We start from the raw sequence: 72,089 nt of genomic DNA on the forward strand, positions 1-72,089 counted from the left end.
GATGGATGACCTTCGGAAAAATTATGTGACATTATCGACATTTTTTTTTAAGATAAGAAAAGATTTCATTAGTTCCCTTGCACATTACGTATGTATGTGCGCTTCTTTCCTTCAAAGAAATATTGGGTGCTTTCCAACAAGGAGAGTTTGGTGTTATATAGTGTGACACAGAGAGACACTGTAAGACACAGTTATAGAGTTTAATTGGAACACATAAGTTACTAAACACGCTCACTAGAGAGAGCGTAAAAGACGTAGGAGAAGACCATCATGCATAAACATGAGCGCATTTTTTTCGTTTTTTTATCATCCATTATTGCCAGTGCATTTTTTGAAGAATTATTGATACATACTGAAATAAATTTAAGTAAATTATATGTATTGATTATTTTATTCCTGGCTACAAAGCGCTTTATTTTATATTTGTAAAATAACTATGACATTACATGGAATCTTATTCATTTCAGGTGAGTATAATTCCTTTTCTCCTTCAAGGAAAACTTCTTTTCCTTTGAAACAAGCATGATGCTTAACATCATTTAATGTAGGAATAATTTCTTTTTCTTAATACCGACAAACATATCTGCAATAAAACTTAATCCAATAGAATATGTACTAATAATGGATCATCAACAAATATGTAATGTTTTTAAGCTTATATAGTTCTTTAAATAAAAAAAAACTGAATATTGATTACCTAAGAATTCCGGATTCGATACTACGTTATTCGAACGCGACGAAGACATTTTTTGCGAATAAAAGATCCGTTTCTCGCATGATGCGCATGATGTATTATTTATCCTTATCACTATACATTAAACAAGGATAAATGATGCGCATCATGCAAGAAACGGAACGCATCCAAAATGACAATAATGATCGCAATGTATTAGTACTACACTTAAAAAAAATAATTTTGCTCGATATGTTGACGTTATTGTCGTCCGACACGGCTAAACTTAGGATCGAGCTGTGTTTCACACCTTTTGTCGTTCTGTGTCTCTCTGTGTCATAGATGGAAAGCACCAGTGTAGACACTGTGTTACACGGTGTCGCCTGTGTACGTTGTTGAAAAGTACCCATTTTTGTTCAGCGTCATAAAAAATTCTTTCTATTAACTTTTTCTGTAGAGGTTTTCTGTTCATGGACGTCTAATGGAAGTTACAAACTTCCATGGTGGACTTCTAATGGACATCTATTAATGGTTTTGTGTGGGTCGTCTACCGAAACTCCATAGATCCTCTATTAATGATCCACCAGACTTCTATTAGACGTCTTCCATAAATGTCTAACAGACGTCTATGGAAGACGTCTAATAGAAGTCTTATAGACTTCCACGAAGCGGAACTGTGGATTTTTTGTGGACGCCTACTGGAAGTCTAATGGCCGTTTAATGGATGTTCCGAATATCCATGACCTACGTCTACTCTCTAAAATCGAGTCAATGAAAATGTCTCTGATTGAAATAGTAAAATAATATTTCACTGGTAATTAGTGACTATTTATTATATTTTAGTGAAAAGTGTTTTGAAAACATTTCCACTTATGCTTTTTTATTTTATATTTTACTGATTTTGAACAGTGAAAAAGATATATATAATATTTTAGATAGATATAATATTTTACTGCAGATCGCAGTTAAATATTTAGCTTCTGCGCTTGCGCGTTATTTATTCTTTTATCATCGTGCGTGTCAGTATATGTCTCATTCGAGAGACATCTTGAAGAGCGAAGATATAGCATTTGGTAAGTTTAATTAATTTTTGTAAAATTATTATTTGTTACGATAAATTTTCTTACGTCTTGTTGTGATTTTTGTAACAAATTATATGATTAAACATTATCGCTTGCTTTATTAAAGAAACAATATTTTTTGTATATGTCTATTACATTCTGTTGTTTATTCGTTATTATTTTTTCATTATTTTTATTGCTATAAATAGATAAATTTATTACTAACTTTTTCTGGCTTTTACTACTTTCATTGTATTAAACAATGTTAGATTAGGATTATGTTATATTGTGAATAATGTGTTATATTATGAAAAATATATTGTACGAAGTATTGATACTTATAACGTTTTCGATTGTAGTAGGGTTAACCGCACTCTGGTTTAATCTCTTGGAGTATTAGTGGCTAGTTCCGTTATACGTTGCTGTTGGAGTATTATTGGCATTTTTTAATGAAAGTAGCCAAGAGTAACCTAAAAGATAAATCCAGGTCGATTAATTTTGTTGCAATCGGAAAATATATAAAGTATTAATCGTTTGTACATTATATTTTTCACAATACATTATTCATGATTATAATTTAATCATAACTTAACATTGTGATGAAAATAGTAAAAGTCGAATACAATTAGTAATGCGCTTAATATTTATTACAATAGAATGAAAAGAATGACAATAAAAAACTGAATATAATAGATATTAAAAAAACATTGTCTCTTCAACAAAGCGAGTATAATAACTGATATAGTATTGGCATATTCTAAGAGAATAGCCAATAGTAAATCAAAAGATTAAGCCAAAGCATTATTTCTGCTGCAAACAAAATGCTATTAAATCAGATAGCAAAACGTTCCAAAAAGCACAAATTGCGAAGATTATGATATATTATGATATATGTTATGTCGACAAAAATTGAGTAGTAATTTAGCATGGGCTGCTGTAAGATACTGCCAGCAAAAATGCAGCACATATCGAGCAAGCTCTGCATCATAACATGCTGCAAAAATGCTGTAAAAATTATACAAAGCTTATCATCATAAATACATCAAAATTCAAGCATTTTGTGTTATCACAATATTCAATAGAAAATATTCCAAAATTTAGCATGATATGCCGTCAAGACATGTTGCAAAAATGTAATAAATATCTGGCATATTTATTCTTTTACACTATGACAGCAGAAATGCAGCAAGAATGCAACACGATCTGTAAGTAGGTATATTAGACTGATTCTAACGCAAGATCCCCGGGGAGGGGATGCGGTTGTGCGGGAGGAACAGTGGGCGCGGGGATAGAGGGGAGGGGGAAGGTAGGGGCGGCGATCCTTTGAAATGAGCCACGAGGAGGGGGAGATAGGATCCAGCAAAGATGATATAAACAAATAGGTAAACAAATAGATAAACAAATAGATAAACAAATAGAAAATTGCGACTCGAAGGACATGACGTCACAAGGGAGAGAATAGAGGGAAGGGGAAAGCAGGGGCGGCGGTCCTTTGAAATGAGTCGGGAGGGGGGGAGATATGATCCGGTAGTTATAAAAACAAATAGATAAACAAATAGATAAACAAGTAGATAAACAAATTTGATATAAACAGATAGAAAATTGCGATTCGCAGGACATGACGTGGGGGCCCGCCGCCACCACACCCGTCGCCGCGCCGCCATGTTCTCATATCATCTTCTCTTTTCGTTGCGCTCTCTCTATCGTATATCTACTATTTCTCTCTCCCGTTGCGGGTTTCTCTTATTACGAATCTTATGATTATTTTTTTTCGGATAATTATTTGTATATGGAAGGAAAAGAATAAAAGACATATTGTATATATTATATATGTTTATATTTTTAAACAAATTGAATACATTTTTCATTTAAGTGTGAAACTTTTTTTATTTATATTTTTTTCTTACACATTAAAAACTAAAGCTCGCAATCGACGAGTTGACGTCTATCAAAGATATCGCAATCGCATATCGCATATCGCATTTGGTACTTCTTCGGGATCTGTTACAACAGACGCGATGTTAGAGAATCGCGTATACTTGGCATCGATTCTGACGAGTCGATCAAATGTTATATCAATACATTCGTCCAGATCAAACATTCGATGTAACGTTAATTCGATCATCGTTATGTGTACATTCAAAGATTCAAGATGTACGAGTGTAATGTCATTCATCAGGCAAACTCTGACAGTTAACAGTCCGATGTTTATAAAATTGTCTTTGTAATCGTTTCGCAGCAATTTATAGATATTCCATCGCTGCTCGTAGAATCCCTTCCACGTTTCGAGAGACAGTATCAGTTCCTATCCCCGATGATCTCCCAGAGCGATCTCCATGTAGCTCGGTGAACCAACGTTGATTCCAATTTCCAAAAATTTGTAGCCGTGGCTCTCAGTAGGCGCATCGCGTGACGCTCCACCGAAATGTGGAAATTAAATATATATAATATTGCACATATTAGAAAAAAACAGAAAAAAATAAAATGCAGTTGAAACTTACACATTACGTTCCTTCTTTGTTTCGCCATCATACAGTGCGCTGCTTTCTTTGGCGGAGTACATTACGTGTTGATCGTTCGTACAAACGAATGATGGAGCGGAGTACTTTTCGTACAGATCGTTCGATGGACTGATCGCATCTCCGTTTTTGACATGACAAACCGGTAATCCCCCTCCTCTCTCTTCCCTCTTCCTTTTTTCTAGAAATTTTATTGTTGTGATCAAACATGTAGCGACATGTTTGCAAAGGATCGCGATGATATATTTTTTCCAGGAAAATTTCCAGGAAATTTTTTTTCAGGAAAAAAGCCGTGATAAGATGGCTTTTCCTAGAAGTCAACGTACGTGTCGCGACGTGTTAAGAGAGAAGCGCCGATATTCCGGCTGCTATAAACAAATTGCGATTCGGAAGTCCTATGATGATGATGATGCTCCGATTTAGATGATGAAGTAATATTGACGACTATATGTGTCGCGGCATGTTATGAGAAACGCCGATAATCCAACTGCTATAAACAAATAGATAAACAAATTGCAATTCGATTGCAAACGTATGATGACACTCCGGTTTAGACGGAGGAATAAAAAAATTGCCGATGATATATTAGGTGTACAAAAAAGTTCTGCGCTTTTTTTTATAAAATTCAATCTTTATTCAAAAACAAACAAAAAAATGTTAATCAGCGAAATATTCCCCGTTTGCATCAACGACCTTTTGTCATCTTTCGGGTAGCTTGCGAATTCCTTAATGATAGAAGCTCACCAGCTTCGAAGCGATAAAGTCATCAATGCATTTTCGTATCTCTTCAAATCTCACGAAATGTGTATCAGCCAAATGATGCTGCAGTGACCGAAAGGTAGTCGGAAGGCGCCATGTCTGGGCTATACGCCGCGTGCGGGAGAAGTTCCCAGTCTAACGCAAAGATGTGGTCCTGAGTTACTTTCGCAACATGTGGTCGAGCATTGTCATGAAGCAAGATCACTTTACGACGTTCTTGGCCAGTAAATGGCCTCTTTTCTTCTAATGCATCGCTCAAATTGGTCAATTGTTGTTGGTAGCGGTCTGCCATGATTGTTTCACCCGGTTGTAACAACTCGTAATACAACACACCTTTCCAATCCCACCAGATACAGAGCAAAACCTTCTTGGCGTGGATATTGGACTTTGGCGTCGATGTCGAAGGTTGACTAGGGTCAACCCATGATTTTCTATGTTTAGGGTTATCATAAAGAATCCACTTTCCATCGCCTGTAATGATTTTGTGCAGAAAATCTTTTTTCCGGAAAAGCCTTTGAAAGCAAAGTGAGTGCAGTGTCACGCCGACGATTTTTATTGTCTTCGGACAATTCATGCGGAACCCATCTGCCTTCCTTCTGAACCTTTCCCATCATATGTGAACGTACGGAAATGGTTTGCTGCGTAACGCCAAGCTGTTCTGCAAGCTCCTTTTCAGTTTGCGCAGAGTTTATATCCAGCAGTGCTTGCAATTCGTCCGTTTCAATCTTTTGAGGGCGTCCAGCACGCGATTCTTCATCTTCAAGACTGAAATCTCCTTGGCGAAATTTTTGATATCATCTTTTACATGTAGTATGACTTACAGCGTTCTCTCCATATGCAACACAAATCATTGCAGTGGCTTCAGCAGCATTTTTCTTCAGATGAAACGCGAAGTGGATGGAAAATCGAATATGCTCTTTTGTTATTGTCATCATGAACACTACTGATTTTTGAGGTTATGTGCATCAAACGCCAAACCGTATGGCATTTTCGAAGGCCAAATGTCAACGCTTTAAAACCACAAAAAGGCGGGAAGATATATAAAATTTAAATTGTTATTTCGGTTGTATGAAATCTAAAGCTCAGAACTTTTTTGTATACCTAATATAATAGGTTATTGGGCGCGCGGGATCACAGTAGGCGGAAGTCTAATGAATTGATCGAATGTGAGAGAAAGAATAGTTAACTGAATGTTGACTGTGAGTGAAATAGTTGACTGTGAATATTGTGATTTGAAAATATGGAAGAAGACATCGAATATAATGGATGAAGATGAAGAAATGCATATTGTTGTACCCCGGATGGGCTACAACGTTAATTTTAGAGATAGTCGGGTTCGTTAAGCCTAAGGAGTTGGGACTCCGAGCAGGATCAAACGAATGGAAGGAAATTTTCTTGAAATCACTAACACACTTTCTTTATGTTACTTGATTTATTTAACAATTGCACAATTTCTTGGATTTAGTATTACTTATTTTATTTCTTTCACACACGGTTAAACGTCGGCGGGCGCGTGTCGCGTTACTCTGGCGGCCGTCGACCGAGTATGTCACCTGAGACGTTGACGTAGTACGGCTCGCGTGAACTTCGCTGTGCTCGTGTAATATCTTGCGCGATAATTATAATGACGATTTCGAACGACACGGTATGTTTGATTGTTTCCCGACTCTATCTATTCCGCCTTGTGTAACCGGTTATATAGTCTGATCGATGCCTGGTCAGCATTCTGATCGATTGCGTCGATCGGTTGCGTGATATTGATTAATCAATATTACGTTCGATTTGATCATCAAATTTAGGAATTTGCTGATAGGCTTTTTCGCAATGTTCTCGCGATGCATTTCTGCGGTCTTTCGAAAGACTGGTCGCAATTTCGGCGGTCACACATTTGTGTCATCTTTCGAAAGACTTTTCGAGGTTCATGCGACCTTATTTTGTTGCCATGCGGACTACTTTTATTATTGGTTGTAGACTGGCTACAACAATATTAATGTTGAAAATATTGACATTGATATTGAAGATGAAGATAAAGAGCATGTATTGTCTGACGATAGCGATTGCTGAGTGATCAGAGTGAGGAGCTTACGGATTAGGAGGAAAAAATTGTTACGCGTTCGGAATTCCTTGCACTGAATGGTAATAAAAAACATTGTACAATACAATTTTACTATTCGACGGGTGGTGCACTAATTGTATGTGCCAAATACATAGTTTATCTGACGGACATTGACACTGAAATAATGTATGCCGTTAGGAAGCATGAGATAAATACTCTTGATACACTAAACGGTCGATTTTACTCCAATTGTAGTCAGTCCGCATATATGCCATGTAATATGCGCCCAATTTGCACCGCGTAAGAAAGACGATATTGTGGACGAATCACGTGTAAGTGCAAGTGTTTAGTGGGGACGTAATATAACATATAAAAAAATGGAACATCTAGAGCGAGTGGAACGAGACCTGCTGGAGCAGTGCAGCCAGATCGCTATCTTGATGGAGTGTTTCGCGTGGCTGCAACGATGCGACGAGTGCATCGAACTCACAAACTGCATGCACAAACGTGCACAACTCGAGAAACTTAGTCGTGTTAAGCGTTCTCGACTCACCGTTGCAATAAACAATGGTGGCGAGGATCGTGCGACTCGCGAGTGTAAAAATTCAATTAGAAAGACGTTTCATGTACGTTAGTGGCGAGTACGCGAGCATCAGTAAAGATAATGGATCTCTCGTTTGGCGCGAGATTGATACGGCATTTGAAAGCCGTATATTGATGCGATGATTAACATGAACTATATCGAGCCATGATGATTTTTGGAAGACGCTGGTGGTATAGCTCGAGCGAATGCGAGACATTGTACAAAGACACGATAGTGTAAAAGTGAACACCGTTCACGGCGTTTCAACGGTGAGTTTGTGACGGGCGATAAACGCGCCAATAAAAGTATAAACATAAAAAACTATGAACTCTTTCAAATGTCAAATTTTGACGAGTAGTACGAGCAGCACGTCATCGAACCCACGTTGGCGTCGCTTGAAGAGTTCCAAGAACGCAACAGTGGATGGGCGCTGTCATATATTAAATTTGACAATTAATGTGAGTAAATATAATCCAATGCACGCGGGATGTTACATCGAGTTATCGCGAAAAATTATGTTAAAGCGAGCGGTGATCAACATACGATCTAAGAACAATGCGTGTTTCGCGTGGTCGATGGTCGCGATTCTGCATCCGGTTGAAAAGGAATCGTCGTATCCACATTATATGACAGTTTTGAATCTCCAAGACATTACGTCTTTCAATCTTTCATTATATATGCGGACTTGGAGTGCGCACTAGCGAGTGTCGGCAGACGAACCAGCAGAGAAAAAAGACACGTCGTACATCTATCAGCAGCACGAGATATTTAGCATCGGATACTATGTGCTCGTACGATGACGCGTTATCAACGTATCGATTTCATTGCGGTGAAGACTGTATTGCATGGTTCGTTCGGCAACTCGAAGATTTGGCGCATCGAGTAAAAATTTTGTTATCTGCGAATGTCCCTATGGAAGCGTTTTCGAGAGAACAAGGCATATCATAATGCGATGCGTTGTCATATTTGTAAAAAATTTTGCCATTTGCGTCGGACGACACGCGGGTACGCGATCATTGTCACCTTACCGATCGTTACCGTGGTATAAAGATTCATATTGCATTCCAGTAATATTTCACAACTTACCTAATTATGACGCGCACTTTGTCATCATCGAAATAGCTACACCCTTCGAAGGCAGGATCGACGTGCTGCCGATAACAAAAGAAAAATACATTTCATTTACAAAACATGTTAAAGATATCACCGAGAAATCAGATTCACGAAATTGTGTACAACGGTTCATCGATTCGTACAAATTTTGAAATATCAGCCTCGATAAATTGACATCTTTTCTAACGAAAGAGAAATTAAAAATTTTACGTTCCGAATTTTCCACGTTATCAAACGAAGATTTTGACTTGTTGACGCGTAAAGGTCTTTCCCTATGAATACATGGATCACGCGGACAAGCTGCAGGACACGCACCTACCATCGCGCGAATCATTCTATCGTTCATTAACTGGTGATATGGTATCAGAGAATGATTACGCGCATGCGGCAAACGTCTGGCAGCGGCTCTCTATTGAAACCCTAGGCGAGTACAGCGATCTATATTTAAAAACCGATATTTTGTTATTGGCCGACGTTTTTGAAAATTTCCGCAAAAGTATCAAAAGTTACAGTCTCGATCTCGCTCATTGCCAGGTTTCATGTGGATCACCATGCTGAAACATGCGTATAAAATTTGAGTTGCTCACCGACATCGATATGATTATGTTTATCGAGTGCAATATACGCGGTGGCCTCAGTCAATGTTTCGGCAGATACGCGCAGGTCGATAACAAGTATATGCGTTCGTACGACTCGTCGAAACTGTTGTCGTATTTGTACTACGACGTGAAACAATCTATACGGATGGGCGATGTGTCAACCGCTGCCCTATGCCGAATTTCGATGGGTTGAAGACATCGCGACTTTGACGCGAGCGCGATCGCTCCGGATTCGCCTATGGATTATATTCTCGAGATCCATCTCGAATATCTGCATCATTTGCATGACCGACACACTGACCTACCTTTCTGTCCGACGTGTGATAAACCACTCGGCATGCGGCAGGATAAACTTTTCGCAATGTTATATGATAAAAAGCGGTACATCATCCACTATTGCAATCTGTAGCAATGTACGCGCCATGGTCTTCGTATCGCAAAGATACACCGCGTATTACAATTCGCTCAATCCGCCTGGCTCTGCGATTATATCGAACTCAATACATACCTTAGAACGAACGTGAAAAACAATTTCGAAAAAAATTTGTACATATTGATTGTTACGTCCGAGGTTCTGGAGGAAAGGTACCTTCCGTCAGAAGGAGGAGAACTCGGGTGGACGCATGGAACCTTCGTTGCTCTCACAGACCGACGGGGTCGATCCGCGAGTCGAACGCGCGTTAAGGGGACAAGAATCGGGTCAGCGTCGGTGACGTTATAACCCTTACCTGCGCCAGCGCTATCGGTGGTCCGTTTTTTGGTCAGAGAACCGAATCTCTTTTACCAGGGATGGACCTCGTGCGATCCTGAGGGAGCCGTGAACGGTTCGGGGTCAAGTTTTAGAGTAAATAAATCGAGACGGAATTCGAGTTAACTGATTTAATAATAATAATAAAAAAAAGGAATTACAATATGTTAATTCGCAAATTTTTCTGTGTACATTAAAGTGTAGAAGTACCGGTTACAAAAAAAAATCTGATATTTATATACTCACTTGTTCCAATTGGGGCAAAAAATTGGTGATCGCGAGCATATCGATGGGATCGAGTTGCAGGTGTGGCGGGGAATCAGGGTGAGCGCTGCGGAAAGCCTTCACTGGAACGAAGTAGGGAAGAGGATCACGGGAAATGTACATAGGGATGATATCGTTAACTTGGTGTCTTGAGATTTGATCCCAAAACTGGCTGTCGGGTTTAAATTTTCTTTTAATGAAAAAGGTGCCAGGAGGTGGATGGGTGGGAGAGCGGAGAAATTGACGGACGAGATCGAAGAACCTCTCTACGTCGAAGTTCTCTGGAGTACATTGTTTTTCAAAATCTGCCGCGGAGCGGAGGGCGGTGGCGTACTGTTGTAAGGAGATGTTAGCTAGTCTCGGTTCTATGTCTATTAACTGCTCCGCGAGTTCCTCGGCGTGTCCGGTTTCGCGACGAATCCGTTTATTTAGCTTCTCCCGACGGTGTCGCAATGCCCGTTTCGTTGGCTTCGGGATGGCTTTCGTTTGGTTCACTATGTAAATAAGAGTTAGATGAGAGAGAGTGTGAGGTGAGAGTGGTAAAAAAAAAGAAATTGAGGAATCGTGATAAGGCAGCTTCACCGAATCAATCGGCGGCTTGCCAAGTCGGAGTGTGGAGAAATCGGGGAAGGCAGCTTCACCGAGTTAATCGGCGGCTTGCCAATTTGGAATGTTGGAGTGTTTTAAGGAAACAAATGTCGAGATCGCGAACCAAACAGCCAATCTATCGCGGGAAAGAGTGATAAAAATGGACTTACTTTTGTTGTGGCGGGCGCTGGTGATGGACGAGAGATGTGGTGGTTAGGCTGGATCGTGGATCGAGTCACACGAAAATGAAAGAATCGCGCACAGATTCTAACTGAGAAAAAGATTTTTCGACAACCTCGAATGGTCCCGTCCGTGAAGGCGTGGAGCGATGAGAAGTGAGAAGAGAGCGATCCGCTCCAAGTCGCGGTTTTTAAAGGGTTCCGAAGTGGTGGGAATATCTGAGGGCGTAATGGATTTCCGCGTTGGCTTGTCGAATGATAATTTGGAAAAATTGTGAGTATAGAGGAAGGAGGAGAGCGATGTTCTGTGAATTGTGGTTGTTTTTATATTTCCAGATTTCCTAGCGAATGATGGAATTAGTTAGTGAAAATTTTCCCGCCATTCCACACCCTCAATCATTCATTGGTGTGGCCGCCAACGGCCGCTAATCGTTTCTTCTTGATTGGTTTCCCTTAGTTTCCCCACCAATTTGGGGAGTGTCACCCTCGAACGATCCGACGCGTTTCTTATCCGTTAAGAATTTGCTTTTGTTAATATTTTTTATTTTTATTAGTATGTTATAAACTTGTCGGTGCCGACAAAGCTATCTATCTCAAGAATTATTTTTTTTGATAGTGAGACGTATCTTGAGAGGAATTTTTGTGTATTTATTTAGGGTTTCTTTAGATCGTTCGAAGCGCTTCATTTTCTGATTAGCAGCCGTTATCTTTTTCCGAAAGAGAAGAATTCGTGAAGTCCTCCGGACGTAACATGATGAACAACGCGGTATTCGGTAAAACAATGGAAAATGTTCGGAATCACATGGATGTAAAATTGATAACGAAATGGGATGGATGATATGGTGCACAGGCAATGATCGCGAAACCAAATTTCCACAGCCGCAGCGTCTTTGCGGAAAACTTAATCGCCGTCGAATTGCGTAAACTCGAGGTGAAATTCGACAGAGCTGATTATGTATGTATATTTAACATATCGAAAATCTGCTTGTATGAATTTCACCACGAGTATATGTCACTGCTGTATCGCAACAAATGTAAAATTATGTACCGACATGGACAGTCTTATATATCACATCGAGTGCGATGATATGTACGAGACAATGAAACGCAATATCGCTCGATTCGATAGACGAGCCACCGGACAATGCGTACGGAATGCCTCTCGTAAATAAAAAGTACCCGGCCTAATGAAAATAACGGTGCGATAATGACGGAATTCGTTGAACTCAGAACGAAGATGTACGGTTGACGGTAAAAAGGACATCAAAAAGGCGAAAAGTATAAAGAGTAATGTCGTAGACCAATACAACGTTCGACAATTACACGTGGTGCTTGAATGAAGAGATGAACTGACTCGTCGCCAGTCATGTATAAGATCCAAGTTACACTAAGTATATACGATGTTCGCGTCGAAAATTGCTCTGAGTCCGTACGTTGACAAACGATACATCGTACCGGATTTGATGGAGACTTTACCGTGGGGACATTGGCGGATTCCGTTGTAATATACATGTAATATACATGTATATACAATGTACATATATTTTTATATATAGTTTATATATATGTATGCACATATATACGTATGTATGTATGTATGTATGTACGTATGTATCTATGTACGTATGTATGTATATACATATTTCTTGTACTTTTATATATATTTTTTTTATATATTTTTGTACGCGTATCGTATTGTACATTTTTATGTGTTTAATAATTTTTTTTATTTACACGTATAGTTTTTTACACTTTACGAAGATGTAATTGAAGGAAAGAAATAATAAGATTAAATATGTATACATTTATACATTGTATATTTATTTTTAATATATTGTAAAAATAAAAAATGAATTAAATGCTTTTGTTTATTCACAAAAATTGTGCGATCCATCAAATCCCAACCACTTGACGTAAACTTTGTCTTCTTTCTTGCGCACTTTTTCCACGAGATACACGGATGAGTCGCGCGATGCAACCCGTGCTCGTAGAACGCTCCAGCGACGGCTTTTCCGCGATAGTCCTCGAGCAGATAGGTTACAGGATTAGTATGCTACACTGTAACGATCTTAAATACCTCGATGGTCTAATTTGGCGTGTAACCTTTTTCGAAAACTATCTTGTACTTGCTCACCGAATCGCCTACTTTGAATTTTAGTAGACCTGCGATTTTTATCGCGCTGTACATCGTGTCCAAGAATCTTTTGGCGATCGCGGGAGTCACGTCAGCTGGTCGCATGCCGATAGTGCGATGCTTGCGCGCATTGTAATCCGACACGAGACGCGGTAGCGCGTCGACCTACTTGTAAAAGTCTTCTTAAGCGTGCGATTGAATCGCTCGATGATCGATGCCTTCAACACCGTAAAATAATGATTAACGTGTTTTTTCAAGAGTTTCTACACATCATTGTAAAAGTCCTTCCCCATATCTGTTTGCAAGTTTCTCAAGTATCTTTCGCTCTCTCGAATTATCTTAGCGATAGCGTTAGCCGTCTCGCTTCCGACCTTGCTCTTGAGCGGTACGACCCAGGCGAACTTACTCAATGCATCGATGACGATGAGTATGTAGTGATGACCTCTGTTGAAACTCGAGTACGGACGCATCTCGACGGTATCAGCTTGCCACAGATCGTCGTATCCCCGAATTATGACACGTTTTCGCGGAAAATTTCTTCTCGTCTCGGAGCGTGCAATTCCTCAACGAGTCGTCGCCTCGGAGCTAACATTTTTTTCACGTCCACTGGACGTGTTTCGACAATGTTTTGACAATCTTTAATAATAAATAAGATATACGATTTAAAAATTGTTTTTTTCTTATTGACATCAATCAACTGATTCATTTCGTTCAAACGCGATTAATTTATAATAATACTGGCTTCGCGAAGTTCCTCGATGATCGACAGCATCTCATTGTCGTGAGCGTTGAATAGGACCATCATCTCTCTGGAGTTGTGGGGATTCGAGAGAATACATGTATATATGTATATTGTAATATACGTATATATGTGTATCATTGTATAGTTAGCGTGTTATTCTAAACACGTTGTTGTAGCCAGGCCTACAACCAATAATAAAAGTAGTCCGCATGGCAACAAAATTAGGTTGCACGAACCTCGAAAAGTCTTTCGAAAGATTACACAAATGTGTGATCGCCGAAATCGCGACCAGTCTTTCGAAAGACCACAGAAATGCATCGCGAGAACATTGCGAAAAAGCTGATCAGCAAATTCCTAAATTTAATGATCAAATCGAGCGTAATATTGATTAATCAATATCACGCAACCGACCGACGCAATCGATTAGAATGCTGACCGGGCATCGATCAGACTATATAACCGATTATACAAGACGGAATAGTCAGAGTCGGGAATCAATCAAACATTACGTGTCGTTCGGAATCGTTACTATACCTATCGCGCAAGATATTACATACGAGCACAGCGAAGTTCACGCGAGCCGTACTATCAACGTCTCAGGTGACATACTCGGTCGACGGCCGCCAGAGTAACGCGATACGCGCCCGCCACGTTTAACCGTGTGTGAAAGAAATAATATAAATATTAAATCCAAGAAATTGTGCAATTGTTAAATAAATCAAATATCATAAAGAAAGTGTGTTAGTGATTTTAAGAAGATTTCCTTCCATTCGTTTGATCCTGCTCGGAGTCCCAACTCCTTAGGCTTAACGGACCCGACTATCTCTAAAAATTAACGTTGTAGCCCATCCGGGGTACAACATTTTGGTGGCAGCGGTGGGATAGTCAAAACCAACCCCAAGAACAACTTGAGAGGATCATCGTTAATCAAGCCAGCAGAATCAAACGAGTAAGCCCCGACGCATTGCATTACGGGCAGAAGAAAAAAAAAAAATTTTTTTTTCTTCTTCTTGAAGAAACAAGACCTGTAGAAAACAGGCGGACGGAAAAGGCCCCGTCAAAAAATAAGCCGCCCAAACAAAATAAGACCTGCAGTAATAGACAGGCAGAAGAATCAAATTCTCAATAAGCAGAAAATACAAGACCTACAGTAATAGACAGGCAGAAGAATCAAATTCTCAATAAGCAAAAAATACAAGACCTGCAATAATAGACAGGCAGAAGAATCAAATTCTCAATAAGCAAAAAAAAAAAAAATACAAGACCTGCAGTAATAGACAGGCAGAAGAATCAAATTCTCAATAAGCAGAAAATACAAGACCTGTAGAAAACAGGCGGACGGAAAAGGCCTCGTCAAAAAATAAGCCGCCCACGAAATTGTGTCAAGTGTACAGTGCAATATTAGTAGAGTGCCGACCTACGACAACGAGTGTCCAGTGGCAGCGGAGCAACGACCAAAGAGTCCACGAGCACCGAGAGCCAGCCAGCGCTGACCGTGTACAACGATACCAGGCAGCAAGGACGCTTCACCGACGCACTACTACACGCAGCCAATTGACGCACAAGCAGCGAACATGCGAGCGTATGCGATTTATCTACTAATGTAAGTCCAAGAAATTATATTTTAAAAAGGCGAATGTCCGCAGCGAAGGACAGCATAGCAAATGCGACTTGGCCAAAATCTCGGTCAATAAATAATTCTGTAAACTTTCCGCATACTATCTCCGCGTTAAATACCGCGAGAAACGCATTAAAAGAAATACGCGATAACGTGCGCCGCGTACTACAATACGATAGTGACGAAGACGTCCACGTAATAACAGAACGCGAATTTCCATACGACGAAAAAGATTACAGCTTGCTCGAACCGAACGATACCGACTCTCACAATAACACACACGTACAAGCGCGAAAAAACATACATACAAACCTACGAGACGGAAGCATATTCAATTCTTTTAATATATATCAATCGCTAATAAACGAAATGGCTCACTCACCTGTCGAACAACAGAATGAAATCGACAACGAAATTTTACAATTACGACATTCGGTCGAGAGACATGGACCGCAAGAAAGTCGAACGAACCGCCGCGTCACAATCGACGCACCGCCCGATAACAATCTCATTCGAGAATTAATGGATGAAATACGCGATCTCCGTGTGCAAGTCAACGGATTAAGCCGGCAAACACAATTGCCTATGGGCGAACAAACGAGAATATCTCAGGATTTTCTGCCGCACCCGTTAGATCTAACTTACGGATGTTCGTATCGAGATATACGAAACCAGCCGGGAAACGCACTGGCATTCCTCACACTGAAAGACGCGCGTAACATGATCCCAGAGATCGACGGCACGTCACGAGGACGCGTGTACGAATTTCTAAACGCAAATACGTACGCGATAAAAAATATACATCCCGCGGATGAACATTCTCTATTAGAAGCCATTCTTTGCACTAAATTCAAAGGCAAGGCTATGATGGATTTCCGTACGCGAGATATAATAAACTTTGAACAATTGAAACGAGAATTAGAAAAAGAATATTTGAGCAAACGAAGCAAAGCACATTTGCAACTCGAATTCAACTCGCTCAAACAAAAAGCAAACGAGAATGCACAAGAATTCGGCAGACGAACCGAAAATATAGCCATGGAATTATACGAATCCATGGAAGAAGGAAAAAATCATACGGTCGAACAGCAACGCGCGATCTTAGAAAATATAAAAGAGCAGGCGCTCCACAATTACCAGAATGGTTTACATGAAGAAATTAAATTAATTGTACGATCGCAGCGATATCAAACAATACAGGAAGCAATCGCAAGAGCAACCGCGGAAGAAAAAACGCGAGGACCTAGCATGCGAACGCTAACCTATCGAAACCGGCCAGTATTTAAAGCGCATACACCTAGTCCGCGTTGTGAAAAATGCGGAAAAATCGGTCATTACGGACACGATTGTAGGACAAGTCGTTTTTCAAACAGATATACCCTGCCTAAGCCAGAAAGGCAACCACGAATAAATACAATTGAAAAACAGTGTAGCTATTGCAAAAAGATAGGACATTTACGGCACGAATGTTGGACATTAAATGGAAAACCGGAAAACAGCAAAATTTCCGGAAAAATTTTTTCGAATTCGCGAAGAGAAAATTCCGCGAAGAATTTTAAAAATAAAAAGAGCGAAACTGGCGAAGATAAATCGACCGTCTCGCGTCCCGCGTCAGAGTATCGCGTGGCACACGTCAAGGGGACACCGCTCGTTAACACTGGATTAAATGCGATCACATTACCGATTGCAGAAGCCAAAGGAAGAAAAATAAATTTCTTGTTTGATACAGGAGCATCAGCAACAATAATAAACTAAAACATGTTTTAGACCACGTCCTAATATATGAAGAAAAAACTAAGCTAACAGGCATAACAGGACATGAATTAATAACATTGGGCAAAACACATATTACGGTGCAACTGTCGCGAGAAAAGATACGACACCCCGTATACATAGTGCGAGATAATGCGCCAATGGAATATGATGCAATCCTAGGAGCAGATTTTATTTGGAAATACATGACTGCATTCAATCCAAGAATAAATTTAGTACAATTTCAAAATACGAAATTCAGACTGTACCCATACAGGCGCGTAACCTTAGGGCCGCGCAGCGAAACAATCGTGCAAGTCACAACTAACCAAAATATAATAGGATTGACAAAACCAGAGGAAATGATACCTGGAATTTTTATTGGATGTTGCCTAGTCGAACCACGAAATTATACGTGCCCAATAAGTATAATAAACATTACAGAAGAAGAAAAATTGTGCAAATACCACAAGTAATAATAGAAGAAATAAATACACAAGAAAAAAATAATACAAGAATCTGTAAACGCAATACAGACAAAAAATAAAGAGACAAAATCAATAGCTCGAGAAGAGCAAATAAACAATTCCTTGCGCACAGAACATTTAAATGAAGAAGAATGAAAATCTATATTAAAATTATGTCACGAATACAATGACGTGTTCCACCTAGAAGGGGATACATTATCATGCACAACAAAGATTAAGCATGAAATAGCAGTACGAACAGATTCGTCACCAGTAAACGTACGACCTTATCGTTTACCGGAAAAACACAAAGACGAAGTAAATAAACAGATTCAAGAAATGTTGAAACAAGAAATTATCAGACCGAGCGTTAGCCAATGGAACGCACCACTATTAGTCGTGCCTAAAAAGACAGATGCGTCAGGAAAAACAAAATTACGAATTATAATAGACTTCAGAAAATTAAACGATCTCACAATCGGAGATTCATTTCCGTTGCCCAATATAACGGATATACTTGATCAGCTGGGCAACGCAAAATACTTCACGACACTGGATCTCGCATCAGGTTACCACCAGATATCAATGACGGAGCGAGATAAAAATAAAACAGCATTCTCTACACCACACGGTCATTATGAATTTAACAGAATGCCATTTGGTCTGAAAAACGCACCTGCAACCTTCCAACGATTAATGAATTCAATTTTAACAGGGTTGCAAGGAATTAAATGTCTAGTGTATCTGGACGATATTGTAATATACGGTCCTAGCTTAATAGAGCATAACAAAAGATTAAAATTAGTTCTCCAAAGACTAAGAGAGAACAATCTAAAGCTCCAACCGGACAAGTGCGAATTTTTAAGAAAAGAAGTGATTTATTTAGGACACATAATTACGGAAAATGGAATTTCGCCAGATCCATCAAAACTGCACGCCGTAAAAAATTTTCCTATGCCCAAAAAAGTAAAAGATGTGCAATCATTTATCGGATTAGCCGGATATTACCGAAAATTTATCGAAGATTTCTCACGAATAGCAAAACCTCTAACAAAACTCACAAAAAAGAGAGAGAAATTTTAATGGACTGAAAAACAGCAAAACGCATTTGATACATTAAAAAATAAATTAACGACGGCACCGATATTAAAATATCCAGACTTTACGAAAGAATTCCTCCTAACAACGGATGCATCGGATTATGCAATAGGAGCCGTCTTATCGCAAGGCGAGGTAGGTCAAGACCAACCCGTCGCGTACGCCAGCCGTGTACTATCGCGAGCAGAACAGAATTATAATACAACTGAAAAGGAATTACTCGCAATAGTATGGGCAGTAAAACATTTCAGACCTTATTTATACGGGACAAAATTTAAAATAATTACCGATCATAAACCGTTAATATGGTTATTTAACGTAACAGATCCCGGATCACGTTTAGTCAGATGGAGATTAAAATTGGAAGAATTCGATTATGAAATAATACATAAAGCTGGAAAAGCAAACGCTAACGCTGACGCATTGAGCCGTAACGTAGCAGCAATAACAGAAGGGCAGCAAACTGACGACGTCGCGTCAGAAAAACAATATAAAGAAGAAGAAAAGAAACAAATATTATATGAATATCACAACGCACCTATAGGAGGACACCAGGGCGTTGAACGAACAATAAATAGAATACGATTACACCACAACTGGCCAGGATTAAAAAGAGACGTTGAGCAATACATCTCAAAATGTGAATATTGCCAGAAAAATAAATTGCAACGACGCGCTAAAGCACCATTAATGATAACAAATACGCCAACAAAACCATTTGAGAAATGCGCGTTAGATATTGTAGGACCTTTGCCTATAACAACGATGGAAAACAAATATGTATTGACATTCCAGGACAGTTTAACAAAATTTAGCAAAGGAATACCAATACAAAATCAAGAGGCGACAACAGTAGCGAAAGAATTTGTCACAAAAATTATATTAGAATATGGAATTCCAGACAAAATATTGACCGACCAAGGAACAAATTTTACAAGCGAATTATTTAAGAATACGTGCAAATTACTAAAAATACACAAATTACAAACGACGGCCTATCATCCAGAAACAAACGGAGCACTCGAAAGATCACATCGGACATTAACCGAATATTTACGACATTATATTAATAATGATCAGACAGACTGGGACGAATGGATACCGTATGCGATGTTCGCATATAATACGACACCGCACACCGCTACGGGATTCACGCCGTTCGAACTGGTATACGGGCACCAGGCACCACTACCTACGGCCCTAACTAGCTCACCGAAATCATCGTATACATACGATGACTATGCGCAAGAACTCCGTGAAAGAATACGAGCCGCGAATCAAATAGCGAAGGAAAATATAAAAGAAGAAAAACAAAAAGCGAAGGAAACATACGACAGGAAAACAAAAATACGCACGAAATAGGAGATAAAGTCCTACTACACGACGAAACAGTTCGGCGAGGGAGATCAAAAAAGCTAGACGCGTTATGGATCGGACCCTACACAATTCTAGAAAAATTAAGCGATTTAAATTATAAAATAAAAATGGGCCGCCGAACGATAAACGTGCACGCGAACCGAATTAAACCATTCGTGGAAAATTAAAAAGGAAATAAAAAGAAAAAAGCATACAGTACAGAATAATATAAGAAAAATAACAAGAAAATAAAAATAAAAATTTTGGGACTTACCAAAGAAGAATCCCAGGTCCGGAAAATAATCCAAAAGTACGAAAACACTACACTACAGTACTACACTACACTAAATAACTACACTACAAACTAAATTACGATAGTACGAGGCATGCATCACATCAGGCCCCAGGACAGCGGTCCCTCGCCTGCACGGGATCATTCCCCAGATCAAGCTCGTCTAGAGCGGCTACCTCGACGGGATCGTCCGGGTCCTCCACCTCCTCGCCCTCCACCTCCTCGCCCTCCACCTCCTCGTCCTCCACCACCACATTCGAAAACACAGCATTAGGCATCGAGACAAGAAGCTCATAAAGCTCCACGGACCAGGGTAATTCAAAAACCCTGCCGGGAGCCTCATTGGTGACGAACCATATACAGTCCGCACATACGTGGAACACACCATTATGATAAAATTGATTCACAATGGATAACCACTCGCGCACACGTTGAAAATGGTCCCGAGCGGCAGGACTATCCATAAATGCAGCGACGTCACTATCGTCGACTTCAATATCGAAATTGTCATCAGACGCTTCCGCCGCGGCCCGATCGTCAAAAATCGGCGGCGACGCGTCACGACCATAATTCCCTTGAGAGCCCATGGTGTCACAAGGACTTCGACAACTAACGAAATGCAGCCAGAGAACTCATCGCGAAAATGAAATATTAGAAGGATCGCACCGATATAATAAATACGACACCAAGAGAAACAATATACGTCGTAAAAAAGCAAGCTAAACAGACTCACAGGAGAATCGTTTAACTAAGATAACAAATTCAGAATAAAGCAATATTACACCTGGGAACAGGATAAAAAAGAAAAAACGCCGAATTCGAGCATCGACAAATTTTCAGGAGAAATAAGAATTTTTTTTTAACATTGCAGAATAAGGATATGGATAATCAATGGAGAAGAAGAGAAAAAACTACCATTTGAAGTAGAAAACTTCAAGCATCACCCCGGAATATATTTCGAGGAAATACGAAAACTAAACATAATCGAGTCATTCTGGAAGATAATTATAAAAATAGATATTTCGCCAATCGAAAAGCGAACAGAACAAATAGAAGAATACATTCAAAAAACGCAAAATATATGCACGATGTTACACCTCACAAACAAGGGGTCATGTCAAAACTATAATATCATCATTGAAAACAATTATCAGCGGTTAAAACACTTAATAAAAAGAATAAACGCTCTGTATAAAGCACAAGAGACAAAAACGAAAAGAGGACTAATAGATGGAATAGGAACTATTGCCAAAACATTATTTGGAACAATGGACAATGAAGATAGAAAATTAATCAATGAGCAACTAAGTATCCTAGACAACAAACAAAAAACGACAGAACACATAATAAAGAACCAAATCAAGATTATAAACGCGACAATAGCGCACATAAATAACCATGAAGAAATAATTCAGAATAACGAAAACATTTTAGCTAATGCAATCAAAAAATTAGAAATGACGCTAACAACAGAAATAAGTAGCGAAAATATAAAAGAACACTTTATAATCACCAACGCAATACTTGCAGCAGTGACGCAAAACGCGGAAGACACGCTAGAATACCTAACGGCGATAAAAAGTGGAATATTACACCCACGACTAATACCGTTAGAAGAAATAATAAAAAGTCTTAAAGAAGCAATCACACAAATACCACAAGGATCATATTTCCCATTTAAAATAAGGGAAGAGGATTGGCAGACAATAGAAAAAGTAACGACAATGAGCGCGCACTGCGACAAAACAAACGTATACACAATCCTACATTTCCCATTAATTACACTTCCGCTATATGAAATATTAAATGTAATACCACTACCGGTACCATACAAACAAAATATATCCGCATTAATTGAGACGAACAACCCATTAATCGCTTTGGATACTAACAGACACACGTACGCAAAACTAATTCACGAAAAATTAAAACAATGCAAGCAAATAAATACAAATTACTTGTGCGAACAAATCTTTCCAATAAGAAATGTAAAAACCGACCCGCTATGCGAAATAGATGTATATATAGAAAACGACAACGGTTATAATAATTGTAAAATTAAATATATAACAAAAAAAATAGCATATGGATAGCCTTAAGCAATTCATATTCTTGGCTATATTCCACACCAGCAAAACAAACTATTACAATTTCATGCAAAAATAATAAAGAAACGCGTACAACCATTACAAACACAGGAAAAATAACGTTATCAGACAATTGCAAAATAGTCACATCAGACGCGACAATAAAATCTACAAGCACCAATAAAGGAAAAGAAATAAAAACATATCTACCAAAATATAATATCACACTACTAAGCGAAACGTTCAAGGCAAATAAGACAGAGAAATTAAAATTAAAAGTTATACAAGACGCAACAGACCTGACAGAATTAACAAAGAAATTAAATGACATGAAAAACGAAATAAACAATAACGAGACACCTTTTTTCCAACAAAAACACTTTGTATATCCAGTATCAATTACCAGCTCATTAATAATAATCATTGTTATCGCAACAATAATAATTGTATTAAGGAAGAAAAAACAAAACGAAACAATAACGCACGCAATGTAAATCGCGCCGTTAGAATAAGCGAAAGTATTCGATTCTAAGTAAACGATTATACCAAAAAATGTATCGGGAAAAAACAAAAATTATGTAAAAAGCGAAAACTTCGTACCTCCGTTTTCTTTTAATAACAGGGGGGGATGTTGTAGCCAGGCCTACAACCAATAATAAAAGTAGTCCGCATGGCAACAAAATTAGGTTGCACGAACCTCGAAAAGTCTTTCGAAAGATTACACAAATGTGTGATCGCCGAAATCGCGACCAGTCTTTCGAAAGACCACAGAAATGCATCGCGAGAACATTGCGAAAAAGCTGATCAGCAAATTCCTAAATTTAATGATCAAATCGAGCGTAATATTGATTAATCAATATCACGCAACCGACCGACGCAATCGATTAGAATGCTGACCGGGCATCGATCAGACTATATAACCGATTATACAAGACGGAATAGTCAGAGTCGGGAATCAATCAAACATTACGTGTCGTTCGGAATCGTTACTATACCTATCGCGCAAGATATTACATACGAGCACAGCGAAGTTCACGCGAGCCGTACTATCAACGTCTCAGGTGACATACTCGGTCGACGGCCGCCAGAGTAACGCGATACGCGCCCGCCACGTTTAACCGTGTGTGAAAGAAATAATATAAATATTAAATCCAAGAAATTGTGCAATTGTTAAATAAATCAAATATCATAAAGAAAGTGTGTTAGTGATTTTAAGAAGATTTCCTTCCATTTGTTTGATCCTGCTCGGAGTCCCAACTCCTTAGGCTTAACGGACCCGACTATCTCTAAAAATTAACGTTGTAGCCCATCCGGGGTACAACAACGTTATTTGCGATAAATATCATCACATGCCTCGGTAGTCAAAGGAATAAGATGTCTGTCCAGTAAACAAGAGATCTAGATTCGATTCTTGGCTCAGGTTGTATTTTTTCGCAAAATAATTACGAGTTTTCACGACTGGTTCGTGGTCGGGCCCCGCCGTGACGCACACTCTCCCTTCTTAGTTGGCTGACGAGATTGAGTATAACAGTCCGTCCTCACCGGGCGTGTCGTGGAATTCGGGTGCGCGGATGTGCTCGTCGGTTGCCGAGTTCGAAAATTAATAAGGTTATTTGACTCGGATGTTGGTAAAAAGAATATATTTATTTGATGTAATTGATGTGAATACACAACGGTGTTTCGTCTAGTTAGCTTATTGGCAGGTGTTACGTGCTGTTCACCGTGTGACTTTCAGTGCGCGTGAAGTATGCGCGGCGTACTCGGCGTGCGCGGCGCGTGCGTCGGAGCGAGAGATTGGTTCGTGTCGGGACTATTGGTCGCGTAAGCCGTGATTGATTGAACGGCGGTTCGTCGGCTTGCGGTGCGTGCCGCGTTTATTCAGTATTGCCGCGTGATCGATGCGCGTTCGAATGTCAAGAGTGAGAATGCTCGCTTCTGTTCGTGGATCTTACACGAGAGACAAGTATACTTGTCAAAGAATACTCTGTCCCGTGGGCTCGTGTAATGGTAAGAGTAATGAGATCGAGAATGCTCCGTTTCGGAATTGAAAGATAAGAGGAACAGGAGTGACAAGTATGCTTATCGAGGACTGAGAATGCTCCATCCCGGTTTGCTCATATCGTTAGCCGGGAAGCGTTGAGACTGAGAATGCTCTGTCTCGAGGAAGCGAGAGCCAAGTATGCTTGACGGGAACTAAGAATGCTCTATCCCGAGTTTCTCACTTTTGCAGATGGATGATACCTGGTATCGAGTATGCTCGGCGGAGATCAGGAATGCCTGATCTCGGTTTTTCGGTCGGAAATGTGAACAAGTCGGAGAATCGGATCGATCTAGTTCTTTTATCGTGAATCGATCGGGTTTATATATCTGGCCGTGTTATTTTTAAGTTGCAAAATAGCGCGGGTCGTCGACGATGTTTGACACGCACGTGGCGAGTGCGTGTTCGGTTGCGCGCGCAATGGTCGGTGTGTTCGGTAGCGGACACGGAGCCCGGTCGCATTTATAATTAGAATGATGCGTAGGAAGCGTATCGTTACAAGGGAAATACCCGATAGCGCAAATTACAACACGATGAGGTGTGAAATGCACCTATAGAATAAACTTTAAGCCCAATAACATTAGATCGCTGCTAGGTTTCTCGAAGCTGCAACCGCAAAGATGGCATGAATCGGACGTGTCGATCAACATAATGAATGTAAACATTATCCGAGTAGAGTGCAATGTGACCGCGGGTGCGTACAGCAACGACAAAAGTGTGCACACAATACATGAATTTTCACCGAGCGTGCCGCCAGGATATAAAATATCGGAAAGGCCGATGCAGATCATTTACTTGCCAGTCATCGTACGGAGCATTACGAAACTAACGAAACGCATTGTTGATCGGAACGGGCGATTACTCGATTTCAGAGGAGAAGAAATCACCGTCAGATTGCACGTATGACGGCGACAGCGATAACATTTGAGATGCTCGTATTGAACGAAGTATATGCAGAAAGATAATCGCATCTTTTACAAAGAAAAAACACCGATCGACAATACTCACTCATCCGGCTCAAGAAGAAGAAGAAACTCAACACGTCGAACGTTACAATTTTTACAAGCTTTAGGATTCGCGGTGATGCGCAACTTGTGAGACTGACATCCTAAACATCGAAGACGAGCCAATTTTCGACGATCGCATCTTCAAGCTTGAGACTCACGCGTATAACCCATTCGCCAATTTGGGTACAGCGATGAGATAAGAATACCTACACAACAACAGGATCTGTACATTGCCGTATGAAAGCTTTCTATATGTCGAGAAAAAACTAACGAAGAACAGAATTGTCGACGGATCTGATGTGATGTTGGGAAATAATTTTGTCGCGTTCATGTTCGATGAGATTCGATACAAACTCGATGGCGTGGAGATTGATCGTAACAGAAACGTAGGCATAACTAGCACGTTCAAACATTACGTAACGACCTCGTTTGACAGAAGCATGATTCTGAGGAATGCCGGCTGGGATGCGCGTACTAACGTGGATGGATATTTTAACTTTTGCGTACCTTTCTACGCACTGTTGGGATTCTGCGAGGATTATAGACGCGTAATCAACATTCGTCACGAATTGATCTTGATACAATCGCGTAACGACAATAATTGCTTGATAGGAAGTTCGGCGGTGACTTATTCGACTTATTCAAGATACAATGGCGAATGCTGCATGTTTGAGCGAGATAAAAAACTATCAATGCTGCACACTTTGGAGAGCGGACGATATTTGAACGAAATGGCTTTTTGATCGTGGGATCTATACGAGTTTCCGCTGTTACAGTGCATAATCAAGTATCGTGGGCCATTAAGACCGCTATTCAGCTTGAGAAGCTGCGATATATCATCTTCGCTCTGCAAACAGGCCGAAAGAACGTCATGGCTGAGAACACGAGCCGATTCGACGACTGCAATTTGACCAACGTGAAACTTTATCTGAACTCAGAATGTTATCCGTATGATGATGTGAATCTGGATTTCGACAAAAACAGATGGTCTGTGTTGTACGAAACGTACATTTCTGCAAGAGTTACTACGAATACGAATATCTCGAGCCAAGTCTCATCGTCTTTTCTACATAACGATCCATTCGTAATCATCGATTGCTCTCGAAAACGAATCTGTCAAGAGTGCAACCGTGGACGTAAGATTGGAATTTGCGATTAAGGAGAACGTACCGATGAATACCACCGCGTATTGTCTCATTATACATTCTCGCGTGATTTAGTACAACCCGTTGACCAATGTTGTACGCAAGATTACCTAAGAGCATCGCTGGCATATGAGAGACAATAAAATCTACGATACATCGAAATCGACCACAGTCTCGAAAAATTGCTCGTCGTGCCAACGTTTGTAGACCTGTAAGGTTTCCTCGTTGGAGGACAGTTTGTCGTAAAGGAGTTTGCTGCTCTCAAAGAACGGACCGTTCTCTCTCACTACATTTTCGCAAGTCCTATATCGTGGCATTTCCTCGCAAGTGCCGACAAATCTCGCGCACGCTGGGTGATATGTCATCACCATAGACTGCAATGGGATGACGGAACGGTTCCATACAGCAAAGCTGAGAGTTTGATTACGAAGGCTGTGTACGGAACAAAAGAACACGATGATGATGCTGTATACGTCAAAGGACATGAAAAACGACAATGGTTGTGGAACTTGCTTCTGGACGATGAGCAAGAGCGCGTATACATCGAGGTTCTGGATGCGGATTACGAAGACGTAGATTCTCTGAATAATCTGGATGCTGATAATACTACGCGATGCGGATATCACTATACTAATTGCACTTTACAAAATGTATTTAAATTGTTTAATTGGTAGTCAGATAATCATGAATAAAATAAATAAATAAATATGATATACGAATTATGTTTTTTTAATTTCTTTTCTTTACGTTGATAATATTCTAACGATCGACGCATCGCTTTTTAGCGCCGCGAGAAATTTATCTTGCCGGGGTGACTCATCGCGCGTCAGGCAGAAATGTAGGTCAGTGTGTCCGTCATGCAGATGACAAAGAAATTGCATCATGATTTAAAAAGTGAAACTTTTTTTATTCATATTTTTTTATTATATAAACGCACCCGAACAGCTCTAGAATTGCAAGGACGTACAATTTCCGATATTTCATTATGGCTAACGCTAACGGAACAAGCGTGGCTATATTCTACACAAGTAAACCAAAAAATAGAAATTCAATGTGATAAGTCGGAAGTAAGAAAACTAGAGATAAATGATATAGTGTATGATATAATGATATAAAATAAAATTAAACGATTGTAAACTAACGACGCCGGAAATAACGATAGTCACACGACGATAGATAGCGACCTTATGTACGAGCACATTTACTGGAATACAATTTAACGTTAATATCAAAACACATCAAAGATGCAAAACAGCTCATAGAAAAAATAAAACTGCAACCAATAATAAAAGACCTGTTAGAATTAATAAAATTAGATGCATTAAGTACAAAAATAGATTAAGCACAAAAATAGATGAATTAAATAAGCAACTAAATGAGGAGCCGAACGTGTTCCAAAATGTACATTTTACCTACCCCGTTAGTTTCAGCGGAATATTAATAATTATAATTATAATAGGAATAATAAGTGTAATTATTAGAAAAAAGAAAGCAAAAAATAAAAATAGCGAACTGCGTAGAAAAAACGAAAGTTCACGACTTTAAAAATATATCGGGTTGAAGAATTTTGTAATGTGAAAAACTCTGTTTTTCTTTCCCGGCGAGAGAGGAGTATTATAACCCGAATTACTCCTTATATTATTTTTTGTATATTATAAAGGGTGTCAAGTATAGTGGATATTGCCAACTCAAATGATTGTGTAAAATTTATATAAAAGATTTGATATCAATAATTGGTGTCAAGTTACAGTCTTACAAACATGGAGCTACAAGTCCATTTTAGTCAAATTATATATTTCAATCGTATAAAAGATTTGATAAACCACTGTTTTAAAAAAATAAAATTCAAGTAGTAGTTTCTTTAATTTAAAAATAATAAAAAAAAAAAAAATTAAAATGTTATGTATATCAAATTATATGTATATCTTTTGTAAGAATTAGACGACCGTAAGCGGTCATGAAAGAGATTCGGAATATAAACAGCTAACAGAGAGGAGCCGTCGTGGTCGTGCAGACTAAGTGTCGGATTGGTAGACGAGGGATCCCGAGTTCAAATCCAGTCGATCTCCGTTAATTTTTTCCGAATCTAATAGATATCTTTCACTTTCTATCCATTAAAAACTTCTTTTTCTAACCCAAGTGGTAGTAATTATTTAGCTTTAAAATATTTTTATATCACAAAATTGCTTTACTCAATTTATCACAAAGAATTATAAAGTATAAAATAAATGATAAAATTTTATTTAAATAAAAAAAATTTTTATGTAAAAACACTTGGCGCTGCTTAGATCAAACGAAAATGCAAAACTAATGATGAGATTATTTGAACGTTACAAATAAAGTTTGTAAGACTATAATTTGGCGCCAATTATTGATATCAAATCTTTTATATAAATTTTACACAATCATTTGAGTTGGCAATATCCACTATACTTGACACTCTTTTTTTACCTTTTTTTAAAAAAAAGATAATTTTATAGTGATATCAGACATTTTGAAGTATTCCACTATACTTGACACCCTTTTTTTACCTTTTTTTAAAAAAAAAGGTAATTTTATAGTGATATCAGACATTTTGAAGTATTCTACTATACTTGACATCCTTCTTTTACCTTTTTTAAAAAAAAGGTAATTTTATAGTGATATCAGACATTTTGAAGTATTATATTATATTACCGGCGATAATTGATAAAATAGATAGCAATTTTTTTATTCAATTATTTATTTTTTTTTCTTATAATCTCCTATCTTATTATGTTATCCTAATAATTTTTACGATTTTCGAAGGTATCGAGAGACACGTGAGGATAACATGATGAGATAGGAGGTTACAAGAAGTGGTACAACTTAAATTTAGCGCCATGCAGATAATAAAATATTATTATATTACTGGCGGCAATCGATAAAATAAATAGCAATTTTTTTTCAATTTTTTTTTTCTTATGTGGTCGATAAGATTAATAGTGACATCTCGTGATAGACATTGCAGCCGTACAAAGGCAATGATGATGACGTTTCTTAAAGTAAAAATTTCCAAATCGGACTTTCCATAGCAATATCTCTGCTTGTAGGGCACGTAGCAGAAAAATAAAAATACTTTTATTATGCAAGTCGGACTCAAGCTATCGATCAAGCCTACTTAGAACTTGATCGATTTAGCCGTTATTGAGATTCGATAATTTCAGATGCTCGAATCTCGATGACTCGCGTAAAGTCACACGGCAGTGTTCTCGGTTGATCTTGACTTGACACCCGAGACACTACCGTGTTTCCTAATCTTATCCTCACGATCATTCTCGAATCTCGGAATAGCCGGTGCTACGGAAACGCCAGCCGGAAATGCAAGCATGCAAAAGCAAGTCCGCAAATTCCAAAGCAGAACGCGAACGTGGAATTTGCGAGAGCGCGCCATTTTGACTATATATAGTCCGATTTAGAATTATAAGACGACACTACTAGAATACTATAAAAACGGTCGCTAAATCAGCGGGCAGTACAATACGTAACAAGACAGTTGTACTTCGTCACAATCGTTATCAGTAATAGCGAGATTCACACGAAACATTGTCAAGAAGCCGTACTAATAAATCAGCTACTTAACGAAAGTGAGTAATAATATTTGGCCAGAAGAACCTTCCACCTACGATCCTGCTCGGAGTTTTAACTCCTAAGGCTCGGCGAACCCAACTTTCTCTCGAACCGACTTTCCCTAATTACAATCTTATAACCCAATCCGGACTACAACAGAACACTGCATGGAGGTTTTGAAAAATACCACGGAATATATTGAATCTCAAGAAATTTCTTTGGGTAAACGATTCGAAAACGTAACTAATAGAAAATCAAGCGCTTTGATATCAAAAGCAATTCTTGAAACATGTCAATATGTGTCTATAATTGATTCTTTGACAATGATATTGAAAAATAAAGACATACGCGATGTAATAGAAAACGAAAAGGAATTAAATGATGGTATCCTTGCTTCTTTTATTGATGGACAACATTTAAAAAATCATCCTTTTTTCCAACGATACAAACATGCAATTAGAATTCAGTTATATTACAATGAATTAGAAATTGTTAATCTACTTGATTCCAAGACTGACATTCATAAATTAGGACTTTTTTTATTATATAATACAAAATCTTTCACCGCACATGAATTCTGAACTCACAAGGAGATGATCCCGATTGAAAATTCTAAATGATATGAGCCATAGCCTATTCGAAGGAGGGGCTTGGATGTAATAACACGGTAAAATGATTTATGTGAATGGGCTTTGGTTTCTGAGAAAATTGCAAGTAAAGTTGGGCGGCCAATCACCTGTGAAATAAGTATTGGAACCGTGCAGTAGTGGAACCGTGGTAAGCAGAAGTGGCATAGCTGAATAGCGCGGTACTTTTTTTTCGTCCGATTAACGCGAGTTTGAATTCCCGCAGTATTAAATTTTTTTTTAAGTAAACGTTATATTTTTTAATACAATTAATTTTTTTAATTTATTTTTTTTAAGCTAAAATATTAATCGTTGCATAATTTTTGTTATAAATAATAATAAATAACAAGAATTTTAAAAATTTGAATTATTTATTATAAAACTTTGTATATATGTGACTTTGCCGTATAATTATTTTTTGTAAAAAGTTGATATTGCCGCACAATTTTGTGGATGAAAATCAATGTGTTGTCGAAAAAGTCATGACGCATTTTTGTAACAGATGACACTAGTTCATTTTTGAAAGTACTAGAGTCATATCTATGTTATTGCTATGTCATTTGACAGCTGGCAATTCTAACTTTATTCTAGAAAAAAAAAATTGAGCGATTTGATTGAGTTTTGGAGATTTTATAATAAGTTGAAGATAGAAGACCAAACTGTACATTTTCGCCATATATTATTGTTTTACTTCCGTAAAGAGAAGAACGCGTGTCAAGCTTATGAAAAGTTGCGTAAAGTTTAGCGGTGACAATGCTCTACAAGAACGTTAGTGCCAACGATAGTTCACGAAATTCCATGCTGGTGATTTTGACCTCAATGACGCTCCTCGGTCAGAGAGGCCCACCGAAGTTGATGTCGACAAAATAAAGGCATTGATGAGTCAAATCCACCCAGTTATACGACACGAGAGATTGTAGAAACATTGAACATCCATCATTCAAGCGTTCACGACCACCTGAAGAAACTAATACTGAAGATACGTAAGCAAGCTCGATATTTTCCTCATGAACTCAAAAAGGTTCATTTGACGATATAAACATCTGCGATATGCTCATTAAACGTGAAGAAAACGATCCTTTTATGAAGCGACTGATAACTGATGATGAGAAGTGGATTATTTACAATGTGGTGCGCAAATGGTCTTGTCCCGACGATGATTCGCCTCAAACGACATCAAAAGCAAACATTCATCAAAAGAAGATTATGCTCTCAGTGTGGTGGGATTTTAAAGGTGTCATGTTTTTCGAGCTCCTACCAAGGAACCAAATAATCAATTCGAATATGTACTGTCGGCAATTGGACAGTTTGAACGAATCCATCATCCAGAAACGTCCAGAGCTCGTTAATCATAAAGGAGTTGTGTTCCATCACGACAATGCGCCACACATAAGTTTGACCACCCGTCAAAAATTATTAGAGCTTGGATGGGATGTGTTGCCATACTTGCCTGACCTTGCGCCGTCAGACTTTCACTTGTTTTGTTCTCTTTAAAACTCTTTGCATGATATAACGTTTAATTCAGATGAGGCTGTAAATCAGCATCTTATTCAGGTTTTCGCCGATAAAGTCAGATCCTTCTATGAAAGAGGAATTATGAAATTCATTGAAAGATGGCAAAAAGTTATCGAACAGAACGGACAATATATCATCGATTGATCTTTGTTCTTTATATAAATAAATGATCTTTGAAAAACATAAAAAAAATACGTCATGACTTTTCCGACAACCCAATAGAATCATTTAAAACACAAGTAGAATGTACCATGAATCTTTTATAAATGAATTATTATTTTTACAAATATATTTCATGCTGTGAGTATCTGAAGGAAAACATAATTGATTTACATTATAGAAAATTTCGCGTTCGGATGTCAGCTTTGACGCGTTCCAAATAAAAAACTAAACATTAAAATTTAAAAATTAAAAATTAAAAATTAAAATTTTTTAAACTCTTGTTATTTATTATTATTCATAACACAAATTGTTTTACAATTAATATTTTAGCTTAAAAATAAATAAATTAAAAAAATTAATTGTATTAAAAAATATAACGTTTATTTAAAAAAAATTTAACGTTGCGGGGATTCGAACTCGCGTCGGACAGACAAAAAAAAGTATCGCGTATCTCAAGTTGCTCAGCTACGCTCTTTCCTGCTTACCGGTGCATGGTTCCAGTACTTATTCCACAACTGATCGGGCGTCCAACTTTACTTGTAATTTTCTCAGAAACCAAAGCCACATTCACATAAACTATTTTACCGTGTTACTACACCCAACCCCCTCTTTCGAATAGGCTATGGCTCATCTCATTTGGAATTTTACAATCGGGATCATCTCCTTGTCAGCAGTATTCATGTTTTGCTTCTTTGCTGTGTTACTAATGTGAGAAAACACAAAATGAAAAAAATATTAAGTCCTTTTTTAGAGGATCTTGTACCGGTCGTGGGGATTCGAGAAAATATACATATATATATGTATATGTAATATATGTATATGTGTGTATGTCATTGTATTGTTGACTTGTTGTTCTAAACACATTATTGCGATAAATATCATCACATGCCCTGATAGTCGAAAGGATAAGATGCCTGCCCGGTAAGCAGGAGATCCAGGTTCGATTCCTGGCTGAGGTGGTATTTTTTCGCAAAATAATTACGAGTTTTCACGACTGGTTCGTGGTCGTGCCCCGTCGTGATGCACACTCTCCCTTCTTATTCTTTACTTGTAAAATTAGAAAGCAATGAAGGAATTGCTATTTTTTTAGGAAAAGAAAAATATATTCTGTGTGCATCGTTGGCAGCATTTTGTGGAAACGAATTAGTGTTCATGAAATATATAATTTTCTAGGTCTATCTTCTAATTTTTTTTGTCGATTATGTCTTTACAGTAGACAAGACTTGCATAATGATTGCATAGAAATGAAGCAACAAAGAAATGTAGAGATCTATAATGAGCACCTAAATTTATTGCAAAATGCAAGATATAGCGATAATGTTACTCTTACGGGAATGAATGGAGATTGTTATTTACATTTATCTAATTATTTTCATATATGTAGAAATCTTATTCTTGATTCGATGCATGATATTCTTTGCAGTATTGGTTTAATAATGTTGAAGTTAATTTTAATTCGTTATATTTTGGAATTAAAACTGTTCAATGCAAATGATTTTAATAACAGAATAGCATCATTCCAATACTCCAGACAGCACGAATGTCTAAAAGACATCTAAAAGACGTCTTATAACAGACATCTTTAAGACTTTACCAAAAAAAAGTCATAAATATGTCTTTTGGACATATCTTAAAGAGGTCTTGAGAAAGAGGTCTTAAAGATGTCTTTTTAAAGATGTCTTTTTAAGACTATATCAGAAAGATGTCATTCTGACGTCTTAAAGACATCTTTTCTAAAACATATGTTCCATAACCTCAATCTGTCATCAATATAATCTCTGAAAGTTCTAAATGACAGTTCCAAACATAGTTATTTACATTACCGACTGTGACATTTATCGAGAAGCGATTACACATTTATTGATTGAAATAAATGATATGATCAATTTCGATATAATGTAATCTATAAAAATATTGGCAGTTAGTTTATCTAGTACTTCAATATTTTATATTATTATAATATACAAAAACGCAATTAAGAAACTATTCGGAAACGTATTGACAAGAGGAAGAATATGAGACAGACGCTGGAATTATTTGATAAATCGGTATATCAATGATTTAATATCTACACAACATTTCTAATGACAAAATTGATTTCTGATTACAATAGATAAATCAAAGTTGTGTAACTATTATATCAACGATGTATTTATTTAGTAATTCCAAATTCTGCATCGTAGTCAGTAGTCAAATTCTTCTTCTTGTCAATACTTTCCGTATAAATAATTTTTATGCCATTATAGAATGTCCAAAAAATTCCAAATAAGACGTCTAAAAAATGTCTAAAAAATGTCATTTATTGAAAAATAAGACGTTTTTAAGACATCCCAAAGACGTCATAAATCGGATCATAAGACGTTTTAAAGACATCTTAAAGACGTCTTTTTTTATAATTTAATAAGATATCTCATATATTTAAGACGTCTTTTAGACATCTTTAATTTTTAAGACGTCATAATGTTTTCTGGGACGGTTTTGTTGGAAAGGAAAATAAGCCATCAACAGATTTCAGTGAAAGAATTCTTAGTCAGAAAGAGTATTCCTTAAATAAAAAATATGCAGATGTGGTGTCTTCCCTTTCTTATTGTAGATATCAAATTATTGGGTGATACCAAAAGAGGAGCATTTACAATTGATTTGAAAGATATCTATTAGATTCGGAAAAAATTAACGGAGACCGACTGGATTTGAACTCGGGATCCCTCGTCTACCAATCCGACACTTAGTCTGCACAACCACGACGGCTCCTCTCTGTTAGCTGTTTATATTCCGAATCTCTTTTTATGATCGCTTATGGTCGTCTAATTCTTACAGATTCTTTATTTGCTCAGAATCATGGAAATAGTGTTTTCATCAAAAATTGCAATTTCTCTTATATCTTATGTAAGAGCTCTTATTAAAGATTTCCTTGAAAAATTTAAGAAACTTTTCCTGGTATACATATGATAAATAAGTTCCATCATTATCCAGATTGCATTTTATGGTCAGGATCTCTTCAGCTATACAACTGTATTATGAGGTCAAACATTATGAAATTAAAATAAGAACTCAAACTGTTCACAATTTTAATCCTCTTAAAATATTAATAAAAGTTGTTCAATGCTCTCAAAGTGCAAGATGGGGAAGAGGAAATGCTACAATTTTTCGAACTGAGACACTTAATAGAAAAACAGTCTCAGTATAAACATGCCAAAGTCGTATATACTTACGTGGTTTGGTATATATTGATAATGATTCTGTATTTAGCACCAATGCTGTAAAAGTAAATGATGTTGAGTTTCAACTCGATTTATTAGTATGTCTTAAAGTTTGTAATGAAAAAAGAAACAATTTGCCGCTTTTTGGATGTATTAAAGAAATATTAATCCTAAAAAAAGGTGAAGTATATTTCTTGACAACTTTATGTGAAACTCATTATTTACTGATTTGAATGCCTATCATATTGGTTTTTGAATATTAAGAGACACGGATAATGTCTCGACGTCAAGTTCACGCGCAGCGAAGTTCGCGTAGAACGGCGGCGAGATGTCCGTGGCTCTATTTATGCAAGACCCCGGGATGAACTTTACATTTTTATATCTCAGCAATGACTGCAAAGACCCCGATTAAGTTTTAACTACGCTTAATCGATAGCTGAGTATCAAATTATATCAGAAGAGTGTTTTTATTTTTTTTCTCCGTGTTCTATAAACTGAGATACCGCGACGCAATCGTGACGCAAAGTTCAAATTAGTAAGTTTAAGAAATGTCCTGGTCGTCGTCGACCATGACTCTCCTTTTTCTGTCGCAAGAAGCGCTAATGAACGTCTCTGTATGACAGCTCTTGCAGCGCTCATTTTGTTGATTTGATATGTCTATGTCCGTGTGAAACGTATTTCCTTTGCTCTTCGTGTAAAACGTATTTGTACGTATTGATTAATATAAAAGAAGATATAACGTGTGTCACATATAATAATAAGTAATATTGTAATATAATATATAATACATTGAAGAAATAGAATAAGAAATAGAAATAAAAATAGAATTAGATTTTTACAATAAATTAAATTATTAGACAACAAATTATTGACAACAAATGTATTATATTTTTACAAAACCCATTCTTATATAAATATATATAAAAAATTACATTAATATAAACTAATACATATATAACATTACATTTATATTAGTTATATTTTTTTTATTAATTTAAAAATGAAAATAGAATCATAACTAATTAATTTTAATATTATCAATTACCATAAAATATTTATTATCTTCTGGCTTTAATTTAATTAATTTAATTAATTAATTTAATTTATTTTATTTTCCAAAATTAATAATTAAATTATTAACATTTATTGACAATTATTACATAAATAACATAAATAACATATAACATATAACACATATAATAACAAATAACGTGTAACATAAATTAATTTTTATTTAATATAAATTTAATAAAAATTGGTTGTTCCTCTTCCTTCTCTTCTTTCTCTTTTTCCTCTTCTTCCTCTTCTTCCTCTGCCCCAATAAATAGGGACAGTGGAGAGTTGGAATAAAAATCTTATAAAGTTTTCTTGCTGCCTTCGAACGCCGGCTTGTCTTCCCGTAGGTTTTCTTTCTGCAAAATAAAATAAAATATTTAATTATAGTATGTTATAAAACAATATATTTATTATATTAGACAGATGGGGAAGGGGGAGAAAGGAGGGAGGGGGGGAGGGAGAGGGAGGGAGGGATTGATTGATTAGATTGATTAGACTTTATTTAGCTTTCTCAGCTATTTTGCAAATACATGATACACACTTAAATTATACTTAATATATGCTCTTTTAACATTCGCTTAAACATTTCTAGCTTTTCACATCTTTTCATTTTGGCTGACAACGCGTTGTACTATTTTTACTCCTTCGTAGAACATACTTTTTTGTGCACTCCTTGTTCTACGAAATCTTATTATAATATCTCCGGTTTGTCGCGTTTGTCTATCATTTTTACTCCCCACTAGTTCTAATTGATCTTTTAATTGTTCCGGTAGCGTGTTATTCACAACCTTAAAGATAAACGTACACACATTATAATATAGCCTCTGTCTTATGGACATAAACTGCAGCGTTTGCAGCATATGTTCCACCTTGGTATATTTATTACACTGCAGTATGATTCTCATAGCTCGGTTTTGCGCTTTTTGCAATTTGCTTAACTGCGTTTCACCCATGTCAATCAACAACGTCGCACAATATTCAAAATGAGGAGCTATGATTGTCTTATATACCGTGCATCTGTATAAGCCGATATGGAACTACCTATTCTATTGAGAAAACTCGTTTTTTTCCATATTTTCTTTAGCATATAATCACAGTGGTCTTTGAATCGAAGTCTATCGTCAATAATTATACCTAGATACTTCATCATATACTTTTAACTATCATGTATTTCGTTTTCCCTGCATTCATTTTTAATTTATTTATATTCATCCACTTTTCTACTATAACAAATACCGTATTCATTTTTCTTTCTAATTCTGCGCTACTTTCTCCCTCCACATATATTAAAGTATCATCCGCAAACATTTTATCTTATATTCTTCTGGACAGACTTTGATTATATCGTTTATATAAAGTATAAATAACAAAGGTCCCAATACAAATCCCTGTGGAACTCCATATTCCGTTGCCATTAATTTTGACCATTTATTATTAAATCGCACCTGCTGTGTTATATCCTTTAGATATGAATTTAACCATTCAAGGACCTTTCCTCTGATTCCATATTGATATAATTTCCCTAATAATCTTTCCCTATCTATCGTTTCAAACGCTCGCTTCAGATCCATGAAAATTACCCCCACCATTCTCCTTTCACTGACTATCAGTTTCCATTCGTCAACAATAGTTTGAATCGCTGTTTCACATGAATAGTGTTTTCTAAAGCCCGATTGATGTTCAGTTATAATACTATTATTTTCCAAATATCTTTCAATTTGCTCTTTTACTACCAATTCTAACACTTTCTCAAATATAGGTAACATTAATAGGCCTAAATTCACTCGCCTTCTTGGCTTTATCTACTTTTGGAATCGGTATTATTGTAGACGTTTTCCAACTATCTGGACAGCAGCCATCTCTCAGGGAGTTATTTATTATATCAACAAATTCCTCTTTTATTACGCAAAACGTTGCTTTTAATATATCACTAGTTATTCCCTCTTCCGTGCCTTTCTTATTTGACAGACCTTTAATAATTTTCTCTAGATGCTCTACCATGATTCCCTCAAAATTTTCCATAGTTTCCATATTTTCTATAGCATAGATAATTCTTTTACCTGCGCCTGTAGACTGATCCTCTATTATAGATTTTATTATACTATTAATACTCTGTATATAATATAAGTTAAATTTATCCGCTATATTACACACTATTGTACTATAATCTATGTTATCTAATATTTCAAAATCTATATCTTTTATTTCTTTTGCACATACTGGCTCGCCTCTAATAATTTCTTTTAAAGTTTTCCACATAGTCGCAGGATTTTCCTTATTAAAATCTATCATATTTTCATAATATTCTTTCTTTTTCGTCCTGATTAGTTTTACTACTGCATTTCTATTAACTTTAAATTGCAACCAGCTTTGTTCTGTATCGGCGTACACTGCTTGCCTAAATGCCTCATCCCTTTTATCCGCAGCCTCTCTTATTTCATCTGAGAACCATTTTTTCCCTTCCCATACTTTCGGAATTCTAAATTTCCTCTTCGGTGCCATTACATCTAACGCATTTACTATACTATTTGACAAATTTTTCTGCTCTCTCACTCATACCCATACATACACACTGCCATCCCTGGCTTTCCTGTAATTTATTTTTTACTAACATAACAAATTCACCTTCATCAAACTCTTTGTAATTCCTAGCGCTAAATTCTCTATATTTACTTTCAATTTTATTCACACTCAACTCAACTTCCAGCCACGCGTGGTCCATAATTTTGGGTTCATGAATTACTTGCACTCTTTTATTACTATTAGCGAAGATTAAATCTATAATTGTTTGACTGTCTTTCGTGATTCTCGTCGGTTCGTTAACATACTATTTCATACCCAAGCTTACATTACCGTTTGCAATTTCTTCGCATAAAACGAGTCCGTCATAAGATCTATATTAAAATCTCCTATTATTATGCATTCACCCTTTATTACTAACTCCTCTACTATATCCTCGAAAAATCTCATGAAATCCCCGTGCGATGCGCTTGGTGAGTGATATGTTACTATTATCACTCCTTTATATAATTTATTTTTCACTTCTACCGCGACACACCAACACACCGATTCTAATTTTTGTACTAACACCGTCTCGTAAATAATATCATTCCTTACATATAGAACAACGCCTCCTGTATTTCTATTCTCAGCATTACATCTAATCATATTATAACCAGAAACGTTCACTTCACTGTCTTCAATATCCTCGGTCAATCTGGTCTCCGATAATGCTAAGAACGCAGGATTTATTTTCTTCATAACCTGATGTTGAATCTCATCCTTATGCGCTATCAAACTCTGCGCATTTGTATACAGTATGATTTCTTCTTTCTTCTGTAGTTGCTATTTCTCTTCTCAGCCTGCTCTCTTCTTCTCTTCCTGTAACGCCCTCTTAAAAGTCGGACATTCTCGGCTGATAGCTTCATGTCGTCATTTATCTTCAAATTGTATGTTCGATTTTTGAACATACAGTTCACACATTTCTTCTCTGTCGCTGTACAGACACGCGAGCTATGATTCCCCGCGCATTTGCAGCATGTTTCTTCTCTCTTACAATTTTCCGCAATATGAAAATATCCCCAGCACTTAAAACATCTTTTGACACTGATGTGATTAAATGCAGGACACTTCTTCCATCCTACATTTAGTTTTGCTTTCTGCAATATCATCTCGTGTGTCTCTTCATCTACTTCTATTATTATTGATCCTTCTTCATTTCCTCTTCTTTGATCGTTATTCTTTACTTTGACCATTCTCTTCACAATTCGCATATTTACTGTATCTATTTTATTCTGCTTCTTTATCGTATTTATAAGCTCATTATCATCTAAGTTCATCTCTTCTAAATTTATATTAATAATTTTTATCTTTGGTTTCGATTTAGACTCTGTCACTTTGTAATTCTCTCCCAGTTTAGCTTGAACTGTCTCTTTCAACTTTTTTACCTCCTCTCCAGTTTTACATCCCATAATTACTACTCCTTTGCTTCCTTTTTTTAATTTTGTTACTCTCATTGCCATATTCTTTATATCTACCTTCTCTTTTATCACTTTTTTCGTGTCTTCACTCTCCTGTTGCAATTTCGGTTTAACAATTATAAGACTCTCTTTCTTCTTTTCTTTAACCGCTTCACTGTAGCTTCTTTGCGTTCCTCCCTTCGATTCATACTCTATTCCCTGTATTATTTTCTTCAAGTTTTCCATCTCTTCTTTAACACTTCCTAATTCTTCTTGAACTACTTCTTTAATCATTATTTTAATTTCATTTTTATGTACCGCTTCATCTTTTATTTCTTTCACAGTTCTTATAATCCAGTCTATTTTTATATCAATGCTTGACCCTTTATTTCCACTGCTCGGTGTTGTAAACGCTCCTGTAGATCCTGTAGATCCTGTAGATGATGTCCTATCTCTCTCTGTCGGTGCCGGAGCTTTCTCACTATCAGTTAAAAATTCCTCAAATGGGCCTTTACACGGCACGTACTCTTGGTTTCTGTCGATAATTTTATGCTTATTTACACATCCTGGATGGTAAAAAAGCTTTGGGCAATTTTTACATTTAACGACTCTGCTCTTAATTGCCTTCCTACATGCCGAGCATCGATACTCTGCATATTCGTCGTCCATGCTGATAATTACCGGCCGAAACCGTTAGTATCAGCGTAAGCAATCAGTCACCTGTGATTCACTTTCACACGTCAGCACTATTGTGTCCACGTATAATGTCTACTGTCTTGTGATACTTCGATGTCCCGAATAATAAATTTACTGCTCACATCCACAGATCGCCGTATCCCGACTAGATAATTTTCATATCCATCCTCGATCTACGGCGACATAACTCGAAACATTTATTTTACGTCTTTTCCCACTAATTACGCATGAAAACTCACTACTTTGACGGAGCGATGTGACACACGTCTTCTCATCGAGAGAGAGAGAGAGAGAGAGAGAGAGAGAGAGAGAGAGAGATGGAGAGAGAGAGAGAGAGAGAGAGAGAGAGAGAGAGAGAGAGAGAGAGAGAGAGAGAGAGAGAGAGAGAGAGAGAGAGAGAGAGAGAGAGAGAGAGAGAGAGAGAGAGAGAGAGAGAGAGAGATGGAGGGAGAGAGAGAGAGAGAGAGAGAGATTGATTGATTGATTGATTAGACTTTATTTAGCTTTCTCAGCTATTTTGCAAATACATGATACACACTTAAATTATACTTAATATATGCTCTTTTAACATTCGCTTAAACATTTCTAGTTTATCACATCTTTTCATTGTGGCTGGCAACGCGTTGTACATTTTTACTCCTTCGTAGAACATACTTTTTTGTGCACTCCTTGTTCTACGAAATCTTATTATAATATCTCCGGTTTGTCGCGTTTGTCTATCATTTTTACTCCCCACTAGCTCTAATTGATCTTTTAATTGTTCCGGTAGCATGTTATTCACAACCTTAAAGATAAACGTACACACATTATAATATAGCCTCTGTCTTATGGACATAAACTGCAGCGTTTGCAGCATATGTTCCACCTTGGTATATTTATTACACTGCAGTATGACTCTCATAGCTCGGTTTTGCGCTTTTTGTAGTTTGCTTAACTGCGTTTCACCCATGTCAATCAACAACGTCGCACAATACTCAAAATGAGGAGCTATAATTGTCTTGTATACCGTGCATCTGGTGTAAGCCGATATAGAACTACCTATTCTATTGAGAAAACTCGTTTTTTTCCCTATTTTCTTTAGCATATAATCACAGTGGTCGTTGAATCGAAGTCTATCGTCAATAATTATACCTAGATACTTCATCGTTTCCACACGCACTATCTCAGTTCCATCCAAGCATTTCAACGAAATATTACCTCTTAGCTCTTTTCTTATACTTCTAACTATCATGTATTTCGTTTTCCCTGCATTCATTTTTAATTTATTTATATTCATCCACTTTTCTACTATAACAAACACCGTATTCATTTTTCTTTCTAATTCTGCGCTACTTTCTCCCTCCACATATATTAAAGTATCATCGGCAAACATTTTTATCTTACATTCTTCTGGACAGACTTTGATTATATCGTTTATATAAAGTATAAATAACAAAGGTCCCAATACAGATCCCTGTGGAACTCCATATTCCGTTGTCATTAATTTTGACCATTTATTATTAAATCGCACCTGCTGTGTTCTATTCTTTAGATATGAGTTTAACCATTCAAGGACTTTTCCTCTGATTCCATATTGATATAATTTTCCTAATAATCTTTCCCTATCTATCGTTTCAAACGCTCGCTTCAGATCCATGAAAATTACTCCTACCATTCTCCTTTCACTGACTATCAGTTTCCATTCGTCAACAATAGTCTGAATCGCTGTTTCACATGAATAGTGTTTTCTAAAGCCCGATTGATGTTCAGTTATAATCCTATTATTTTCCAAATACCTTCCAAATACCTTTTGCTCTTTTACTACCAATTCTAACACTTTCTCAAATATAGGTAACACATTAATAGGCCTAAAATCACTCGCCTTCTTGGCTTTATCTACTTTTGGAATCGGTATTATTGTGGACGTTTTCCAACTTTCTGGACAGCAACCATCTCTCAGGGAGTTATTTATTATATCAACAAATTCCTCTTTTATTACGCAAAACGTTGCTTTTAATATATTACTAGTTATTCCCTCTTCCGTGCCTTTCTTATTTGGCAGTCCTTTAATAATTTTTTCTAAATGCTCTACCGTGATTCCCTCAAAATTTTCCATAGTTACCATATTTTCTATAGCATAGATAATTCTTTTACCTGCGCCTGTAGACTGATCCTCTATTATAAATTTTATTATACTATTAATACTCTGTATATAATATAAGTTAAATTTATCCGCTATATTGCACCCTATTGTACTATAATCTATGTTATCTAATATTTCAAAATCTATATCTTTTATTTCTTTAGCACATACTGGCTCGCCTCTAATAATTTCTTTTAAAGTTTTCCACATAGTCGAAGGATTATCCTTATTAAAATCTATCATATTTTCATAATATTCTTTCTTTTTCGACCTGATTAGTTTTACTACTGCATTCCTATTAACTTTAAATTGCAACCAGCTTTGTTCTGTATCGGCGTACACTGCTTGCCTAAATGCCTCATCCCTTTTATCCGCAGCCTCTCTTATTACATCTGAGAACCATTTTTTCCCTTCCCATACTTTCGGAATTCTAATTTTCCTCTTCGGTGCCATTACATCTAACGCATTTACTATACTATTAACAAATTTTTCTGCTCTCTCACTCACACCCATACATACACACTGCCATCCCTGGCTTTCCTGTAATTTATTTTTTACTAGCATAACAAATTCACCTTCATCAAACTCTTTGTAATTCCTAGCGCTAAACTCTCTAAATTTACTTTCAATTTTATTCACACTCACCTCAACTTCCAGCCACGCGTGGTCCGTAATTTTGGGTTCATGAATTACTTTTTTATTACTATTAGCAAAGATTAGATCTATAATTGTTTGACTATCTTTCGTGATTCTCGTCGGTTCGTTAACATACTGTTTCATACCCAAGCTTAACATTGCCGTTTGCAATTTCTTCGCATAAAACGAGTCCATCATAAGATCTATATTAAAATCTCCTATTACCATGCATTCACCTTTTATTACTAATTCCTCTACTATATCCTCGAAAAATCTCATGAAATCCCCGTGCGATGCGCTTGGTGAGTGATATATTACCATTATCACTCCTTTATATAATTTATCTTTCACTTCTACCGCGACACACCAACAATTCGATTCTAATTTTTGTACTAACACCGTTTCGTAAATAATATCATTCCTTACATATAGAACAACGCCTCCTGTATTTCTATTCTCAGCATTACATCTAGTCATATTATAACCAGAAACGTTCACTTCACTGTCTTCAATATCCTCGGTCAATCTGGTTTCCGATAATGCTAAGAACGCAGGATTTATTTTTTTCATAATCTGATGTTGAATCTCATCCTTATGCGCTATCAAACTCTGCGCATTTGTATACAGTATAATTTCTTCTTTCTTCTGTAGTTGCTACTTCTCCTCCCAGCCTGCTCTCCTCTTCTCTTCCTGTAACGCCCTCTTAAAAGTCGGACATTCTCGGCTGATAGCTTCATGATCATCATTTATCTTCAAATTGTATGTTCGATTTTTGAACATACAGTTCACACATTTCTTCTCTGTCGCTGTACAGACACGCGAGCTATGATTCCCCGCGCATTTGCAGCATGTTTCTTCTCTCTTACAATTTTCGGCAATATGAAAATATCCCCAGCACTTAAAACACCTTTTGACACTGATGTGATTAAATGCAGGACACTTCTTCCATCCTACATTTAGTTTTGTTTTCTGCAATATCATCTCGTGTGTCTCTTCATCTACTTCCATTGTTATTGATCCTTCTTCATTTCCTCTTCTTTGATCGTTATTCTTTACTTTGACCATTCTCTTCACAATTCGCATATTTACTGTATCTATTTTATTCTGCTTCTTTATCGTATTTATAAGCTCATTATCATCTAAGTTCATCTCTTCTAAATTTATATTAATAATTTTTATTTTTGGTTTCGATTTAGACTCCGTCACTTTGTAATTCTCTCCCAGTTTAGCTTGAACTGTCTCTTTCAACTTTTTTACCTCCTCTCCAGTTTCACATCCCATGATTACTACTCCTTTGCTTCTTTTTAATTTTGTTACTCCCATTGCCATATTCTTTATATCTACCTTCTCTTTTATCACTTTTTTCGTGTCTTCACTTTCCTGTTGCAATTTCGGTTTAACAATTATAAGACTCTCTTTCTTCTTTTCTTTAACCGCTTCACTGTAGCTTCTTTGCGTTCCTCCCTTCGATCCATACTCTATTCCCTGTATCATTTTCTTCAAGTTTTCCATCTCTTGTTTAACACTTCCTAATTCTTCTTGAACTACTTCTTTAATCATTATTTTAATTTCATTTTTACGCATCGCTTCATCTTTTATTTCTTTCACAGTTCTTATAATCCAGTCTATTTTTATATCAATGCTTGACCCTTTATTTCCACTGCTCGATGTTGTGAACACTCCTGTAGATCCTGTAGATCCTGTAGATGATGTCCTATCTCTCCCTGCCGGTGCCGGAGCTTTCTCACTATCAGTTAAAAATTCCTCAAATGGGCCTTTACACGGCACGTACTCTTGATTTCTGTCGATAATTTTATGCTTATTTACACATCCTGGATGGTAAAAAAGCTTTGGGCAATTTTTACATTTAACGACTCTGCTCTTAATTGCCTTCCTACATGCCGAGCATCGATACTCTGCATATTCGTCGTCCATGCTGATAATTACCGGCCAAAACCGCTAGTATCAGCATAAGCGATCAGTCACCTGTGACCCACTTTCACACGTCAGCACTATTGTGTCCACGTATAATGTCTACTGTCTTGTGAGACTTCAATGTCTCAAATAATAAATTCACTGCTCACATCCACAGATCGCCGTATCCCGGCTAGATAACTTTCATATCCATCCTCGATCTACGGCGACATAACTCGAAATACTTATTTTACGTCTTTTCCCACTATTTACGCACGAAAATTCACTATTTTGACGGAGCGATGTGACACACGTCTTCTCATCGAGAGAGAGAGAGAGAGAGAGAGAGAGAGAGAGAGAGAGAGAGAGAGAGAGAGAGAGAGAGAGAGAGAGAGAGAGAGAGAGAGCGACGGCAACATTATAATCTGCTGCCTCTGCCGCAGCAACGAATTTTCGAACTCGATGCTGAAATTTATTTCCATCTATAAATTTGAATAATATTTATTAGATATATAATATATAATCAATATATGTAAATAATATTAAAAAATATATTAAGAAATAATAAAAATAATGCAAATAATTAAATTATATTAAGAAATATTATCTTACCTCCGTTTGCTACTCGGCCATTTTTTAAATAAATATATTAATATGGTTTCTGTTGTCATTTGTACTGTCAGTATTATTAATGTTGCACTATGTTCACTATCCGAGGTTTGTTCTTTTTTTCTGGCATTAAAAACATTTTTATGGAAATTATGCAACAGTATAACAGTATTTAATGAGATTACATAAAAAAATCTTTTGACATTTAAATCATACAAGACATCTATTTTATTTTGGTTCAAAAGATGTGATATTTCAATTAAAATTGATGCCAACTTTTAATCTAATATATACAATTACCATACTATAGTGAAGTAAACTAACTTTTAATCTCATTAAATACATACATCAAACCTTACGACAGTGAAACTATGTATAAGAAATTTATGTATGTGTTTATAAAAAAAATTTTTATATCAAAAAATAAATAAATTTTTAATTGATACAAAAATGTAATGTCACAAAATGACGCTAACTTATAATCCAATAAAATAAAAAGAAATAATCTTATAAAGATGAAAGATAATAATATGTACTTATATTTACACGTTAGATATACAATTAGCACGAACTTAAAGTCAATAATTATAATTTTATATTATAAAAATGATGATGTTTAAAACACCCTCGCGAAAATGATATATTTGCGTAAATGTTAGATTTACCAGGTGTATGCATAAGTTTTTTCCGGTTTAACTAAAAGATGTCGCCAGCGAAAAGTACGCAGTGTATTAATTTGACACATACATCATTTTGTTCGTCTGACATTTAAAACTACAAACACACACAAGTTGAGTCCGTCAAAAACTAGCGTCTTTGTTTTATCGTTCAGTGATCATGTCGAGTTTTGTGCCTGAAAAAGAACATTTGCGGCACGCATTGCTTTTTTTATTTAATCAAAAGAAAAAGGCTGTTGAAAGTCATCGTTTGCTGGTAGAAAGGTTCATATGGTGAACACGCTCCATCGATTAGAACATATGAGACATGGTTTCGACAATTTAAAAGTGGTGATTTCAATGTGAAAGACAATGAGCGCTCTGGTAGACCACAAAAATGCGAAGACAAGCAATTGTAGGAGTTATTGGATGATGACCCAACTCAAACTCAACGGCAATTAGCAGAAGCATTACATGTATCACAAGAAACAATCAGCAGACGTTTACGAGCAATGGGAAAGATCAATAAACTCGGTAAATGGGTCCCACGATTTGAATGAACGTCAAATGGAAAATCGCAAAGTCACTTGTGAAATGCTGCTTCAACGCCACGAAAGGAAATCATTTTTGTATCGAATTGTGACGGGTGACAAAAAATGGATTTATTTTGAAAACCCGAAGCGGAAAAAATCGTGGCTTTCACCTGGCGAAGCCGGTCCATCAATACCAAGGCCAAATCGCTTCGGCAAGAAGACCATGCTCTGTGTCTGGTGGGACCAGAGCGGTATTGTGTATTATGAACTCTTGAAGCCCGGCGAAACCGTTAATACACAACGCTATCGCCAACAAATGATTAATTTAAACCACGCATTAATCGAAAGACGACCGGAATGGGCCAGAAGACATGGCAAAGTGATTTTGTTACACGACAATGCGTCGTCTCACACAGCAAAACCAGTGAAAGACACCTTGAAATCGCTTGGATGGGACATCCTTCCGTACCCGCCGTACTCCCCAGACCTGGCGCCATCTGACTATCATCTCTTCGCATCAATGGGGCACGCGCTCGCAGAGCAGCACTTCAGCAATTTCGAGGAAGTTGGAAAATGGCTCGACGAATGGTTTGCCGCAAAAGACAAGCAGTTTTTCTGGCATGGTATTCATAAATTACCTGAAAGATGAGCGAAATGTGTAGAAGCCGATGGCCAATATTTTGAATAAAAAAAAAATTAATTTCCCTTGAAAATTACGTGTCTTTTTTTACTAAAAAAACCGGAAAAAACTTATGCATACACCTGGTACGCTGATACGAAATACAGTACAAGATGTCAAAATTGTAATAAATTTGTTTATAAGAATTATAGAAAAAAAATACTTATTTTATGTATCAGGAATAGAAAACTGAAAAGAAATAAAGTATATTTTGTTCAAAATATAATAAAAACTACATTATTCAGTGATCTTTAATAGTTCCGGAAGATTTCGAAATCAATAATTAATATTTATTAGAAAATCCCCCTGTAATATAATAATCTTTTACGGTAACATGTATTACGAAAAATATTCGGATAAATAATAATATCGTCTTTCACGTGGACGTAAGAATAAACACAAGTATATATATATATATATATATATATATATATATATATATATATGTAAATCGAGATATATTAAGAAATAACTTGAATAAAAAAACATGTTTTACTCGGCGAGGCAGAATCTTCGCGCCTAATATAAACTATATTAAATCTAGTAACTTTATATAATCATAATATCAATTGAATATAACAGAAACATTCAAAATATCAATCATTCAAAGTATAAATCATAATTGATAAGTGTGTAAAAAGTGACAGACAGTGCAATAATTAAAAAATATATTTAAAAAAATATATTTAAAAAGATTTATAATATCTATTTAAAAAAAAAGTATGAATATATACATATAAAGATATATAAATATATATATATATATATATATATATTTTATAACGGCACGTAGTTAGAGTTATATAATTTGAGTTTTAATTCGTTTAAAGATATAAATTTATAAAGTTCTATTTTAAATCAATTAAATCATTATTTTTTACTTTTACAGATTTTTTTACAAGCAATTAACCAAATATAAATATAAGCCATAAGCCAAATTAAGTAGCAGCAAAGTTTAATCTGCATAAATAATATATTATAGTATATCAATAATATATCAAAATGATTTTTTTTTAATTAAAAAAGTAAAAAAAGTTGCCAAGTGCACATGTAATGTGCAAAAGTAAATTTATGTTAAAGAATTAGATGCTTCGGCATATGTGATTTTAAATAAATAAATAAATAAATAAATAAATAAATAAATAAATCGAACTTATTCCATTTGTTAGAAATTCGAACTTAAATACAGGTACAATATCGATCTGTTAATCAGCAAGAATAAACTTATGTTAAAAAATAAGATGCTCCGACATATGTGGTATTAAATTATTCCTTTGTTATTTTAAGATATCAAGTCGCCAAATCAGGTGCTTGTTCCGTTTGACAGAAATTCTAAGAGTTTACTCTAGCTGATGACAGATTAACTGGCATATAAGCTTGAATTTTTGTTAAACGGAAGAAGTACTTGACTCGACGATTAGATTATTTGAAATAAACTTAAAAAAGGAATAATTTAATGTTACATATGCCAGAGTACTAGTTTTTAACATAAGTTTATTCTTGATGGTCGACAGGTCGGCATATAAATTCGAATTTCTACTAAATCTAGAATAAGCATCTAATTCGGCAACTTGATATTTTAATTTTAAAATAACGCTATAAAGAAATAATTTAATATTACGTACAAAGTGTTACGTATCTTTTTATTTCAATTAAAGAATCTTCTAACTCATATGATAGTAGCTTTAATTTTTTTTTAAAAATAATAATATAAATTTGTTTAACTCAATTCAAATAATATGTTCCCAATTCAAATGATAATAGCTTTCATTTTATCTTAATACATATATGTATATAATAATTTTCTTTTTTTATTTAATAATACATTTTGCTTATTGTGTAAAATCAAAGTGATACGTATTTTTTTATATTGAAAAGTCTTCTAACCCAAGTGATAGTAGCTTTAATTTTCTTTGAAAAATAATATAAATTTGTTTAACTTAATTTTATAATTATTTAATAATACATTTCGTTTATTGTAATTTTTTAAATCTACTGCACACTGCCTGTCTGTAAACAGTAGCAGTATTGTTTTACATCATTTGAAAAATTTGTTGTAAATATATATATATATATATATATATATATATATATATATATATGTTCTGTTATTAACTTTTGAAATGATTCATTGGACAAATTTCATAATTTCAAGTATTCTATTTGCGATACATGGTCACTTAATATTGGCTATCTAAATAACACCTATAGGTTGAAGATAAAAAGAAATACTGGAATTAAAAATTATTTATTATCGAAGAGGGCTTCATGCAATGGTAAAGTTATCGAAAAATCTGTAGTTGATGAAATATTTTATATTTTATCATATTTAACATAAAATATAAAATATTAAATAATTAATTTTTCGTATCTTAATACTTTTATGCACAGAATAATGAGATAAATCAATTGGTCATTGGTATTATTTTTACTTTAAACATTTTTTTCTATTTCCAAAACTATGAGTGTTATTCAAGTTGATTTTAAGTGATCCAATATAATAAGTATGATGTCATATTTACAATCATTTAATATAATTCAAAATAATTTTAAAAAAGGAAAATAAATTAAACAATATTAATTGATAAATTATTAAATAAGAAATTTGACGATGAATCATTAAATCATTTTATAATAATAAATGAATTATATTACATAAATATTTTTCTTTTACAGGTCAAATCAGATAAAGCAAAATAATATTATATATCAGCTTCGGCGCTGTATAACGGCTGCCTTAATTTTCTACTTAATGCTGTATAACGGCTGCCATAATCGTTGATTATATATAGTATAATTAATTTAGCTTAAAGAGAGAAAACATGTTTATTCACAAAAACTTATGACTTTAATGCCTATAGATAAAAATATAATTATTAATGGTGAATGATTGACAGACATACATGTGGAACATTTCCATCATCTATTACAAAATTATTCTGAATATACACTTGTTGAAACATGACGAATACAATGTCTCGAAACAATACAATCTATATTGATAAATAAAAAACATATACAAATATTACACAGTTTATCTAATCCATATAATGGACATTAGGTAGTTACTATGATACTAAAAATATTTTTATATATGATTCATTAAATGGTACAAAATTACATATACATCATGAACAATTCTTAAAAAGATTATTTTCAACATATAACTTTGAAAAAAATAGTGCAGTTAAGTTTCCTGTTGTGCAATGTCAACCAAATAGCAATGATTGCGATGTTTTCGCAATAGCTTTTGCAGTTTCATTGTTATTTAATATTAAACCAGAAAAGGTAAAATATAATCATAGTTAATGCGCTTACATTTAATAAAAATTTTAGAAACTAATATAATTGAACATTTTCCTCAAGATTCACATAGTGCTGTAATAAAAGTATTGCCATTAGCAGTAATTAAAGACAGAGAAGCTAGAGCATATGCGCTCAACACGTCAAAGTGAAAAAAAGTATATTACCAAAGATAAAGAATGTTTGGAAAGTAGACGTGCTAAAAAGCGCTGCCTATATAATATAAAAATCTAATAGATAATCATGCTAAAAAGCGATACCGATACGAAGAAAATTTGGAAGTTAATCGTGCTAAAAAACGATGTCGATATCAAGAAAATGTTGAACATAATCATATTAAAGATCGACAACGATATGCAAACAATCGTTTAAAAATATGTGAACAAAAATGCATGCGTTATGTTATTATGGTGGTTCGAGTGTCCATCCACCAATGTAATAGTTTAGTATCTGCAATGGGCAATCGTTGCCAATACAGGTTGTCGTGATGTAGTAGTGATGTTCTAATAGATCCGGTGCAACCAGCTCGCTGTCAGCTCTCGCTCAGGCAAAGCGGAAGAGGGCGACAGGCTCGAGAGGGAAATGAAGGTTTACGTGCAGGTTCCCAGAATAAGGCAGTCTTCAAATATACATTATATATTTTTCATGGTAAGAGTACAAAAGATGAACGAAGACATCAAGAGCGTGGCGCGGAGGTTTATGTTCCCCGCGTGTTCGGCGTGCGGCTCGAGGTGGCTGGATCGCGAGGTTCCTCGCGGAAGCGCTGTGCTCGTCTCTCGCGGGCACCAGCCCCACCGTGGTGAGCGGTCCTGGCGCGAGTTGTCAGCACGCTTCCGGCGGGCTACGAGGCCTTAGTCTGAGAGGCGACGTGATAGGAAGCCGGCCGGTGGTCTCGTCGGGGCGTTCCTGTGACGATACTCCCTAGATCTAGTGGAATGAGGCGCCACGGATGTCCGGTGGGTTCAGGACGCTGTCCGGGGAAGCTTGGAGCAGGCGGGCAGTGATGCGCCGCAATCTGCGGTGAGATCCTCGCCCGTTGCGGAGTTGACGGCTCGCTGAGTGGGCCCCTACAGGCCGGGAAGCTAATGGTACGGCCCGGCGTAGGCGGGCAAGTCCGTGGGGCTGAGCTCGGGCGCGGTGGTGTCCGCGACGCTGGCCCTGACGCGTGGCTGTCAGCCGAGGATGACGATGTCGAGAGGGCGCCGAATAGCTCGATCAGCTGCTCTTGCCTGGAGGCCGGGGGACATTGGTTGCCCCTTGCCGCAGGCTCTGGCCGGCGCGAAGTCGCCGACGGTCCGGGATGCGGCGGTGCCGGGATGTCTCGCTGTCCTCCCAGCCGGGAAGTTCGCTCAGTGCTGGTCCTGACGGCGGGGGTAGGCCTCCCCGCGATGATGGCTGCCAGCAGATTGCTCGGGCACGGGCGGATGCGGCTGCGAGGTCGGCGGCGGTGAAGAGGTGGTCCCGACGTGGTGGCGGAGTCCTGGTCCCCGGGCGGCGTACTCCGGTGTCGTCTCCGCGGTGTGGCTCTCCTCCAGTATCGGAGGCAGCGGCTCGTTCGGTTGCCTCTCGGCAGAGGTGCCGAGAGTCTCGCTCAACGGCGTGTACGGCCGCTGAAGAGAACTCAGGCGAGAGGAGGCACGACGTGCACGGCCGCGTCGGAGGGCGGAGGAAATCCTCGATGGCGTGCGCGGCCACTGAGGGGGGAATACGACCTATTAGTGGTCGGTAACGCCAGCTGCAAAAAAGGCCGTATAATGACCGCAAGCGGTCAGTCCTCAGCGCTACTTAAGCCGTGTGCGGGCCCCAGTGCGCACTGAGGGGTAGTGTCGAACGGTGGTGCTGGCCACTCTTATATAGCGGCGATGTTGCTTTCCGCGCACGAGTGGATGTTCGAATGGCTGGCCATCTCGTGGCGAGCGCGTGAGTTACTCCCGTGCGCGGACCCACAGTGTCGGCGCGCGGCAGCGCGGTGGCGCACGCCGGCGCGCTTGACGATGGGTCGGAGTGGCGGTGACCGCCACATTATAAATAAATAATTCGAACAATATAAACAAAAAGTTTTATTAGGTGTACAAAAAAGTTCTGAGCTTTAGATTTCATACAACCGAAATAACAATTTAAATTTTATATACCTTCCTGCCCTTTTGCGGTTTTAAAGCGTTGACATTTGGCCTTCTAAAATGCCATACGGTTTGGCGTTTGATGCACATAACCTCAAAAATAAGTAGTGTTCACGATGGCAATAATAAAAGAGCATATTCGATTTTCCATCCATTTCGGGTTTCATCTGAAGAAAAAGAAAAATGCTGCTGAAGCCACTGCAATGATTTGTGCTGCATATGGAGAGAATGCTGTAAGTCATACTACATGTAAAAGATGGTATCAAAAATTCGCCAAAGAGATTTCAGTCTTGAAGATGAACCGCGTGCTGGACGCCTTCAAAAGATTGAAATGGACGAATTGCAAGCACTGCTGGATATAAATTCTGCGCAAACTGAAAAGGAGCTTGCAGAACAGCTTGGCGTTACGCAGCAAACCATTTCCGTACGTTTACATACGATGGGAAAGGTTCAGAAGGAAGGCAGATAGGTTCCGCATAAATTGTCCGAAGACAACAAAAATCGTCGGCGTAACTGCACTCACTTTGCTTTCAAAGTTCCGGAAAAAAGATTTTTTGCACAAAATCATTACAGGCAATGAAAAGTGGATTCTTTATGATAACCCTAAACGTAGAAAATCATGGGTTGATCCTGGTCAACCTTCGACATCGACGCTAAAGCCCAATATCCACGCCAAGAAGGTCTTGCTCTGTATCTGGTGGGATTGGAAAGGTGTGTTGTATTACGAGTTGTTACAACCGGGTGAAACAATCATGGCTATCAACAACAATTGACCAATTTGAGCGATGCATTAGAAGAAAAGAGGCCATTTACTGGCCAAGGACGTCGTAAAGTGATCTTGCTTCATGACAATGCTCGATCACATGTTGCGAAAGCGACTCAGGACCATATCTTTGCGTTAGGCTGGGAACTTCTCCCGCACGCGACGTATAGTCCAGACATGGCGCTTTTCGATTACTATTCCGGTCGCTGCAGCATCATTTGGCTAATACACATTTCGTGAGATTTGAAGAGATACGAAAATGCATTGATGACTTTATCGCTTCGAAGCCGGTGAGCTTCTATCATCAAGGAATTCGCAAGCTACCCGAAAGATGGCAAAAGGTCGTTGATGCAAACGGGGAATATTTCGCTGATTAATATTTTTTTGTTTTTGAATAAAGATTGAATTTTACAAAAAAAAGCTCAGAACTGTACTTTTTTGTACACCTAATAGATCCTAATAAAAAATGGCTCTATAATAAACAATATTATCTAAAAAGAACTGTTAAATCTGTAGTTGCATTTAAAAAACTTGATATACAAAAAATTATTAAACGATATGAAAACTTTAGATCAAAAAATTTTATAAAAATTTCTGGTAATTTAGAAATACTTACAAAAAATAAACTTGCAAATAAACTTAATATTACAGAAGATATTAAAAAACGTTTACAAGTTGAGAAAATCGTATGTTGGAGCATGTACGTCAGAAATAATTACGTTCGTAGTATATACAAGGTATTAATTATTCTTAAAAAAAAGAGGTATATTTAATTTTAGTTAATAAATGTTCTACAATTGAAGAAAAATTATACGCATTATGTGGAATATCTAGACATATGGCTTCATCAGAAAATTATTTTAGAATCTACATATGAAAAAATAATTTTAGCGAAATCATTAATAATAAATACAAAAGGTCTAGTCGTAAATGTGTTATCTTTAATAGCAGCACGAGCGAAAAAGTCGTGATTGTGCGATACATCATGTAAAATTAATGAGATTTTAATTGATAAATATCAAAAGTTCTTGAAAATATAAATATATGCACTTTAAAAAATATACCAAAATTAATACAATGTATTCATAATCTATCATAAAAACTCCAAGTAAAAGATTGGGTCATCCGTATAGATATTATATCGATTTAACTAATTGCAAAGTAATGTTTTTCCCAATTCAACTATTATCTCCGCATTTTCCATAAGATATATTAGAAGCTTAATATATAGACTTATACATTTTTATCGAAAAATATTAAAATTTGATACGGCATTAACTAGCGCTGATTTAGGTATATTGAATAAAATTGTTATTTCAGCATAGGAAAAAGCAAATACATATAGGTACTGTTATGACTAAGAAATTGTCTCACAAACAAATGACACAAAAAATAAAAGGAAGAACATTTCATTTGTCACTTCCTTTACAAGAAACGTTAAAAAAATTGTGTTCCAATACTGAATATATTTTGATGCATTAAATATAAATCATTATTATATATCTTAATTAGAAGTATTCCCACAAAATCGAAAATTATTTGGGAAGAATTTATGAATACTGAGAAAATATTTGACGCTTTGAAATGGTTAAAAAGTAATAATTTGTTATATTCTCATATTATTTTGCCAAAAGTACATAACGAATTATAATTGAAAAAATTAGACAATCCAGAATTTTACTTAAAAGAAGTAGAAATTGATACAATCGCATTAAATAATCGTGAGTTATTACATAATTCAAAATCTGAAATTCAAAAAAAAGAAAATGTAGAATCTATAACGGAAGATCAATATAAAGCAATGTTAACACAGATTACTGATGAAATTAATGAATATTATGAGCAATATACTATATATCCTTTGTACGAAAAAAGAATTAATAAAAGCGCAACGGCTTTGTATCAGATGTTAAAAGTTCAAGAATTGCTCTTAGATAACCGTGAAAAATATTTAGATTTATTATGTTTTCCAGATTTATATCCTTTTGGCATTAATGGACAACATGAAATCAGATCGATTAAACTTGAACATGAATTTATTAAATGTCCCTTAACATCAAAACACTCTCAATATAGATTAAATCAACAGTACTTATTTTATTTATTAAATGCAAATATTCGTCAATTAAGTCGTGGAATTTATCATAAAATGAATGTAACTAATCCATATCTTCGTTATACAACTGGAGAATATTTAAAAGCAATGTCAAAAGAACTTTTGGAATCTAATTTGAGAATATTTTTTGCTTTGAGAAATACGGAACAATATTGACGTAAATTGGAGAAATGATTTAAATTGCATGACACAATATTATGATCCTGCAACTTGATTTTTAACACTAAGTCCGAGCGAATGGTTGTGGGAAGATTTAGGCGGTATCTTCGAGAAATAAATAAAGAAAGCAATTTTCCTACATCATTATCTATTAGCACTTGTTGCTATAGATCCAGTATCAACATCAAGATTTCTGGATAATAAGTTTCATGCAATTATTGCGAGGCAACCTGAATAACGTAATCCGACCTCGCGACATCACCAACTAGTCAGAATCCCAAGGATTCTGACTAATCCGAGAATTAAAATATGTAATTAAAATACGAATTAAAAACAATAAAGAATAATGCGCAAACGCGCTGATTGCAATCGATATGCAATTCGGCAAGGACGCTGACTCCGATAACACGTGTCGAAACGCTGACGCATCAAACAACGTTTCGACAGGACGCGCCGAGGCCGCGTAACAGCGGATCGATAAAAGAATGACGAGAGGCGCGCTTTAATTCACATGCATTAGCGTGTGAATTATATGAATCCATGACTGAAGGACGACAAGACAAAACAGAATCGAAGAGAGCGATCTTAGAAACTATACAACAATAAGCTTTATATAACTTCCAACTAGGATTGCAAGACGATATAAAATTACTAGTACGTGCGCAACATTACACGATATTGCAAGACGACATAGCCGGCGCGAGCGTGGATGAAAAATTTAAGGGACCAACGGGGAATTTCGCACGTCCAAAAGCGAATATACCTCACCCACCCACCCGCGAGAATAGATTGCCGCAATGTCACAAATACGGAAAGATAGGGCACTACGGCAGAGATTGATACGAACGAGCAAATATACGAATCGATTCCCTCTATCAGACAGACAGCCGCGTATAAACACAATGAGTAAATACTGCACGCACTGCAAGAAAGCAGAACATAATCGTGAATGCTGGATACTTTACGGTAAAACCGAAAAAAGGCACCCGCAAATTCAAAAATAGTAATGCAAATAATAATAAATAAAACGCGAAGAAATACTATGATAAAGACTCTCGCACGAAGCGAGATAAACCGCGAAGAGAGAGCGCTGACTTAGCGTCAAGCAGCAGTAGCGGTGAAGAAAGCGACAGACCGAAGACCAGGGTTACGCGCACGGTCGGGAAGTATCAAGTTGCACAAGTAACGCGAGAAGAAGCGCGCAACGGACTAGAATTGATAACACTACCAATAAAAGAAATAAGAAAGGGTAAGGCAACTTTTCTGCTAGACACGGTGCTACCCTCATTTTAATAAAAATTGGAAATTTTAAAAGCGAAACTCCGGTGCGTGAGAAACGCATTGCGTTAACCGGCGTGACGAGACATAAGATCCACACGCTAGGAAAGGTGAAATTGACAATAAAATTAGGAAAAGAAGAAATTCGCCATTCAGTATACGTAGTGAGAGATGATTTCTCTATGGATTACGAAGAAATACTCGGAATTGATTTCCTAGCCAAACAAAAGGTAAGATGCAATCACGGAAAAAAGATACTAAGTATCGGCAAAACAGATTTAAAATTGCAACCATACCAAAAGGTACTGCTGAAACCACGTAGCGAAACAATAATTGAAGCATTTACTAATAGAAATCAAGTGGGTATAATAAGGCAAGAGCAACCGAGGCCAGGAGTATTTATCGGATGCTGTCTGGTGGACCCCAAGGAATTCACCTGTCTAATAAATATAATAAATACGACAGAAGAACTCGTGGAAATAAGCACCAATGGTAAACTTTGTTGTATCCCGTATGGGCTACAACGATAATATTAAAGATAGTCGGGTTCGTTAAGCCTAAGGAGTTGGGACTCCGAGCAGGATCAAAAGAATGTAAGGGCCTTCTTGAATTCACTAACACACTTTCTTTATTTTAATTGGTTTATTTAATAAATGCACAAATTCTTGAGTTTAGTATTTCTTATTTTATTACTTTACACACGGTTAAACATCGGCGGGCGGCTCGGCGCGTATCGCGTTACTCTGGCGGCCGACGACCGAGTATGTCACCTGAGACGCTGATAGTACGGCTCGCGTGAACTTCGTCGCGCTTTTGTAATATCTTGCGCGATGTTTATAATAATGATTCCGAACGACACGTTATTCTTGACTCTCTCGACTCCGCCTTGTGTAACCAGTTATATAGTTTGATCGATGCTCGATCAGCATTCTGATCGGTTGCGTCGATCGGTTGCGTGATATTGATTAATCAATATTACGCTCGGTTTGATCATCAAATTTAGGAATTTGCTGATAGACTTTTTCGCAATGTTCTCGCGTGATGCATTTCTGCGGTCTTTCGAAAGACTGGTCGCAATTTCGGCGGTCACACATTTGTGTCGTCTTTCGAAAGACTTTTCGAGATTCATGCGGCCTAATTTTGTTGCCATGCGGACTACTTTTATTATTGGTTGTAGATCTGGCTACAACAATTTAGAAGAGATAGAGACGCAGAGTGCTGAAATGCTCAATACTGTGAAAAAGGACACCGAGATTATAGGCGAGAATAATTACGCACAGATCACTTTAACATTAAAGAGAAAGAAACGTTGGAGCAAATATGTAATGATTACAGTGATATATTTCATTTGGAAGATGACTCTCGCACACGATCGCGGTGCAACATGAGATCACCACGCGCACGGATAGCGCATCGGTCAACGTCCGATCGTACCGCGTGCCCGAAAAGCATAAGGCGAAGGTGAGTAAGCAGATAACGAAAATGCTCTAATGCTAAAAAATTATTCGACTAAGCACAAGTTAGTGAAACGCAATATTGGTTGTTCCGATACGTCCGGATACCTAAACTACGCATTGTCATAGATTTTCGGAAACTAAATAATTTAACAATAAGAGACTCGTTTCCGTTATCGAATATCACGGACATTCTCGATCAGCTCAGGAATACGAAATACTTCTCGACGCTAGACCTCGCGTTACCTCGGGTTACCATCAAATAGCAATGCACGACAATAATAAATGCCGTATTACATGCACATGTAGAAGAGAGGGAAAGGGAGAGAAAAGAAAGAAAAAATGCATAAGCGACACACACACACACACAAAAGAGAGAAATTATAAAATGCACTTACCTTAATGTTAACGGTGGCAACACCTCCATATGTCGTACCCTGTCACAAACGAGGACTGATAAATGCGATTGGCGCGATAAGCAAAACGTTAAGCGACATAGGAAAAATAAAAATTAACAGGAAATGTAAACTAACAACGCGCGAAGTAACATTAGTGACGAAGCGACAACTGTCGACGAGATACATACAGACACAATTACCAAACTTTAATTTAACGCTCACGCCACGCGACATGCGGAATTAATCAATCGATAAAAAATATTAAGTTACAACCGATAATAAAGAATCCACACGAACTCGCTAGATTAAGCATATTAAAAGACGAAGTAAATAAACAGGTAGACAAAAATATGTATACATTCAGAAATAGCCATTTTATATATCCGATTAGCTTTAGCGGATTAATAGTAATTGTAATCGCGACCGTTATAATAATTGTAATTGTAAGAAGAAAGAGAAATTATAATAAAGAACCTCCTGTCGCAACATCAAAGGTTGCGACGAAGCAATGATGTACTGAGAGCAAATGTAAAACAAATGTAAAATAGATGTAAAAAAACAAAATAGCAACTCATGTAAAACTTAATTATAAGATTAATATAAGCATTACGAAATATTATTGTACGACTAGTATAAGCGCTAAATTAAAAGAAAATTCCCCCTCGTTTTCTTTTTCCAAGGGGGGAAGGGATGTTGCGAGGCAACCTGAATAACGTAATCCGACCTCGTGACATCGCCGAGAATTCTGACTAACCCGAGAATTAAAATATGTAATTAAAATACGAATTAAAAATAATAAAGAATAATGCGCGAACGCGCCGATTGCATCCGATGTGCAATTCGGCAAGGACACTGACTCCGACAACACGTGTCGAAACGCTGACGCACCAAATAACGTTTCGACACGAGGACGCGCCGAAGGCGTGTAACAGCGGAGAGATAAAAGAACCGAGAGGCGCGCTTAGATCAGGCGTGGGCTTAGATTCAGAGGCGCGGACGCACGAGTACCGACGCGTAGAATCGGAAGGAAGTGTGAAACGATAGTAATGGGTGACTCGAAATCAGCGAAGACCCAAGTCGGTTAAATAAAATACTTTATTCTGTTATAATCGTGTGGTTGTGTGCTCCCTTCCCCTCTTCCACACTCCCGAGTCTGAATCTATTCTTAATTATAAAAATAATAAAAATAAATTATTAGCAAGTTGTCTTTGGAATATTGCTATGCGATTTACGAATAATAGAGAATGCGGCGTTCTTGAAGCTGCCGATACATTGTTAAGTATTCCTTTATATAGAACTGATCGAAATACAACTATTAAATGGTTAGATGTTAAAAATATGATCCAGAAAATTGAAAAGTTGTAAGGATATTGAAATTCTTGACAATGAATCTACGAATATATTTTGTCCGTCTGTAATAGATTATCATTATCCAAATAGACCAGAAGAATTGGAACATATATCTCTTTATGAATTTATGCAATGGTATGATATTACAAAAACTAAATCACCAAAATGAAGATATTGAATAAAGATATTGAAAAACCATAAGATAGGAAGAAATTATTATCTTAAACAACGGCAACGTAAACATTTAATTAATCATTACAGATATGACATTCATATACAGTCAGAAAAATATTTTCTTGCACTATTACTTATGTTTCAACCATGGCGGAAACTAGATAATCTTAAAAATGGATGTAACACCTACAAAGAATCATTTCACAGAATTAAATTACATCTTGTAGAAGCATTACAATATCACGAAAAATTAGAAGAATTGAAAACGGCATTTAAAACTGCAAAACAGTTAGTTCAGAAATATCTAGATAATAAATTGCAAAAACAACAAGATGCATCTCAAGATGATCCAGAAAATGCAATAGATGTGCAAAACATAGAGGCGGGTGAAGCCATGCAGGACTTTAAAGATCTTGAAGCTAAAATTAAAAAAGAGGATGTTTCTAAAATGATAATAAAATTAAACACGGATTAAAAGAGAGTATTTGATAGAGTTATTAGCACTATTAAATTAAATAAATCAGTATTACGATTATATGTTAGCGGTGAAGGTGGTACTGGAAAAAGTTTTCCAATTAAGACTATTAAATGTTAGATAAAACAAAATCTTAATAAAGAAACTGCTGTAGCAGCACTTACAGGTATTGCAGCATTTAATATAGACGGTTTGACAATTCACAGATTGTTTCAATTACCTGTTGAACATATTCCTAAATATAAACAATTATTATCTAATTATTATCTGATGTATTGGAAGTTCTACGAGCGGATTTAAATGATGTTATACTTTTTATAATAGATGAAATATCAATGATATCTAATTTAATTTTAATATATATCATTACACATACATCTTCGATTATCCGAAATATATGACACTACTGAATGTAATGATGACTGGTTTGATAGAAAACATATTCTTTTATTTGAAGATCTTCTTCAACTACTTCCTGTACGAAGATTTTGTTTTTGTTCATTTATTGAAAAAAAAAATTTATTGAAAGAAAGAATAAATATATTGGCACTTTAGGAACCATTAATTTATGGACTGCATTATTTGAATATGATGAATTGACAATTAATATGCAACAGCAAGGAGATATCGTGAATTATTATCGTATTGGTTTATTGACAAATTCAGATCATGAGATTCTTCAAAATAGAAAAATATTCTTTACGAATATTCCTTTTAATTCAAGATTGGATGAAATATGTAATTTTATTATCAATTTATCAATTGACACTGTGTGTTTACTTCCTACTTGTCATATGTGTAATATTTTAAACATTGTTGAATCGTATTAATTCAAAAGAAATATTATTAATTGAAGACACGATAAATTGTATTCCATACATAAAAAAGAAAGTATTGAAAATATTATCGAAAAATGATGAAGATGATACTAGAACAGCTGGACTTTCGAAACAAATTATTATTAAGATTGGAGCAAAAGTAATGATAAGACGTAATATTGATGCTAATTTGGGACTGGTAAATGGTATAATCGCGAAAGTAATATTAATTATTCAAGATATAAATACTAAATATGTAGAAAAGATCGAACTTTTATTACCTACAGGTTCAGAATACTTGAATCAGCGTTAAATTTCAAGTGATGGATAGAGCTTACATTATCAGAAAACAATTTCCATTATCATTAAGTTATGGAATCACTATTCATAAAAGCCAAGGATTAAGTTTACAAAATGCTGTTATAGACATTGGTAATTCTGTATTTAATGCAGAACAAGGTTATGTTGCTTTGTCACGAGTAACATCTAAAGAAGGTTTGTATTTAATTAATTACAATCCCTCATCTAGAAAAGCTAGTGAAGATACAATTATTGAATATAATCGATTAAAACAAACATATAAATCAGAAGCGAAATTGATTATTATTTCAAAACAAAAATATACTAAAATAAAAGATACTTTATGGACATTACCAAAAGTTATTTCTTCTGTTCAAAAATCACATGAAACGATTCAAAAAAATATTGTTTGGGTAATACATGGATTTCAAAATAAGAATAAAGTTTCATCTTACACAAATGCAGTTTTGCAATGTCTTTTGCATTTAAATGTTATTAGAAAACTTTTTAAATGTTATTAGAAATTTTTGAGTGTGATAAATTAAATGTTTTAGATATTTTAATGAATCGATATGAAAACGGAATATCTGATTTGAATAATTTACAGTACGACAAGATTTAGGAGGTAATTTTTCTAGTTGTATAAAACAAGATGCATTTAAATCTGAATTTCTCATAACTATCTGTGAAAAATATAATTATATCAAAAATCTAGTTAAGCATCAAATATGTTCCACTATACGGTGCAAAACTTGTGATAATACAATTGTTATTACTAATGATAATATTCTTACTTCAATTCCTATTACTAATTTAAAGAAAGACAGTTATGATCTTAATGATTTATTAAATATTATTTTTTCGAGGTGGTATCACTTTTTTTTTTTTGACGAGGAGAAAAAATGCTTTTACGCACCCCTGGAGGTAACCGTTCCCTCCAGGGAGTGTAGGACTCACCCGCTATTCGGGTACTACCCACTAAAAACCATCCTCTATACGAATACAATACAAAGATCTTGAGGGTGGGACCCCGGAACGTCACCAGACACTACTACATCCAGTCATGCTCGGATTACGAAGCCCAACACTCACGGTAATTTAATACTACTTTGTTTGTTACAGATTTCTACAGGACGGACACAGAATCGCCAGGACCAGGACCAAGAAGATCGAGGCCACAGCAAAACGGGATCAACATCGCAGGGAGGAAGAAAGGTAAGTACTTAACTTAGCATAACAAGGGAACTATGGGAATGCTGGAATTCGCAGCCGCATCGATCGACCGACTATGCGGGAGATCAACATTAATCAGCGCGGAATGGCGATCAAACGATTCATCCAGTGGATCGCCTAATGCGCCACGATTCGAACTCCTTGTCTTCTCCTCTCCGCATCTTCTTTATGAGACATAATCTCCTCAACAAAAGAATCAATTTGTCCCCATTCGTCTTTGCCAATTAATAATGTAGATATTAATATGTCTTCCGATAGAGTTACACCGAGCTTACGCTCAATCTCTTCACGAATAGAAGACCATGTCTCACATTGGAACAAGGTATGATCCGCGACATCTCGAGGGGCGTTACAAAATTCGCATCGATCCGTATGCCATTTATCAATTCGATGTAGGTAAGTATTAAAACATCCGTGACCTGTTAAAACCTGCGTCAAACGATAATTAAGAAGACCATTTTTGACAGCCACTCATCAATGTTAGGTATGATTAATCTCCGCGTACGAAAAGCCGGATCGTCCGGAAACATTCCATTCAATTCTCGCTTCCATCGATAGCAGTCTGTTCTCAGTTAGTTTAGTTCTCAGTTTAATCACGTTACGAGCACTCTGCGTAAGTTTACACTGGTGTCTGGTCTCAAGTTCTGAGATCCTAGAATAAATACTCTCCCTGCTCCTCGCAAGTATGGAAAAAGGGAGAATTCCTGCGAGTAGTAGCGAAACCATCAACGAGACAGTTCGGTATGCCGCAATTACCCTCGTCGCGATACACCGTTGAATACGACTTACTATTCTAACATTTTTCCGAGTTAGGACACTGTCCTTAACCCACAATGGGGCACCATATAATAAAATAGAATGTACTACATTAGAGTACAATTTCCTCTTATTAAACTTGGGATTTCTAAGATTAAGTATACCATAAATAGATTAAGCCTAGATAGGACCCACTCGGATTTTCTAGCGACCATTTCAAAATGGTCCGTAAAGCGTCACGAGTTATCAATAATAATACCTAGATATTTCATCTTGTTACCAGTACTGACTTGAACACCGTCTATGGAAAAGGACATAGATGGTTTTCTGATACGGGGAGGACTAAACAATACAGCCTCGGTCTTGTTAGGAGCAACTTCCAGTCCTAAACTTCTAATTTTATTAACGACTAGTTCGCATATTAAATTAGCCTTATACTCCAACTGATTATAGTCCTTGCTAGTAACAATAACAAGAGTGTCATCCGCAAAACAAAGGGTATAAGACCCTAACGGTAATCCTATATTAAGGACGCAGTCATATGTAATATTCCACAGTAAAGGCCCTAGAACAGAGCCCCGTGGAACACCACACGACATGGAAAATGACTTGTTCAATCCGTTCCTTTTAACCACAACTATTTCCCTGTTGGACAAGTAGTCCATGATAATCTTTATCAGATATCCAGGGACCTGTTTATCCAACAGAACTCTTACAATATGTCGCCAAGGTAGCGAATTAAACGCATTACGAATATCAAGGCTAACTGCAACGCAATAATCGCTCTCCGCCGTGTGCGATTGGACTATATTTTGCATCCTAATAAGGGCATCACAAGTGGATCTGCCCGGAAACCATATTGCTGGTGGCTCAATCGGCTACGCAAACCAGACTCAAGATGGAGAACAATTCTGTTAAAAACAATCCTTTCAAACAGTTTGCCCACGTCATTGAGCAAGCAAATTGGGCGAAACGAGGATGATGCTTCGCCCAACTTGCCCGGCTTCCGCAGTAAAACTAAACGCGCACGTTTCCATTCTATAGGAAAAACACTTTCTTTAAGACACTTGTTGAAACAATTCACAAATATAGTAGAATCCGTTGCTATACAAAGTCTTAAAATACGGTCTCGCCGTTATACCATCAAGGCCTGGAGCTGCTTTACGAGAATACGATTTTTTAACAGCTCCAATTAATTCATCCTCCGAGACTTCAGGTATTTCACCCGTAGAGACCACTGTGTTTTTATTCCAAGTAATTTTGTTACTCGTTGGAAATAGGAGTTTAACAATCTCCTCGATTTTATTAAATGACAAATAGTCTACCGGAGCTACATACTCAGTACCACGGAGTTTTTTCGGCACGGTAAGGCCCCACGGATCGTTATTAATTTCTTCAAGTAGATCATTCCATGAAGATTGTTGCGCCTTAGTAATTGCATTCTTGAAGTTTCGTATTTTAATATTGTAACTTCGCAAATCCTCATAATTAGAGTTAGGAGAGTTTCTACGCTTTTTAGCCCGCGTTAGTTTACATCGAGTACTAATGCTGATTCTACGAAGCTCCGCTAGTTCCTCATTCCACCAATAGGCCCTACGAGTATGAGCACCTTGACTCTAGGCATTGTTGAATCACAGACAAAGCTTATCAAGTCAGTGAGCAGCCGCGCATGCTCAGTTGCTCTGTCATTTGCCTGATAGAAATCTAGACTTTTAGAGAAGCTAGATTGGAATTTTTCCACCTCTACCTTCTCCAATTTCCAACTTTTACGCTGAATATATTTATTTCTACGCTAACTACTAGATCTACCATAATGCCAACTAATATATTTATGGTCTGATAAGGACAGCAAATCGCTACGTAATTTCCAGGTAAAATTATCTCGGGATACCGCGTCAGATAATAAAGTTAAATCTATTATTGATCCACCGCGATCATTCACACAAGTAAATTGCGGACTATTATTCACAACAGTAAGGCCAATGGAATCCATCTATTGCTTCATTAAAATGCCTCTATTATTAGTAATTGAGTCTCGCCAACTCGTCGAACGAGCATTAAAGTCTCCAACTACAATAATCTTATCAAATAAATAATCACTGAATAAGTAATATAATTCGTCTAAAGATACACTTCTTCCAGATTCTTCCAGAGTCTTGCTAGGTGAGAAATAGCAACTGATCATTAATGTTACGTCCAGCCCGAGGTAAATATTTTTTTTTTAAATGGATGGGGCTTGGAAGAACGCCTCTCGCAGGTGGGCGCGCTGAGGCGTCCCTACGAGTCGGACACACTGTGCTGAGCCACGAGTGCGAGTCAACGTCTTGAAAAAGACGCTATGACTTCGACTGCGTGACGTGCGTCCGTAATTTAGGCAAGAGAATTCAATCTCTTTTGCCAGGGACAGGACCATACGCGAATCTTGGGATAACGAGGAATGAAAGAGGGAGCAAATAACTAAAACGATAAATAATTTAAATTTTACATGTAATTAATAATTTTAAACGATTACAAGGTTAGCTAGCTACAAGATCGTGTCATTATTTCTTGCGTTGAAATACATTTACTGACGATATATTTATATTTGAAAAAATAATAAAACAAGAAGGGTGTTACGTACAGAAATTCATGTAATATAAATGTTCTAAAAATTGACGGATGTATTGTTTGATTTCTGTGTACAAATTCTATTAGTTTAGTATTTTTAATCTGTTATTAATCTATTTAAATTTATATTTTGTTATCTGTGTGTGGTTGTTTCGGAGAGGAGGTCGGGTTTTCGATAGTGAGGTCTAGGGGAGGAGGGGAAGGAGTCCGGAGTTCGCAGAACTCGTCCAAGGATTTCTGAGTGCGGAAATCTAGATATATCTGGAGGTTAGTGTCATGGCGCTCTGGGAAGAGTACGCTGAAATCTGGGGGTGATCCAGATTCAGATGGTTTGATCGGGGAATAGGACGGAGGAGATATGTATAAATAATGGGATCTCCTGCTGGAACAACTCGTGGTTTCTTCATGTGTCAAAACCTCGGATGTCCTAGACGAGGGATAGTTCCCTGATTGACGAGCTCGCTTGTTGCGACGGTAACGGAGCCTCTTCAGGGCTCGCCTCCGTCTCCGAGCGTCGGAAAGAGTGGATGATGCAGCTTTCACTAGAAGAAATGGATTTGGAATATGAAGGAAATGTCATTAGTCGTGAACCTTAAGGCTATCGCTGAAATATTTCAGGAAACCGAAAGATCCGACAGAGGAGAGAAATTAAAAAGGGAAAGAGAAAATTGTAAGAGAGGAGAGAAAAAAGAAAAGAATAGATTTCTCGAATTACTCGGCAGCCATGAACCTGCTGAGTACTCCGCAACGCATAGGGAGCCCGAGAGGTTCGACGGCTGAAGCCAACAGAGAAGAAGTAGATTTTGTCGAATTATTCGGCAGCCATAAACTTGCTGAGTGCTCCGCAACGCATAGGGAGCCCGAGAGGTCCGACGGCCCAAGCAAAGAAAGAAAGAGAAAAGAAAAAGAAAAAGGGAGTAGAAGTGTAAGGAGAACGGCAGAGGGTAGAAAGGATGTAAGGGAGGAATGAGGAAGTATAAGGAGAAGAGACCCGAAAACTATTATTAGAGAATTTTTCTATGTGTAATTAAACTTACTATTATTCTGGAATGCCGGAGACTTGGGACCTGCGAGATGATGAAGGCGGTAACGGTGTCACCAGGAAACTTGATCACTTGTACTTGTACTTGGTGAAATTGTTGATTGTTATTTTCGACTGACACCGACTAATTGAATTATTAACAACTGATAAACTGAAAATGTTCTGACCGCGTGAAAAAAAGAAGTAGCAGTGTATGTTCCGTGCCTTTAAGGGCACTATATATATATGATTTCGTTGAGGAAAACATCTGTACACGTGTTGTTTTTCCGCGATTAGGATAATAGGGATTATCCGCTTAGTCAAATTCTTAGTAACCGACTCCCGGAAGAGATCAGTTGCGTAACCGTCGCGATCGTAACAGAACATGTGTCATCCGTTTATCTGCTTAACTAAATTCTAATAACTGATATCCGAAAGAGAAGAATCGTGCAGTCGTCAAGATGTAACATCGGTGTACTTCCGCGATTAGGATAATAGGGATTATCCGCTTAGCCGAATTCTAGAAACCGATCCCCGGAAGAGATCAGTTGCGTAACCGTCGCGATCTAACAGAGTAACAGAACATGTGTCACTCGTTTATCCGCTTAATTAAATTCTAATAACAGATACCCGAAAGAGAAGAATCGTGCAGTCGTCACGACGTAACAATTAAGCAATCATTTATATTCATTGCTATATATCCATCACCACATTTAACCCTAGAAAAAGTAAATATAGACTCAGAATTCAGAACGAGAATAGCACATTTCGCATCATTAGATAAAAATCAATCGCCTCTATCATCGGTCTTATATGGTTCCGATATAAAAATTACATTAACATTAAATTCTTTGGTATATTGGAACATCAAGTCGTGCCCTTTTCTACAGTGATTCAGATTTATTTATAGAGACCTAAAGCTCATTAGTATCCATATTAGTATCTACATTAGATGTATCCACGAGTTTATGAATCGGCTTAATTTTATCAGGGTGTTTTAAAGCATGACATTTATTTGTGCCGAGTTTATGATCCGATTGCAGACCTGCCTCAAAACACAAAACACATTTAGGGTCTTTGTCACAAGTACTAGCTTGATGTCCCTTCTCTCTTTGTCACAAGTACTAGCTTGATGACCCTTCTCTCCACACACAATTATAACATGACCTGGATCTATTTATTGTACTTTTACAGGTGCGACTTAGATGACCGAATCCTAAACATCTATAACATTGTATAGGTCTCTCTTCTTGTAATTCAACTTTAACTTCCGTCCATCCTAGACTCATGATTCCTTCTCTGGTTAATTTAATTGCAGTTGCTAATGGGCAACATATCCATACGATTGAAAGTTTATTATTCATCCTTCTAGCTTGATTAATTTCATGGTATTTACATTTGCCTTACGTCGAAACAACAGCTATTACTTCTTCTCTTTTAATTGAGTTATCAACTCCTAAAATTTTAATGCTCGCCATTTTGATAGGACGCGAAATTTTAACGCTCGGACTAACTAACTGCCTAGCCTTAGCCGCGAGTTTATCCGCCTTTTCGGCATTATTTTCTCCATGGACTTCAAGAAACAAATCGCCAGATTGGGTATATCTGGTCCTAATGCGCTCAATACTAAATTCAGATAATGATATCATTTCGCGTATTTTATAAAATATTTCATCACAAGACTTACCGTCCGAAGTCTTAATTATGGCTGTCGTCCTTGGAGGTCTGCGTTTGTCTCCCGGGATTCCCCTTCTCCTTGATGAGTTCGACGGAGCAATAACATCCTTTATCTTAGTATCCTTGCGTCTTTCTTTCCTTTCCTCACGAGGGGTTCCCTTCCCTCTTCTCCCCTGACTAGAGAGGAGCGAAGAAGTGAATCTCTCACTTCCTTTTTTCCTTTCCTTTTCCTCCTTCTCCTGCTGACTTGAACCCATTCCGCTTCAGTATCTGTTGCCGTTACGGCTAACGTCTCCGATATCGAGGAGTCAGTTTCCCTTACAGATTTCTTCCTCAATGATGGCCACTCTTTCTCAGTTCTAAGTTTCCTATTAATATCTCTAATGTTATCCTTTTGTTTTACAGGTAAAGGAGTTCCTGAGTCCACATCGCTATGGATGTCATCCGTCACAGGTAAGTGAACACCATATACATTATTTAAAGAGCGTATAACATTTTCTGTTATTAATGATATTAACTCTTTTTTATCTATTTTCTGTTTCCTAGCCTTATCCTTTTTCTTGCTAGTAAGAGCACACACTTCATTGTAATTTGGACTTCTTCTCTTAGGGGGAGAACCCGGGGGTGAAAGCATCTTGGACGATGTGGAAGGAGCTATTAGTTTTTCGTAGTACTCCCTTGTTTTTTTATTTTCAAGCTTTAACTGCTTGTTATCTTCCTTTAAACGAGCTATTTCCTCTTTCAGGAATTTAATCTCCCTCGCCATATTGGAAGCCGATTGCCTGACTCTATCGTCAGTTCCACCGGCCTCAGCACGTTCAAAAAGAACACAAGTAATTTCTTTGATCTTGTCAAGACTCTTCTTCATTCTGCCACTAAATTTCCCCTGGATCCTCGAGGATTTAGATCGCATCTCATCCATATAATTAGCCAACTCAACAGCCTAGGAACCCAGGCGGTAAGGCGCATGAATAGGCGGCCGGCTGAGACAGCTATTCACGTGCTGTCTCAGAGCTGGCCACTTCTCCTCCCGATGGAAGAGGGCCAACTTGGTTCTTCTCCGGAAGGAGGAGAAGCCTGAGGACTCCCCGTTCGTATACAGGCCCATTTGCCTGCCAGACGAGGTGGGAAAGCTGTTCGAGCGAATAATCGCCGCCCGTCTCGTTCGGCACTTGTCCCTGGATGGTCCCAACTTATCGGGGGATCAGTTTGGATTCCAAGAGCCGATCCACGATTGACGCGATTCAGCGCGTTCGTG

At 36.8% G+C, this 72,089-nt stretch overlaps 2 protein-coding genes and 2 pseudogenes across 9 annotated transcripts in view; 2 read left to right on the plus strand and 2 right to left on the minus strand.

Annotated features, from left to right (window-relative positions):
* Positions 1 to 37,507: 37,507 nt before the first annotated feature.
* LOC148936957 (uncharacterized) lies at positions 37,508 to 42,064 on the minus strand (annotated as a pseudogene).
* An 88-nt stretch (positions 42,065 to 42,152) lies between these two features.
* LOC148936958 (uncharacterized) lies at positions 42,153 to 46,690 on the minus strand. Its single transcript, XM_089075444.1, has 2 exons — positions 45,099 to 46,690; positions 42,153 to 44,672 (listed from the first exon to the last, which is right to left on the minus strand). Exons 1-2 carry the CDS (start codon positions 46,371 to 46,373, stop codon positions 42,219 to 42,221), a joined length of 3,729 nt encoding a protein of 1,242 aa, XP_088931570.1. The 5' UTR covers positions 46,374 to 46,690; the 3' UTR covers positions 42,153 to 42,218.
* Positions 46,691 to 61,521: 14,831 nt separating this feature from the next.
* Positions 61,522 to 68,809, plus strand: LOC148936959 (uncharacterized; annotated as a pseudogene).
* Positions 64,517 to 72,089, plus strand: part of LOC148936960 (uncharacterized) — a 25,248-nt gene continuing 17,675 nt past the window's right edge. The window contains exons 1-3 of one of the 8 annotated variants that reach the window (XM_089075433.1): positions 64,518 to 64,752; positions 65,029 to 65,166; positions 71,237 to 71,284. In XM_089075433.1, coding sequence (XP_088931559.1) covers positions 65,073 to 65,166; positions 71,237 to 71,284 — 142 coding nt within the window. In that variant the 5' untranslated portion in view covers positions 64,518 to 64,752; positions 65,029 to 65,072. Of the gene's footprint in view, positions 65,167 to 67,472; positions 71,499 to 71,576; positions 71,790 to 72,089 lie in introns of those variants that run through there. The other 7 variants (XM_089075440.1, XM_089075438.1, XM_089075436.1 and 4 more) reach the window with 7 other exon arrangements.

This window comes from Pogonomyrmex barbatus, unplaced genomic scaffold (genome assembly GCF_055798465.1).
Source record: "Pogonomyrmex barbatus isolate J1 unplaced genomic scaffold, ASM5579846v1 scaffold19, whole genome shotgun sequence".
Taxonomy (NCBI): Eukaryota; Metazoa; Arthropoda; class Insecta; order Hymenoptera; family Formicidae; genus Pogonomyrmex; species Pogonomyrmex barbatus.

What these genes read in the sequence shown, in the direction of transcription:
- LOC148936958 (XM_089075444.1), bottom strand. Translation starts at nt 46,373, where the DNA reads ATGGACGACGAATATGCAGAGTATCGATGCTCGGCATGTAGGAAGGCA. An exon ending in GGAGAGCAGGCTGGGAGGAG is followed by an intron (nt 44,673 to 45,098) that starts AAGTAGCAACTA and finishes GTAATAAAAGGT; the next exon opens with GAATGCATGGTAATAGGAGA.